The sequence below is a fragment of the Halichoerus grypus genome, chromosome 3, assembly GCF_964656455.1.
Source record: "Halichoerus grypus chromosome 3, mHalGry1.hap1.1, whole genome shotgun sequence".
In the NCBI taxonomy this organism is placed as follows: Eukaryota; Metazoa; Chordata; class Mammalia; order Carnivora; family Phocidae; genus Halichoerus; species Halichoerus grypus.
The window spans coordinates 139,941,525-140,013,613 of NC_135714.1; the positions used below are offsets into that span (position 1 = coordinate 139,941,525).

At 36.3% G+C, this 72,089-nt stretch overlaps 1 protein-coding gene across 1 annotated transcript; it reads right to left on the bottom strand.

Moving 5' to 3' along the window:
• Nucleotides 1-18,489: 18,489 nt before the first annotated feature.
• On the bottom strand, nucleotides 18,490-57,302 carry NAF1 (nuclear assembly factor 1 ribonucleoprotein). The gene is made up of 8 exons (XM_036116575.2): nucleotides 56,790-57,302; nucleotides 52,418-52,586; nucleotides 38,850-38,943; nucleotides 35,678-35,760; nucleotides 29,491-29,651; nucleotides 26,086-26,137; nucleotides 23,029-23,131; nucleotides 18,490-19,362 (listed from the first exon to the last, which is right to left on the bottom strand). Exons 1-8 carry the CDS (start codon nucleotides 57,116-57,118, stop codon nucleotides 18,899-18,901), a joined length of 1,455 nt encoding a protein of 484 aa, XP_035972468.2. The 5' UTR covers nucleotides 57,119-57,302; the 3' UTR covers nucleotides 18,490-18,898.
• Between the last annotated feature and the right edge of the window lie 14,787 nt (nucleotides 57,303-72,089).

Here is a 72,089-nt window from a genome sequence, read left to right on the forward strand (position 1 = left end):
TGGTATTATATAAATACCACTTACATGTGAAATTGAAAAAAAGCCAGACTCAAAGAAACAGTTGAGTAGTGGTTACCGAGGGCTGGAAGGTTCAGGAAATGGGGGGATATTGATCTAGGGTACACACTGCCAGTTATAGGATTAATAAGACCTGGGGTCTAATGTACAGCATAGTGATTATATCTAATAATATTATATTATATATCTGAATGTTACTAAGAGTAGATCTTAATTGTTCTCATAGCAAAAAAGAAATAGTAATTATATGACAGGATGGAGGTATTAGCTATGATATGGTAGTAATCATTTTATAAGATAAAAGTGTCTCAAATCAATGTGTAGTATGCGTTAAATTTACCCAATGTTTTATGTCAATTTGATCTCAATAAAACTGGAAGAAAAATAAAAAACTAAAAATATACTTGCCTTGACCAAGCAAGTTTATTTGATTTTATAAATAAAATGTGTGCACATTTTTGGGTACATGTCTGATTTATATTTACCTTAAATCTTTTAGTAGATGTGGAAAACATGCATATTTTCCCATGGTCAATAATTGGCTGCTAGGTTTTGTCACTGAATGCAAGCTTTGATTCAGTTCCTGTTGAGAATTAAGTAGTAAGAGAATAAGGAAAATTATAATGAAGAAGTTGCCAAATTATACCTTGACAAGTTTCTGTGTTAACATTTTGTTCTAAATTGCATATTTCATTTAAATATAATGTCAATACGAAGATCCTTTAATATAACTTTAACCATTTATAAGATTTCAGTTTTTTATTTAAAAAATGCACAATCAATGCATTTTCATTAACTACATGTGTGGGAAGGCTGTCTATTTGGACGGTGAACCAGGGTCCTGCTATTGACAGTTAACCTAGCAAAAGACATGGTATTAGCCTGAGAGCCTAAATCTATGTAATGAGGAAAATTCACAATGATCTGTCAGTGTTCTTACAGTAATTCAAACTAGGTACTTTGATTGTGTAAATTAAACATAAAAATATCCTCATAGTCTAGGGGTTGCATTGACCAATATGCTAGGCACTAGTCCCAAGTGGGCATACAAGTTTAAATTAATTGAAATTAAATAGAATTTAAATGCAATTTCTCAGTCCCACTAGGCACATTGCAAGTGCTCAATATCCCCATGTCGCTAGCGGCTACCATATTAGAAAGTGCCAGTATACATCATTTCCATCACAGCAGAAAGTTTTATTGGGCAGCACTAAAGTTTCCATTTCCTATAGTAATGGAAACTGTTCTTTTTTCTCATTTTCATCCTTTGCTTAATTTTTTTTCCTCTTCTTTCTTCTGCCTATTCACTCCTCATCTCAATAGAGTATCAACCAATATGATTTTAGTTTCAAAATGAAATTAAATAATTTATTTTAATTAAAAATTAATTTCAAAAAACAAAGGAAATCTTACGTTTCCTGAGAAATTTAGAGAACAATATAGAAAATGATGTTTCATTTTGTTTTTTTATTATTCTGATTGAGGTATAATTAACATACAATATTATATTAGTTTCAGGTGTACAACATAGTGATTTGACATTTGTATACATTGCAGGATGGTTACCGTAATAATTCGAGTTACCATCTGTCACCTTACAGAGTTAACAAAATATTACTGACTATAGGCCCCATGCAATACATTACATCCTCATGACTTACTTTTTCTGCAAGTTTGTACTTCTTAATCGCCTTCACTCATTTCACTCTCCCTGCAACTCCCCTACCCTCTGGCAACCTGCTCTCTGTTTCCATGAGTTCTGAGTTCTGTTTTGTTTGTTTTGTTTTTTAGATTCCACATGTAAGTAAAATCCTGTAGTATTTGTCTTATTTTACTCAGTGTAATACCCTTGAGGTCTATCCATGTTGCCACAAATGGCAAGATTTTATTTTATTTTTATGGCTGGGTAGTATTCCATTGTGTGTGTGTGTGTGTGTGTGTGTGTGTGTCCACCACATTTTCTTTATTCATCCATCAGTGGATGCTTAGGCTGTTTCCATATCCTGGCTACTATACTTAATACATCAATGAATATAGGAGTATCTATATCTAGAAAAGGATATTTAAAACACTCTGCAGAGATGAATATTTAGTTACAAATGTAATTCCAACACAAAGATCTATTCATCAATAGTATATTAGGCAAAATTAGTAGACAAAATTCATTTTGATTTTTAGTACTACACCTTAGAGAGAATTCTCCATCCTTTTCTCATATTTTCAAAAGAAAGGTATATTTCAGAATTATTTCTCCACACTTACCTTTATTACGAAAAGTGACTAATCCCATACTCTTTAGGCCATTCGCTGGTAGTGGGGACCACTGGGCCCGCAGAGCAGAACCTTGTGTTTCCACTTGCTAACGGCTAAGTGCTCAGGTTCAACAGGCGCCTTCGCCTGCTCCTGCAAGGGCAGTTCAGGTACACGGTGCTCTCCCTGTGCTGTTTTCTCTCCAGAACGAGCCTTTTCTTTTTTCTTTTTTTTTCTTTCAAGTTTAGATCATTTTGCAGGAATGAGTTGACTTCAATTCAGACAAGAATGACTGATCTCACTTCGGTCCTAGATCTAGGAACATTTTACAAATAAGATTTAACCTGGAAGTCCTGCTTTGGTTCAACTATTTAAAAAATTGGTTCCCATGGAGCCATTAGGTCTTTACCAGTTATTCTATTAGCCAGAACCTGGAAGAGGAGAAAAATCTTTAGAAAAATAAAAGCACAATATATAATAGTGTTTCTTAACCTTTGTTTTCTCATTACTGCCCCCTTAAGAAGCCTTTCTAGACATTTTTTTTTTCCTAAACCCCCATCATGAAATTTTAATACCTCGGATTTCCTATAATTACTGTCTGTATGCTTGTGCTTTGTACATAAAAAGAGTAAGAATTTGTCACTTTCCAAGAATCAAGTTTTATCTCCTTAGCAACAATATTGCCCCCTTTGATAATGCCAGATAAACAGGAATTGAAATATCAGAAATAGATACTATTTTCAAGATGATTTACTTATGTTGCAGCGCATTGTCATGAATATTTCAAAGCTTAAAGCTTGCTTGAGTATGGAGATTAGAAAAATATTTTTTCCTCCTGCGTACATCATAACTTGCATACATTAGTAGTTTAGTAAGGAACTAACCTCTTAGGGCTTTCTGAGAAATCACAGTATCTGAAGTCACTGGATCTTGATCTTTGAGCTCTTATGTCATTCTACTCCAGCATTTTCAATGTCACTGCTTACAGGCGGGAAGAGGGAGGGGTTAGGGGTCAGAGGGAAGTGGGAAAGGATAAGGGAAAGGACATGGAAGGAGGGGAGGAAAGGAGGAAGATACCTACATAATAGCATATAGCATTTATTTTATTTTCTGATAGTCATTCAAACTCATTAGCCAATAGCTTACCCATGTCTCTTGAAACCTCTGAACATGAGAGATTAGCACTTGGAGAGCATCTCTTATTCCCCACCCTCAATTATTTTTTAAAAAGATTTATTTATTTATTTGAGAGAGAGAGCGAGCACGCAGGTGGGGAGAGGGACAGAGGGAGAGAATCTCAAGCTGAGTGTGGCGCCAGATGTGGGCTTGATCTCACAATCTCACCACCCTGAGATTGTGACCAGAGCCGAAATCAAGAGTCTAATGCTCAACCAACTGAACCACCCAGGTGCCCGCCTCAAACCCTCAATTATTAAAATCACTTCCTAAAAAAGAAAATGATATTCAAATGTTGAGCACTGAGTCCAATATGAAGAAGTCTGTCATACTTTAAAGTAATCATTGCTAAAGATTTACGCTAACCTGTTTCATTTAATCAAAACTTTCCTCCTGTATTATTTGATAAATCAACAATTTTTTGGCAAAAATCGTCAACTCTTACAATTAAGACAATGAAGCTTGTCACTGATACTTTCCTTCATTATGCTTCGCACAGTAATAAAAAGAAGAAATATGGGGATTTTAAAGTGTAATGAAATATTGTTCTTAAGATGTAATCAGTTAAAGTAGCAAGCAAAAAGGTACTCTTTGATTTACGCTATCATTCATTCATTTGTTCATTCAAGAAATATTCACCGTGGGCATCACGTGCCTGGCGCTATGCCCCAGAGGAAAGCTGGTGCTGGGTGATCATTCTTACCCATCTGTGGAGCTCCCCCTTTTTCAGGTTAGATCCTCACTAAAAAAGGGCTTAATATCTTTTCCCTTTGGTTATATTTCTTTAATTAAATTAGGCTCCAGAAGATACAGTTCCTTCTTTTCTCTCCCCAAATCTTTGCCATAAGTTGACAAATTATTTAGAAGTCTCCATCTGAACCTATCACATCCAGGACATTTCTGTTTGGAGAAGAAATGAGCTTTTCAATAAAACAACTCCAGTTATACAGGGTCTAATGTTTTAAGCTAATATTACCTTCCTAGACTATACTGAAACATTGGCCCATGACTGTTATTTATTCATTTGGGGACAAGCGAAAAACAAGTTGTAAGTATTTACTCTGAATTCATTAAAACTCCTTTATTTTGGGGGCACCTGGGTGGCTCAGTTGGTTAAGCGGCTTTCTTTGGCTCAGGTCATGATCCCAGGGTCCTGGGATCGAGTCCCGCATTGGGCTCCCTGCTCAGCGGGGAGCCTGCTTCTCCCTCTCCTTCTGCTGCTCCCCCTGCTTGTGCATGCTCTCTCTCTCTCCCTGACAAATAAATAAAATTAAAAAAAAAAAAACTCCTTTATTTTCTAGTGTCTAAAACATTTCAATTTGTCTAGGAAGAAAAAAAACATCCTCTTATTATGAGGCTATTATTTGTTTAAAGTATTTTTCTATGAATTAGTGCATAGAGAAAGTAACATTTGGGAACATATAGAAAGAACACAGATGGTAACAGGGGACGGTGACAACATGACCCTACCTCACTGAGACAGAAAAGCATGTCACAACTTGCTTTGTGACATCGGCCATTGGGAAGGAGAGCATTCTTCCATGGGGAGCTAAAACCTGACATCAGTCTACTTAGAAAGGTGTTTGTCAGGACACCTCACACTCCTGCACTTCCAGGTGATTGCAGTCCTCACTGAGTGTGAGAGTGGCCCATAAATAGGCTCAGGTGAAGTAGGAATGGCTAGGGATACATGTCTGATCTTCTGATCTGAGGTGAAATGAAAATACAATTTCTTAACACAGACTGTGCTTTTAAAATGCAGAGATGGAGTCTTTACTTTGTCGTGTCCTCATTTTGTCTTTCTTCACTGCGAATGACATGTGAGGTGGCAACCTCCCTATCGAGTATGAAGATCTGCAGATCATTAAAGAAGAAAGAAGACAGCTTTTCATTATTTATTTAGCCAGAACATACAGTCCATGAAATCTGTGGGTTGCAGACAGGGTTTCCATGGAGACTATTCTATATGAAAGAATGCCTGACCAGGCTGGAAGATTTGCTGTTACCATCACCAGCCATGGCAACATTTGCAAATCCCACCACCATCTTGACTTTAAAAGTAATTTGCATGGTAAATGGACTCTATCTTCTCACTGTTCTGGAAATCTAAGGTCAAGCAAAAACGATGCCTATGTGTTTCAGTGCATTTCTACAGATTTTAATGTGACTTTTATTTTTGCTTTTGGTTTTTCAACCCAAAAGAGCTACAGAGCTGCCTGAGTTTGTTTCTCCTTTCTGCAATGACTAGAAATTGCGCTGATTTTCACATATGGTAAGTTAAACCCCAGAAATTACTCTTCATAAGGCTCTTTAGGAAATTCCTTGTCTTAAGTGGATCCTGCAAAAAAAAATCTCCTTATATATGCAATAGCCAGATGTGACTCTGGCTCTTGTACATGTATGTACCCTTTGTGGGTTTTTACAAAGTGACAAGTGTTGAATATATTCTAGGTAGAAAGCTGAAAGATTGACTTGATGTTAAACAAATTGACAGATACCAGAATCAAGGGAGGAAGGAATGAGGACCAGCAGAAAGGGAGGAAGCAGAGGGCACATTTCTTTGGTCGTTGTCAATCCATTTAAAATATTTAAATTCAGAGAGCTACCCCTAGAAAATTGAAAGTAGGTTAATTCTCTACTTTGACCGCTACTATTCCCTCCTCATCTCCAGGCATAAGGTAAAAGCAATATGCAATCCTTACTGTTTTTCTATTTTGTTTTGTTTTGAACGAGGTGTCTGAGGCTTGAGTAACTGGAAGGAAGGAGTTGTCATCAACTGAAAGAGCAGGAACTTCCGGTGGGGCAAGCTGGGATGAAAGTTTAGAACTCCGTTTCGGACATGTTCAGATATTTGTTAGTCATGTAAGTAAAGATGTCAGGTAGCCTTTGGATTTCTGAGTCTGAGCAAAGTCTTGAAAAGAGATGAATGTACTTAGAAAACAGAAATACACCAGGCACAGAGCCCTGTGGCACTTACATTAAGAGTCAGAGCAAGAGAACAAACCAGAACAAAAGACTGAGAAGCAGAGCCACCTCACTGCCTCACCCCGGAGAGACCATTTGTATTCTTGTCCGGGTAAACGGCATCTCTTGGAATTGTGCCGTTGATGGCCCATCTGAGAAAGCATGACCAGTGAGGCAGAATAAACATGAGGGTTTGATATTCTAGAAGCCAAGTGGGAAAAGCTTCAAAGAGTAGAAAATTATCAACCATGAAAAGAAGTGTGATGGAGGCAGAGACTAGACCACTGTAGTTTGCTTTGTGGAGGTCACTGATGCCTTTGACAAGAGCAGTTGCCACTGGTCAGTGGGGGGCAAATGCCTAATTAGAATGCGCTAAAGAGAAAACAGAAGAAGAATTGGAGAGTGGGATTATACAGATCATTTTTAAGTAGACTTTTTTTTTTTTCAAAAGAGAGCAGAGAAATAGGGCAGTAGCAGGTGAATTGGGCCAAAAAAGAATGATTTCTTTTAAATTATAAGTTGGAAGAAATAATAGACATAATCTATTGTTATTCCAGTAAGAGATATTATTATTATTATATATTCTTATACATTACATGTAATATTATCATATTATTTCCAGGGAGGAAAGATTGGTAATGTAGGAGCAGGGAGGGAGAACTGTTAGAGTGATGTCTTTAGTAATCAAATACAGTGCACAAATGACATGATAGTCTTCAAATACAAGCACCCTCTGAAGAAGACAGTCACAGAGGACTGGAACAGATGCAGGTTGGTAGATGACCATGGTGATGGGACTCTGGATGCTTTGTGAGGTGTCACAGATTGAGTTCTCTGGTGGCAAAACTGAGATGAAGTTTAGAATAGTGCATGTGCATTGGGGATCAAAACCTATGGAAGGCAGAGGGAGGAAACAGGATTGGGTTGGAAGAAAAATTCAAGTACAATGCATGCCGAACAAAGCCTTAACCAACTCGAGAGAGAGCTCTGAATTTGTCCCTCAGGGACGTTTATGCCACCCCCATTCCATTGTCCCTAAACAGACATTGGATTTGGGGTCCCTCTGGAAGTGTGCACTCTTGGGCTCTTGTTAGGTGAGGTGGACCCCACAGTAACTGCTTGCAGGGGAGCATAGCTGCTCCCAGTTCTCCCAGCAGCTGGGCTAATAGCTCTCTCGTTGAAGGGGGGGTGTGGAAAATAATCTCTATGTCCATTGCATAGAATCCTTTTTTTCAGAACAAAGAGGCAAGGAAATGGATACTTGGAAGTTAGGAAGGACGGTGAAATTGGGGGTGGGGGGAACAGAGGGCTTGCAGCTAGGAGAGGTGTGACGCTGTCACCCAGGTGAATGACCGGTGAATGGACTAGGGAAATTCAGAGCATTTCCAGGCAGCTTTAAAAGCCCATTTTATGTTCGGAGTTAGGAATTTCAAGCTATACCAGACAGTGCAGCGCTTTAGTTTTCTCTAATCACGTTCAACTGTGTATGTAGAAAAGAGTGAGAGAGTGAGAGAGAGGAAGAATTGAGAGATCAAACAGTTACTAGGGGGCCTGGTAGTTGAGGGATTTGCAGGCCATTTAAGGACCTTGTCTTCTTACTCTGAATGAGATGAGAAGCCATTTCAGGGTTATTTTAATCCTTCTTATTTGAAAAATAATATACATATAGGAAATTGCATAGAATATAAATGGACAGTTCATTAAATCATCACAGGTGATCAACCATAGAACCCTATCCAGGTCGGGAACGGCATGGCCAGCCCCGTGAAAGGCCCACTCTTGCCCTCTCCCAGTGATTATTCCTTGCCTTGCTGTTAATGGTATTTACTCTCCTGACATTTACAGTATTACTTTCTTGCTTTTTCTTTTAATAGTTGTGCTATCAAACATTGTATCTGTAGAAACTAAAGATTAGGTTAGCTAGTTTTTACTTTTCTTTTTTCATCTTCTCATTAATGGAATCAAACAATATATGCTTTCTGTGTCTGGAATTTCTGCTCTACACTACATTTCTGAGATTCACTTATGCTGTTGGATTTGTAAGTTCAGCCAACCACAGGGTCAGACTTGGGTTTGGTTTTCAGAAATTTTAAGCCTGCAGCTATAGAAGATAGTTTTGTGGAGGAAGTTGTTTTTATTTCAGGACAACATAGAAGTTTTCTGAGTCCATACCCAGATTGTGAGATTAGAATTTTCTTTCTTTCTTCCTTCCTTCTTTTCTTCCTTTTTTTCTTTTTCTTTCTTTCTCTTTCTTTTTCTTTCTTTCTTTCTTTCTCTTTCTCTTTTCTTTTCTTTTTTTCTTCTTTCTCTTTCTTCTTTCTCTTTCTTTTCTTTCTTTCTTTTCTTTCTTCTTTCTTTCCTTCTTCCTTCCTTCCTTCCTTCCTCCCTCCCTCCCTCTTTTTCTTTCATTCTTTTTCTTTTTTTCTTTCTTTCTTTCTTTTTCTTTCGTTCTTTCTTTTCCTTTTTCTTTCTTTCTTTTTCTTTCTTCCTTTCTTTCTTTCTGTCTTTCTTTCTTTGTTTCTTCCTTTCTTTCAAGATTTTATTTATTTATTTGAGAGAGACAGAGGGTGAGAGAGAGCATGAGTAGGGGGGTGGGGGCAGAGAGAGAGGGAGAAGCAGACTCTCCACTGAGCAGGGAACCCAATGCAGGGGTTCCATCCCAGGACTCCGGATCACTACCTGAACCCAAGGCAGATGCTTGTGGCTCCTGGTGAGTTTAGAATTTAAAGCCCAGAGCTCAACTCCTCCTCTCTCCAAACCTTCAGGTATACTTAGAAGCAATCAACCCAACGGAAAGTCTTTATTTTTTATAAAGTGTTTTATGGCAGCAACTACTTGATCACTTAAAAACTTTGTCTTCTCTGAACATAAGCTAACTATTTAGTTGCTGCATGCCTAGGGCTACTCCTGTTTTATTGACCATGACAATGGGTCAATGTTACCTTTAAATTTAGTCAGAAAAATAACTCCAGATTCTTATCCTTAAAATTCTATTTCTTCTACTCAAATTTAATTCCATTCGAGGTTCAATCAGGAAAATATAACCATTAAAAAAGTATTATGAGAATAAGAAGTGTTACTATGGAAATTAAAACATACACAAATGTGGAGGGAGCTGGAAATGGGAAGACAGGAAGAAGAGAGTTGAGAAATAATAGCAAGTCACTACCAGGACAGAGTTGGGATAGGTAGGAGCATGCAGGAAAACTTAATCTCTACAAGACCACCTTTTCCTTCTTTACAAAATTATATTAGTATTTCCTATCTCACAAAGGATTAAAACATATAAACCATGCAAAATATATCCCTTTTCTCAGAGACTAACACCTTACATAGTCACTCAAATCACAACCAGAGTGTTATTACAGAGGATTTCCCTTCTCAACCCAACCCCCTAACACTGCAAGTCCTTATCAATTCACATTCTTGAAATTTCTATCATCCAAAATCACATCCCTATTTCAACCCCTAGTAAGTTTTCATCATCACTCTCCTACACTGCCTTCATCAATAATTTCCTGATCTGCCTCCTTCCATCCTTCCATTTCGTCCCTCCAACTCATTCTCCCAGTTAGTGGTATTTACAAGATATGGGAAAAGAAAAAAAGTCAGTAACCCAGGATAAAACTCGGGGGTGAGAGCTCCCCATTAAGGCCCCCAGAGCTCTCAGTCATCTGGCTTCAGTTCCTTTCCAGCTTCTAGGATTGGTTTCCTCCATTCCAGCCATACCCTCTACATCCATCATACCTGTCTGCCTGCAGCTTCTAAACATGTTGACTGGTTTTACACTTCCATAGCTCTTCTCAGGCTTATCCCTTATATAAGAATCAGCTCCAGAATCATGCCCTTTGTAAATTATTCCCCATTTTCTCCCTTTCCCCAATCCCTACCCAAGGTAGAATTGACCTCTCTCACCTCTATGTTCCCACCATACCCTGTACAAACATATACTTGTATGATACAGCACCTGGTACCCTTGTTTGTGTATTTCCAACAATTGCACTCTAAAGGTTGTATCCCCAGCATTAAATAGATGACCAATAATAAGCACAAAACAGATGTTTATTAAATTAATGAGAAGTTGAAAGCTCAATGGCTTGGGATGCCTGGGTGGCTCAGTTGGTTAAGTGTCTGCCTTTGGCTCAGGTCATGATCTCAGAGTCCTGGGATCAAGTCCCACATCGGGCTCCCTGCTCAGCCAGGAGCCTGCTTTTCCCTCTTCCGCTCCCCCTGCTTGTGCTCTCTCTCTCTCTCTGGCAAATAAATTCTTTAAAAAAAAAAAAAAGAAGAAGAAAGCTCAATGGCTCCATAACCCCAATTTCCACTCGGGTGGTTAACCTAAAGAAATATTAACAGCAAATTATAAGTACTTCTCTATCAGTTGTTACAAGAGATTCAGAAGATTTGTGCTTCTATGTTTTTTTTTTTTTTCATATTTACAAATGAATCTAGTGCCATGATCTCAAGTGGCTTTCTCATCCTGAAGCCATTTGACAAAGTAGAGAAAATTTGGAGGGGAAAGCAAATATCTCCTAGAATACTAAGCCTTCTCTTCTTAATCTTTAGTTTTAAATTCTCTGGAAACCTTATTATATATATGTATATCATTCATTATTCTTTGCTATCTATAAGGTTAGCTCTCTGAAAGGTATATTTATGGATAGAGCAGCATATATGTAATCTTATTGGATGATCAATATAGAGATCAGCCCAAAAACCCCACAGTAAATTTATCATTCTTTATTAATAAAGAATTTAATAGCCATATTTTGACATCATCTAAAATATGAATTTTAAGCATATTTTATTATCTTGAGGAAAAAAGATCATTAATTTTGCTGTCAAAATGTTATCATTTCCACATTAGTGTTGATAGAGTATTATCAAAACAAGTTCCAAAAAACAAGTAAATCCGTTTTCTACTGATCTCTCTGGGCCATTTTTGAGGCACATCTGACCTGAAAATCTTTGCCAAGATAGATTTCTGATATCCTGAGAAATACTTTCAAGTTATTAAATAAAAACAATTATCACTAATACTGTGGCATTCATCTGGAATGAACACACATAAACCACTGTATTTTAGAAACAAAGTAGAATCCCACAGGTTATGAATCAGCAAGAAGCATCTGGCAAAAAGGTTGCAATTACGGTCTCTTGAATACCTTTTGTGTGCTCAGAGTACAGAGAGATGTGATCAAATGGTGCTGGTCCTCAAGGAAATTATACTTCAATATGGGAGATCAATACAATCAGTTACAATAAAATGTCATGTGTATTATGACAATGTAAGTAGAGTACTCTATGAGAATTAAGCCTATTATTATATTTCATGTTGCATTCACAAAAATGAAACTTTTTAAATGAACATTTTGAAAGGGATAATGCTGCTTGACCACACTGGGAACAGTCTTTAAATGCCCACTCAGTTCAGAGAGCTATATGTAAAAGTATCTAGATATATTATTTGACTAAAAATTTATGAAAACTAAAAAAGTATATCAACTAGTATGACTGAATTCACATTTTAATGAGCAATCTATACATTTTCCTTTTCTGTAACAAAAATAAATTATACAACTTTAAGAGAGAGTTTATATGTAATCTTCCACATCCTCTGTCCTGAGGAAATGGGAGAGATGCCATTGCTGATTATGCCTGGCTGGTCTCATCTTGGCTTAATCTCCATTTTTCCTCCCAGAAATTTTTCTGGATCATCTTCTGTGGTCCATTCAGGTCCTTCCCTTTTCAGTTGTTCCTATGTATGGACACTTACAGTATTTGTAGAAATGTCCTTAGACTTTGTTAATTTGGTCAAATTTCACCTCTCATCACAATATGCCTAGAATGAGCTCTGTAAAGTGGACATAGACGACCAAATTTGTTAAACTGAAGATACTGCCCCTTTCTAGTAGTGTAAGAGTGATTTCCTATCTGAAGTCTAAATTATAAAGAAATTTCCCATTGTGCAGAAACATACATGCTGGACATTTTCTAGACATCTAAGACTGTTAAATGTTTACTCCTAGCTATAGTCATTTGGAAGTTTTTCCTCTACAGCCATTTGAAACCCAACATTGTCTAAGACAATTGTTTAAGTTGAGGTCTATAGATATATTTTTGCAGGTATAAAAATTCTATAAGAAACTGAAAGGAAATTTGCATAGAAAGAAATTTAGTTGCATAACTCAGTGTTTCCCAAACTGTGGTCTGTGGATATGTTCTTGGAGATCCACAACACTTTTTTTTTTTTTAAGATTTTATTTATTTATTTGACACAGAGCGAGCACAAGCAGGGGGAGTGGCAGGCAGAGGGAGAGGGAGAAGCAGGCTCCCCACTGAGCAGGGAGCCCGATGTGGGACTTGATCGCAGGACCCTGGGATCACGACCCAAGCCAAAGGCAGACGCCCAACTGACTAAGCCACCCAGGTGCCCCTCCACAACACTTTTTAATGAAAGAATTTGTGTATTACCAAATTTGAGAAAGATTTATACTGTTATTACTGTTATACCTGCTTCAAAAGGAGAAAACCTTTTGAAAGACTCTCTCTCCATCTTCTTTCTCTTCATATATTACTTAAAAACAAGATGAAATTCAAGAACCCTCTCTCCTAGAAAAATGTACATCTCACAGGTTTTTAGTGTGTTCTAGAAAACTGGGGAACAAACCTCAGGTTAAGAACCACAAAGTCTACACTAAAGAACAGTATTTTCCTAACCTAATACAAAATATTTTAATAGTTCTTCTGGGCCCCATGATCTTCTCATAGATTGTCCTCTTAGCAAGACTAGAGATAGAGATCTCTTAGAAATGTTCACTACTATGAATTTCTGCCAGCTATCATCCATGACAAGTATTTCCCAAAATGTGTTCTGGTAAGTAATGGTACAGAGAGATGTTCTATGAAGAAAAATAAATATGAGAAGCAATATATTTTATAGTCCATATATTACATTGGACCATTTGAAATGTCTTACTGTGTAGGGAATTTCATATGGTTCAAACTAACTGTATTTGAATGTGTTAATAGTTAATGCCTTGTTACTCTCTTTTGCCCTTAAATATTTTTCTGCTCATAACCTTGCCAAACAGAATTCATTTGAGCTTATGTTGCTGCCAATAAATATACTAGCAAGTATACTTGGTCAAAAACCAAACTAACACTAAAGAAAATTATTTGCTTTGAATGAATTAGCTACTAACACAGCTTACATAAATGAGCCTGACAGTCCCAAATCCTAAGATTAAACACTACATGATGCCTAGTCAAACAGATATTTGCAAGAGCAATGAGATGGGGGAGAGAGCAAATGATTTCCCCAGCACTCCTGTATGTCATGCGAGCACACAATAAACCGTTTTAAAAGCTGCAGTAACAGGTTTTGCACAGTGTAGTGGCTATTGATACGGAGAGAACATTTGAGAAGTTCATCTCTATTCCTCCAAACATCACAGACCACCATCATTTTTTATCACATTTTAATAGGGATTCTATCCTAATAGAGTCTATTCTTTTGTATTTGTTATATTTTATTACCATTTGGGTCATATCTCTTGTTAGAAACAATGTTTAGCCCATATATCTTCACTGTAAATAAAAAGCTTTCACCATATAAGGTTAGTTTGTTCTGTTTGGGGATGGTGCCATGCAGCTAACTACAAAATAAAGCAATGGAACATTTATTCCCATTTTATCAACCTTATAGGTAGAAACAAAAGGTACTAAAATATGCATTATAATCAGGCTTTTTTGTACTAGCCTTCGTGTGTGTGTGTGTGTGTGTGTGTGTGTGTGTTTTATTGAATGTGCAGAAGAAAATTTTGATATTTTTCTTCATTGGCTATTTTCATTATGTTTGATACACAAACTTGTCCCTTGTTTCCAGGGCACTAAGTAACTGTACATGTTTAATACACCAATGATAACAATTTAGGTACAGAAAGCACACAGAGTCAAAAATGAGATGCAATTTCATTGTTGCAAATAGCTCAAAACAAGTACTTTGGTCTGATAGAAGATATTAAGAAGATATTTCTCAACTTTAATTTCAGGCACACTATAGTAATTGTTTCCTTGGTTTTCTGGAACATAACTGCCACATAAATCTAGGATCAGACTAGTTCTCAGAGTAAGAAGTAAAGAAAGCTTTTGGAATTCTGACAATTTATCTGCAGAAAAAGATACAAATGTGTTTTTTGGGGGTTTTTTTTACCCAAAATGCATTAAATTATAAATAGTGTAGAATGTATTAAATCATAAATAGTGTGACTGCAACATTACCTGGCAATGAATTCTCATAAATAATTCTATTTTTTCCAGCTTGCATTCTATTAAAAAAATCTTTTTATAGTTATACTGCAGAGCTTATTATTGGTATCAAATTTGCAATGTCATATTTTATGAATGTACGTGAACACAAATTCATTTTCCAAAATAATCTAGTTTTAAATTTGTAAATTTTCTTTTTTTTGAAATAATCTATTTAAAAAATATATATATATATACACACTAACTTATTTTCCCTAGTACTTAATTGTAGGAGTACATGACTATTTTCAAAAATCCTAAACACCCTAAATATGTGAAGATAGCATCCGAAGTAAAAAAATTTCTCAAGCCAACCTCAGGTACCCTAGTGAAAGAGACTGGGAATGGGTGAGAAGTAGACAACCAAAGGACTTATTGCTCTTCCTGTGGTTGAATTCCCCTGACTTGTGTCACCCAAGAGGGGAGGCAGGATTGCTGCCTTCTACAACAAAAAAGATCTCGGGGATGGGACACTGTATAAAAGAACTAGTAGAAAGCATTGAAAACCAGTTATGATTTTTTATGCAAATTTTATATAATTGAATGCAAACACTAACATTATTGTCCAAAAAGAACATATAAAAATGATGCATTATGTGGGAACCTGAGTGGCTCAGTTGGTTAAGCGACAGACTCTTGGTTTGGGCTCAGGTCTTGATCTCAGGGTCGCCAGATGGAGCCCCACCTTGGGCTCTGCACTCAGCAGGGAGTCTGCTTGAGAATCTGTCTCCCTCTGCTCCCCCCCACCAACACCCTTGCTTGCTCTCTAAAATAAATCCTTCAGGAAAAAAAAAAAAAATTCTTTCTCACTCTTTGCCCCCCCCCCCCCCCCCCCCGCTGCTGGTGCTCTCTCTCAAAAAAAAAAAAAAAAAGATGCATTATGTCTGAGATTGTCTCTCCCTAAATCATTATGATTGTTATCTTAAGAAACCTTGTCCTTCAAAAATACACTAAGATTTTTAGCACCTGGAGATTTAAAATACCACTTCTATTTATTAGTTTAAAATTATAGTAGACTAGAACTTAGATTCTACTCGTCTTATTCATCAAATGTTCTGAATTTTTTAATGTACTTAGTGTACACCAACTCCAAGCAAGCAACAAAAAAACGTAGCACACAAAGCAGTGGAGGTGGAAGGCAGGGAAGAATAAATCAGAATGTGGGTGAGAAGAGGGAAAAAGAAGGGAAAGCATTCTATATTCTTCACTGACCCAAAACAATGGAGACCTGGGCACACAAATAGGCCCCCTGCCATTGCTTATTCATCTCCCCTGTGTCCAATTAGTATTGACAATTAGGTCTACTAATCATTTAGCTGCACAAGAGATGGGATACATTTTGGTCCTGAAACTACACATTCTACTCCAGGTCTCCACTAGACAGTCTCAACCCAGTTCTTTCAATAGCTATTTCTATTAAGTAGACAAGTCATCCAGTTACCATGAACTTCACTACCCTTTCTGGGGGTGGGGGGGCAGAAGGAGAGCAATTCATCTTAGTAAAACAAATATGTTAGCTTAGGCAATCATTTTAATTTTACCATTTGCAACACGGATGGAGCTAGAGTATAATGCTAAGTGAAATAATTCAGAGCAAGACAAATACCGTATGATTCACTCGTATGTGGAATTTAAGAAACAAAACAAAGGGAAAAAGACCAAGAACCAGACTCTTAACTACAGAGAACAAACTGATGGTTACCAGAGGGGAGGTGGGTGGAGGGATCAGTGAAAAAGGAGATGGGGATTGAAGAGTACACTTATCATGATGAGCACTGAGTAGTATATTGTTTAATCACTGTATTGTACACCTGAAACTAATATAACACTAAATCTTTTTTTTTTTTTAAAGATTTTATTTATTTATTTGACGGAGAGAGAGACAGCGAGAGGGGGAACACAAGCAGGAGAAGAGGAAGAGGCAGGCTTCCCGCTGAGCAGGGAGCCTGATGCGGGGCTCGATCCCAGGACCCTGGGATCATGACCTGAGCCGAAGGCAGACGCTTAACGACTGAGCCACCCAGGCGCCCCTATAACACTATATCTTAACCACCCTAGAAATGAAATTAAAAATTTAATAAAATTTAAAGAAATAAAAAGAACATTGGGAAAGCAGAAGACCAAAAAAAAAAAAAAAAAGAAAGAAAAAAAAATTTCCTAGGTCTCATCTTATGTCTACTGAATTGGAATCTGGGGATAAAGTTCAAGAATGCATTTTTAGTAAGCTTTCCAAACCTTAGGTGATTACAGTGGGTGACTTCTGGGCACTCTGAAGTTTCAAAATCCCTCAGTTAAGTATAATGAGGAAGCACACGGGATATAAGTGTTTAAGGTAGCAACTTAATTGAAGGTAGATACCAAATGGTATATCATTCAGGTCTATGGTTCACCAGATAATACCTACAGTCAGACACCAGTACTTAAGGCACAGAGGTTCAAAGATTTTTTAAATGCCATGGCAATTACAATGGCTTATTGATATACTGTAATTGAATGTTAACATCTCACTCTTTCCATTCTTGTAGAAAAATGTTTTTAGTACTTCTAGATATAATCTCAATTCTAAGAATATTCTGTCAACCAGAAAAAAAAAAGACTGCCATAAACTATGAAGGTTAACTCCTAAAGAGAAGCTACAAACACATTTCAAGGAAGAATAATAAAGTACAACATATGATAAAGTCAATGTATACCAAAGCAAGAACTTCTCAATTGGGCCCCAGAAACTCAGAGTCGCCCCAGCCTCTGGGGATGTGAAGGGCCTGTGTGCAACCAGTCCATGGGGCTGTGATGAATGATCTCCAGATTACCCCAATGATGTGCATAAAAATACTATTTTCTAAGAGTGTCAAGGAATAAAAGATTGGGAAGCAACAATTTAATAAGAGGTACTGATGTGAAAATCAAGAAAACTAGGTTCAACTCCTTGTCATCCCACTGAGTTATCTTAAATTATTTAAATTGGAACCCTTAGTTAGGTTCCTCATTACCTGCTAAATGAGGACTAGTTTAAACTACTTCTAAGGCCTCTTCTATTTCTAAAATTCCATAATTTTCTTTGCATTTACATTTCACGAGGTAAAATAACATTTAGTGGTAATTTAATTAAAAGCTCTAAATTCATTCATTCAATAAATACTTAGTAAGCACCTAATCTGTGCCAGGCATGTGAGAATCTGGAAAATAGATATAGAAGACAGTGTCCTAATATGGGGTTACATCTACTTCATTGTGAATATTATATTTTATTATGAATAACCACTGTGTCCCTTTAATTAATAGTAAAGTCTACTGAATAATGCCTAAGTTCTAGAAACCTGTATAGATAATGAAAAGCTTGCCTATGCATAATTAATCAATGTGAACTTTATAGTCAGAACATCTACCAATATTGAAGAGTTTTCTTTTCTGTATCCTTATTTTTTTTTTTTTTTTAAAAGGGTGGGGGCACCTGGGTGGCACTGTGGGTTGATGTCCAACTCCTGGTTTTAGCTTGGGTTGTGACCTCAGGTTGTGGAATCAAGCCCCGTGTCCGGCTGTGCACTTGGTGCAGAGTCTGCCTGGGACTCCCTCTCCCTCCGCCCCTCTCCACCACACTCACTCTCTCTCTCACTCTCCCTCTCTAAAGCACTGGGTGTTATATGCAAACAATGAACCATGGAACACTACATCAAAAACTAATGATATAATGTATGGTGATTAACATAACAATAAAAAAGACATTTACAGTTACTGGTAAATTGCATTGACAATCAATCACTTTTCAAAGTATACATTTGTAAAAATAGTTTATTTTAAACACTCTCAATAAGACTTCAACATCTTATTTTCAGATATACCAAGAAGACGATCTATGTGTTCAATATATTTTAACCCATGATGAAAGTTGCTCCAGATCTATTAGACCTATATACATTGTTAAATTGAGCAGGGATAGGGAAAACATGGATTCAGTTTTAATTAAATATTACATAGTTAGATTTTCTCCTCCACAAAAGTGAAATTTTCATATGGATACAATTTCACAAAGGTTACAAATATATATCAACTTACAACTGAAGGAATCATTTAGTATTTTACAATGTTAAAAATCTAGCTCCATAACTGCTTTAAGAAAAAAAAAAAATTCTTCCCATATAATATAAAAAATCCAGATTTCTCCAGAAACGTATACAGTCACCTAGTAGTAGGATCCAAAATGGGAAGAAGTACTATCCCCAGAAGAGGGGGGTGGAGGCAGTGGTGGGGGGGGTGGGGGAATGGAGTATGGTAAGGGAATTAATGGATGAGGTGCCATGTTAGGTGCAGCCCACCCCAGGTTTACAGATGCAGGTGGTGGAGGTGGAGGGAGTGGTGGTAGAGGAGGAGGGAGTGAAAAACTGTGCATGTCAAACACTGGAGGAGGAAAGGGATACTGTGGCATGATAGGATTCTCTTGTCTCTGAGGTGGAAATCCTGAAGTCTCCTGAAACACCATATGCTCGGAGTTATAAAACTGTGGCGATGGAGGCCTGCCGTGGCAAGGTCGAGGATATCTACCCCGGGAAAATCCTCGTGAGAATTCTCTGTTACGATATCCTTTTGAATGCTCTGAAGCAGAGCTATGAACATTCCAATTCTGATGTACTTCTGAAAAATTTTCACCTTTGAGTGAAGAAAAAAGCATAAAAACAAAATTAAAATTAATTTTAGTACATCAAAAAACACTGCTTAAAATTTCAAAAATGCCTTTTCTTTAACTTCTGGTATTGTCTTATGGTAACTAAAAAAGCATAAGGCTTAAAATTATCAATTTTTAATGAATCCAAAAGGCCAGAGGCTCAGGAAGGACAACAGATGTATCATCAGAAACCACAGAGGACAGAAGAAAGGGGCTCAACATTTTCAAGTGCTGAAAGAAAACTCAATCCAGAATTCTAAACGGAATGAAAATATCCTCAAGAAAAAAGGGAAACTAAAGACATTCTACAATGAAGAAAAACTATTAATTTATCTCCAGCAGATCTACACTGATAGAATGACTAAAGCAAGTTCTCTAAGCAGAAACAATAAAAGAAAGAAACTTGAGACATCAGGAAGGAAGAACACGACAAAAATATGAGTAAATACAATAAAATGTCCTTCTTTGAATTTTCTAAATGTTTGATGATTGAAGTAAATATAATTGGTAACATGATTCTAATTGTATATATGAACTATTTAAGGCAATTCACATTATAAACTAGAGAAAATAAAGGGACATAAAGAGGTAAAGTTTCTAAGAGGTAAGGTTCTACACAAACTGGCAAAACAATGACACCAGTTGATTGTGATAAGTAACCTAAATTTAATAACTACTGAAAAAAATCATACAAAATGATACATTCAAAAACACTACAGATAAATCAAAATGGAATTCTAAAAAATGTTATAGTGCTGACAAGCAGTCAGATAAAAGAAAACAGAAATGAAAACCAGAGCGAATGAATGGAAAAGGGCAGACCAGCCCTAAAACATCAATAATTACATTAAATATGAATGGTCTAAATACATCAATTAAAACACAGGGAATGACTGGCAGAGTGGATTAAAAAACATAACCCAACTATATGTCTACAAAATACTCATTTCAAAGGATATAGTCAGGTTGAAAGTAAAAGGATAGTGAAAGCTACAACATGCAAACATTAATCAAAATAAAGGAGTAGTGGGACGCCTGGGTGGCTCAGTCGGTTAAGCGTCTGCCTTCAGCTCAGGTCATGATCCCAGAGTCCTGGGATCGAGCCCCATGTTGGGCTCCCTGCTCAGTGGGGAGTCTGGTTCTCCTTCTCCCTCTGCCGCTCCCCCTGCTAGTGCTCAAATAAATAAATCTTTTTGTTTTTTTAAAAAAAAAAGGAGTAGCTACATTAATATCAGATAAAATAGATTTCAGAACAAAGAAAATCATCAGAGAAAGAGACAAGAGAATTCAACAATATACATATAAAGAATTATACACTATGACCACCTCTGGTTTATTCCAGCGATGCAAAGGCTGGTTCAATATTCTAAAACCAGTGTAATCTCCTTAACAGACTACTGACAAAAAATCATGTCATCTTATCAAAGTACTGTCAAAATTTAACACTCAGATTTTTTTTTTTTTAAATCTCCAAAAAATAGGAATAGATGGGAATTTACTTGATAAAGAACATCTACAAAACCCCTATACCTAAATTATACTTAATGATGAAAGACAATGTTTCCTCCTAGGATCAAGAACAAAGCACATTTTATTCAACATAGTGCCAGAAGCTAGAGCTAGTAAAAGAAAGAAAGGGAGACAAAAAAAACCCACACAGTTTGAACAACAAAAACAGAAAGAATACTCTCCCTATTTGCAACTGACATAGTTGGCTAAGTAGAAAATCTCAAAGAAAAAACTCCTAGAACTAGTGAGTTCAGCAAGGTCACAACATACAAGCTAAACGTACAAACATAAATTTTATTTCTATATCCTAGCAACAAAAACATGGACACTGGAACTAAAAATGCAAAACCATTTACAATGACTTGAAAAATTAAATATTTAGGTGTATACTAATGAAAAAAAACAGAATTTGTATTCTAAACATGACAAAATGCTGCTGAAAAGAACCAAAAATCTAAATTAATAGAGATGTATACCATTATTGCACAATGGAAGACTCAATACAGTTAATGTATCAATTCTCTCCAAACCAATAAACAGGTTTTACACGACTCCCATTAAAATCCCAGCAAGTTAAGAAGGAAAAAAAAAAAATCCCCGCAAGACTTTTGCCAATATAGAGAAGATTATTATAAAATGCATATGGAAAAGCAAAGGAACTAGAATAGCTAAAATAACTTCGAAAACTTTTAGGAAAAAAACCAGAAGAAAAAATCTGGAATGTAGGTCTAGACAAGAAATTCTGACTCCACAAAAGGAAAACAATAAATTGGGCTTCATCGAATTTAAAACCTTTTGTCCTGTAAATGGCCCTCTTGAGAGGATAAAAATACAAGCTACAGGCTGGAACAAATTATGTACAAACTTCATAACTCAAGAACAAAAAAGCAGAAATATAGTTAGAAAATGGGCAAGAGACATGAACAAATACATCACTGAAGAAGATATGCAAATAGCAAATAAGGACATGGAAAGATGTTCAAAATCTTTAGCCATTAGGAAAATGCAAATTAAAATCACAATTAGATATCACTACACACCTATCAGAATGACTAAAATTAAAAAGTGACAAAACCAAATGTTGGTAAGAAAGCAGAGAAACTGAGTCACTCATACACTGGTCATGGGAATCCAACTACCACATAATCCAGCAATTATTCTTAGACATTGATCCCAGATAAATGAAAAGCTGTATTCACACAAAAATCTGAACACAAATACATAAAACAACTTCATTCCTGTAACCAAAAAATGTTAACAACCCAGATGTCCTTCAACTCATGACTGGTGAACAACCAGTAGTACCGTCATACCATGGAATACTACACTCCTAAATGAAAAGAAACAAACAGGACACATAAAACGATCTGGATGAATCTCCAGGAAATTATGTTCAGTGACGAAAGCCAATCCCTAAAGGTAACATACTGTGTGGCTCTATTTATGTAATCATTTTTGACATGACAAAATATATTATAGAAATGGAGAACAAATTAGTAATTGCCAGAAGCTAAGGAGGTGGGAGGGAGGGAAGTGGGAGTGACTATAAAAAGGCAACATGGGGGATCCTTTTCTGTGGTGGAAATATTCTGTATCTTGATTGTCTCAATGTCAATATCCTGGTTGTGATATTGTACTGTATAGTTTTACAATACGTTACCATTTCAGGAAAGTGGGTAATGGACATGCAAGAAAATCAATTATTTCTTACAACTGTGTGTGAATCTATAAAAAGTTTAACTTTTTTTAAAGTTTCCTTTAAAATTTGAAAGGCATAATGAATGGAAATGCATGTTAAAAAATAAAATACTTTGATTTAGGTATTAAGTACCCTATCATTTAATTCTAAATATGGAAGCAAAGAGGTTTCTTAAGAAAAAAGTGCCTATTTGCACAAATGACTAACAAGGTTTAGTTTTACCCCTAGAAGCCATTTTTACATACTTAAGCTTGAAAAACTAACACTGAATATCCCTCATGACTCTCCTCTGCCACATCTCGTATTGTGTAAAGCCTCCTATGTTAGATGAATGCCACAAGGTAAAGAGAGATCCCACATGTTTCCTTCAATTTTATTAGTTATCGACTTATATTAAGTGTTAAGTGAAGATAAAAAATTACTATATATTGCATTTACTCACTTGATTCATTAGATTCAGACTTGAATTTTTTCCGGCCCTGAATCTGAGATTTTTTCCTCTGTTTGGCTTCTTTTTCCTTTTCATCATCACTGAAATCTAAGGCCTTGCAGAGGAAAAATATAATTATGTCAAATGGATTTACCAATTCATTGGTACATACTTGGAAGTGAGAAGGATAGGCCTATTATTTAACACTGACCCTGAAAGAATATTACTTTTTGATATGTAGTATTTTCTAGTAATATCTGAATTAACTATTTATGACTCTTAATTAACACAGGCCAGAGTACCCAAGGCTTTTTTTTTTCCTAGGAAGTTTTGGATAGATAATTCTTTTTTTGCACAGATAGGTAACTTTAAAATGCCAATCTTTAACAACCTTCAGATATGGGTATTCCCTAGCTAGAAGACTGACTTCAAGCTTGAGTCAAGAATGTCAACAATGCTAAAGGGAAGGAAGAGTTAGGAATATGCAAATAACATCAATGATCAGAACTAATATAAAAATAGAAGAGAATGTTTTATCTTTCATTCATTCAAAAATTTATACATACCCATTATATGCCAGGCACTGTTCTAAACATTCTATAAGTATTAATTCTTTTAATAATATAATGTCAAGCATAGTAAGGGCTGTAAATAAAGCAAAGTAAGGAAAGAGAAAATCACTGCAGATGCAATTTAGACTGGGCTGCAGGGAAAGGCTTAGGTAATATCTTTATCTTTAGAAGATAAACTCAAGATAAATCTCTAATGATGAATTAGCAGTGAATAAAGGAAAGGAAAATTTCAAGGAGCAGGAATATGTGCAAAGGCAGGGTACATTTGAGACATGAAACTGGTTTTGTAAAGCAAAGCAAAAGCTTCTTATACAGTGAAATCAGAGATGATAAAATTGGAGAATAAAGAACTTTATGTCCCAGTCACTGGGCATGTCTTAAGAGCAGGAGGGAGGTATTAAAGGATTTTAATTGGCATTGTTTTATTTTAAAGAGACTGCTTCGGCAATATTTTGCTATCACCTCCTAAAGTCAGAAAAAAATTCACGTTTCTTGTATACATATTAAATTTGCACTCAGACACATTTATTCAACTACAAATTATATATTCATGTATTAGAAAGGAATACCAAAGTGAAGAAGATGCATGCCTTATACATAATCTATGATTAATGTCAGGCAATAATTCTATACTACAAAATTTCATAATAAAATAAACTTTAGAATCTCAAAGAGTTTTCCCCTATTACAGAATTAAAGGACATTCAGTCAACTACTTCAAAAACAAAAACAAAAACAAAAACAAAATAAAACATACCACGAAGTATGCTGGGATTTAATTTTAAAATTAACCTAATCACACATATTTTATAAACAACATTACCATAATTAGCAACTTCAAAGCTGAGGTCTAAAACAACAGAGATGTATTAGGATATTTTCATTTCACAAGAAATATGTTTTAAGACCTTTATGAATTTTCTCAAATACTTTAAAAACATATAACTTCAGTAATTACTGAAGATGACCTAAACATAACTAAGAACATTAAGGGAACCTTCAGAGCCTTAACAGAAATCACATGTATATACAACATAAATTAGAAAACATAATCCCATGGCATTGTGGATACTAAACTAGGATCACTCACTGGTTAAGCGAACCTGTAAGTCAGCGTTACCTGATTCATGCCTCAGCAAAATTAGAAATTAATATGAATCTTCAGCACTGCTTGAGAACATCTAAAATGAATAAAGTTAAATCTACAAACCCAATAAATTTATATACTATAAAACTTCATCAGAATTCCTGAGTATGTTTAAAAACTCTCACTTATAACTATATTTTCCCCTATAGTGTATATATTCATACGATTTTCAAGAAATGTATACACTTATTGCTGCAATTTTTATATTTTAATAACTTAAAAAAAAAAAATCTCCATGGAAAGTTAAATAACCCTACAGATTATTCCTGACTATTCCACATCTCTAGAAAAACTGTACATCAAGTTACTTGAGACATAAAATTAATCTTGCTGGGATGGGTTAGCCTGGTGATGGGTATTAAGGAGGGCACGTACTGAATGGAGCATTGGGTGTTATACGCAAACAATGAATCATGGAACACTACATCAATAAATAAATAAACAGGGAAAAACAATCTTGCTGACGTGGACTCAAGAAAGAAAATTAAGAATCCTCTTTTTAGGAATGTAATTACATTATAAAAACTGGAGAGGTAGGTAGATTCTAATGATTTTTGTACCTCCAAAAGAAAGGCAGCTTATTATAGGCACCATTAAATGTATTCATGTCCCATATGGTTAATATATTAAAAAATAAAATTTTTTAAAATAATGACAATTCTGCCTTTATCAGATGTCAACAAAATTGATTTTTAAAAATAGGAAATTACAAGAAAAATAATAAACTGGTACTTATTAAAATATGACTGAAAATATTTTTTTTTTCCTGCAATGATCAATCAAAAACTCTTACTGAGGGGTATAAAATAGTCATCTGGGAGAAGGGGAGCGTACATGCTCCCACAGATGGCAGTATGACTGCCAGGCAGCATGAAAAGACCTCCTTTTTTTTTTTTTTTTTTTAAAGATTTTATTTATTTATTTATTTGGCAGAGACACAGCGAGAGAGGGAACACAAGCAGGGGGAGTGGGAGAGGGAGAAGCAGGCTTCCCGCCAAGCAGGAGCCCTATGCGGGGCTCGATCCCAGGACCCTGGGATCATGACCTGAGCCGAAGGCAGACGCTTAATGACTGAGCCACCCAGGCACCCCATGAAAAGACCTCCTTAAGGTCAAGATGAATTTATAAAATTAAGTTCTGAGGTGCCTGGGTGGCTGTGAGTTAAGCATATGGCTTCAGCTCAGTTCATGATCTCAGGGTCCTGGGATCGAGCCCCACTTCTCCTTCTCCCTCTGCCCCCACCCCCTTGCTTGTGAGCGCACACTCTCTCAAATAAATAAATAAATAATCTTAAAAAAATTAAATCCTGCTTTACTTCCTAAAATATTATGTAAAGAGATTTATACTTACTTCTGGTGGTGGTTCCTGATCATTCTTCCATGATGCATCCGATCCCCTATCCCTAGAAAGAGAAAGTTAAAAGAAAACATGAAGTACTTAAGATTCTGTGTTTATAACTCAGTAGTATAGAAAATAAGTAGAAGACATGAGCTCAATCCTTAATTTTATAATATACATGAAAATAAGAGCAAAAAATAAACGACCATGTATATGTTCTTCACCTTGTTTCAGAAGATGTGGGAAGCTCCTAAGAAAAACACAAAATCTGGACACATAAAATATTAGGACTGGGGGAATGAGAATGAGAAGCCAAGACTATGGTGTGCAGAGGAAAGTGGCTTTGCAGTTCATAAGCATCTCTAGATGCTATGACTTTGATCGATACTTTCATGATACCTGAGCTCAGTTCATAAAGCTCACCTCAACAAATGCTTATTCTACACCAACTATAGGTCAGACACACTGTTTCAGGTGCTAAGGACACAAAAATGACCAGGAGGCATTCCCTTAAGATTTTACAGGTTTAATGGTAGAGGTAACAACATGAAATTCTTCTTCCTCTATTTACCTGAGGAATATCAACAATATTCCATGAGTAACCAAAGCTTATTCCAACAGTATTCCTCAAAGCAGAGAGGGTGGAATAAAAGCTATCTCATTTGGTAAGGAGAAAGAATTCTGAAGAGTCTGAAAGACAGTATAATCACAAGCACTAACTACTTTTAGTGGAAAGTTTTATACTCTACAACAAACAAAAATACATATATTATTAAGTATGACTATGATTTCTGAAAGCTCACCTTTATCTCTTTAATCTTTTTGATTTTGTAAGTTTGACAGTATCTTGTTACTCAGTTACATTAAAATATTATAAAATATTAGGAGTAGACATTGTCCTCACTGCTTTAAACTAGATCCCAAAGACAAATGAGATTCTCAGGATTTAATTCATTAAAATCATTAATATATTAAACCACAATCCATAAAAACCAATGTACAGATGTCAGTGGGCTGGCAGAATAGGAATATCATTAAGTTTGCTCTAAAATTTTGATTCAGAACTTTTGACACTGTATATGGGGCATTATCAATGATTTTTCTACCATTAAAAAAAAAAAAAGCTTACTCGTTAATGATCAGTTTACACCTATGCATTTAACATAGCTCCAGTACTCCTTTTTGCATATATGCCATCACACGGCCTATGGGGTTTAAAGACATAAATGGGGAAAGTTCCCCAATAGCGCATTTACCACAGAAAATCAAAATCTACTAAAGAAGAGATCAAGCAACATTTCAAAAAGCACTTTCAACAAGAATAAGTTCATGGGAAGCTAAAATTAAAATAGCCTTACAAGAGGTGGATAAACTAGAGAGGAGGTGACCTTCTCTACCTCAAAGGCAAAGTACTCTACTGAGTGCCCATGCAGACACCAAATTGCAGTCTAGAATAAAAAAAAACTTTGTTAAATGGGGCTTCTGCTGGGTGGGCCTAATTTCCCAATTTAGTTTATTGTTTCTTTCCAGGAAAAAAATTCTTATTCTTGCAAATCAAGAACACAGACTTCTCTTGTTTAAAATCTATTTAATAAATGTCTTTAGAGAAGCTTTTCAAGTTTATCTGTTTTAAGCTAAAACATTTTTATTTGTTAAAAGCTGAAAAATCACATATCCACAGCAACATCCTAATATTTAAAGCAGAATGAAATGCCACCTATTTAAGGCATGATTTTAAAACACAATTTTTCTATTTAATTTACCTTTCTTTTCAGCGGTTACTTAGAAAAATCAACCTTACCAACCGGAAGAACTTAGGCAAAATATTCCTCAGATAATTATGTGGATTCTTAAGCATGAGTTTAATGAATTATAATAAATGAAATTCAGAGACTTGATTTAATATATAAGTGCTTTAGAGATTTCACACCATGCAATGGGGACTAGTACTTTTGAGGTAGCAGTAAGGCTACTCACTGACTGAAGTTCCCCTCTCTGTTCTGCAAAAACCACATTCCTACTGCTTCAACTACACTTCAAGTTTCCCATCAAAAGACAGCTAGACCTAAAAGGGAGTTGTGTGTCAAACTGAGTGCAAAATCTTTTTAGATCCCCACCCTTCCCCCTATCTTTCTTAGTGTTTCTTCCACTCCTACTAATTTTACAATATTTTTAGTGGCTCATATTCATTACATCTTTCCAAAGCATTCAACTTTTTTCCTGAAAAAACTATTCTACTTGAACCATGTACCACTGATTTACCAAAAATAAATTATATGATTATAATAACAAGTTCAACTGATAAAAGCAGCTTTATAGCTAACACTTAGCAACACAAATAATACATGGAAAATGCACAATTAATGAGTAGCATAAACATGCAGAAATATTACTACCCACATGTTACAGGCATCATTTAGCATCCACAAAATGGAAAGCAGTAGTTTGTTGGTTAAATCAACCCTATTTAGGGGCGCCTGGGTGGCTCAGTCGGTTAAACGTCTGTCTTCGGCTCAGGTCATGATCCTATGGTCCCGGGATCGAGCTCCACATAGGGCTCCCTGCTCAGTGGGGAGTCTGCTTCTCCCTCTGCCCCTCTCCCTGGTTGCACGCGTGCTGCACATGCATCCTCCCCCCCCAAAAAAATAAATATAAACTTAAAAAATAATAAAGAAAGAAAGAAATCGACCCTGTTTATCAACTTGATACACAACTTTTTAGAGGCATATTTTTGTTCTCTCTTCTATAAATTTACAATCTATAAGCAACCAGAAATTTATTAATTTTTTTTTCTTGAGAATTACCAAGTTTTATTAAACAGTTAAGCCTATAATGCAATCCAAGGAATAATTCTATTTAAAATGGAAAAGAATTCTTTTCAAGTGGTAATACTAATGCTGAAGTAGCATGTTTATAAAAAAAAGGTATGTCATGGAAAAAAATATGAATTAGAATTCAGAAACTTTATATGGCCTAAATGTAGTCCTACTAGTTGATTATGTCATTTTGGGTAAAAGATAAAAATCATCTCTACCTGTAAAATCTGATAACAAATTGTAGCTTTCAGAGATGTTATCAGGAAAATAAATGAATGCTTTGGAACACATATTCTTTTTTTTTTTTTTTTTATTTAAAGATTTTATTTATTTATTTGAGAGAGAGAATGAGAGAGAGAGCATGAGAGCAGGGAGGGTCAGAGGGAGAAGCAGACTCCCTGCCGAGCAGGGAGCCCGATGCGGGACTCGATCCTGGGACTCCAGGATCATGACCTGAGCCGAAGGCAGTCGCTTAACCAACTGAGCCACCCAGGCGCCCTGGAACACATATTCTTAACAAGAAACTACCTTCACTGAAAATTATTCGTAAAATATAAATTAAATAAGCAGACAACAACTAATGTGTCAGTAACATACTTACTGTTTAAGTTTTTCTGTGAATATGTACTGGGTGAAGTCTTTCATTGATGGAGCAAAATACATAGTATCCTTTATTTTAATACCTTTACTCTCAATGTGCTCTGAAGAATTAAACCGTAACACATAAAATGGATGTGCGACAGGTCCAAATATCTCAAATATCTATAAAACAGAAGAAACGTAAGGACCTTTAATATGCAAAATAATAACTCAAAAAGTAATTTTTAAAAAACTGATAATTGTTATAACAAGGTAATTTTGTCATGTCAGAAAAATAAAATTGTATTTATATTTAAGTCATTTTTGCATACTCACAAAGTCTTCATATTTTGATTATAAATGCATCAACTCATTCCAGATTTCCTTTTTATGAGAATTTAAAACAAGTGTAGCAAATCTGTTAATTGCTAAATTCAAATCATCTTGGTGGTGTATGAATTAGATACAAATTATGAAGTTTTTTTTATCATTCCTCATTTAAGTTGTAAAGTATGAAGAATCACAATGGGTAACTTTTGAGAAATAAAATGCTGTCACTTGGAATCTTATAACACGAAACTTAAAAGCAAGCTTCTGCTTTAGTGGGTATTTAATCATTTCTGCTGTTTCCATACAGTAGTTAACATTTTTCATAAAATTAAACCACAACTGTTTCTAATTCAAAACTTAGAAAAGTAGATTTGAACTTGAAGTTGCTTATTTCTCAAAAACCAAAGAAGCTTATACAGCCTTTAACTTTTATATAAAGGAACTGCTTTTAGTACAGACACATTTTATTTCTGAAAATGTTTTGTGAATGATTAAAGGAAGCCTCTTGTTTTCAAACTCTTCTCAAATACCTAAATTCTTTGAAAAATGTTTCTGATAGTAAATATATGTATGCTATAGAAACCAGACCATGACCAATGTTAGTGTTCAACTTTTCTAGTCTTCTAATTCTTTTCTTCTGAGACCACATTATAGTTTTGTATACTGTTCCCTTTTAAAAACTAAAGTTGCATTAAGTTTTTCCATGTTATAAATATTCTTCGTAAGTATAATTTCAGTAGCTATATCAATAACTCCTTTATAGATCTGGCACGATTTAACTTGTCTCATAAATAAGCACATTTAGGGAGCTTCCAATTTGTTCAATATATAATAAATGATGCCTTGATGAACATGCTTTTATGTAAATTTCTGTACTTCAGGTTTCCCAAAAATCTATTTGTAAGGGGTGGAATCATTGGAGGCAAGAGTATGATTATTATTAAAACTCTGGATATAAATTACTAGATAATTTTCCAAATAGCTTGGACCATTTTAAACCAAGTGTACTGAAAATGCCTGTTTTAGTACATTATCAGTTCTTCATTTTTGATAGTAAATATTCTCATTTTATTCTCGTTAAGTATACTATTCAGGATTTTTATTAATTTTCAGTGAGGCATAAAACAGTTCACCTATCAGGGTACCAATATTCTGAAAGCATGAGTACCCCGTACCCCCAAAACAACTAGAAGTATTCAATACAATTAAAATGCCAACATATTCTGAAGCAACACTAATAGCATAATTTTTTTTTTTTAATTTTAAAAGAAAACAGCAAATTTGCTTTGAAGGATTTAGATACAAAGAGTAGACCTTGTAGACCTCTTCCAACTAGAACTGCAAAGGACAGAGGGATATACCGCAACACAACTCTTACTGGTTCACATTACATAAAGTAATGGATTATCTTACTTGTCACTTTTTAAAAAGTCTTAAAACAATTCTTTTTTAAACTCCTTTGATAAATAGTGACAAATCTGATTCTTCAAGTTTGGACAGGGATAAAAAATTTGTTTAGAAAAATTTCCCATAAAGATATAATAATCACAGTTAGCAACCTGGTACATAAAGCTGTTCCCCAATGATTGGTTTCCTGGACAAAATAATTCCATTTCCTAACTGAGAAATGATTTCACTAGAGAAATGCCTGAATAGCTTCAGGCTTACAGAGAGAGAGACTGGTTTGAACTAAAATGTAAGTGACATTCGAAATGCCTTGATAAAATCAAAGCATACTTGGTTGACTATTCTTAAGATCTCAAGTGTTAATAAGCTATACCTAATGATAAAATCATTATAAGGTTTTAAGTAAAATAATTCCACATACAACAGGTAACAGGAAGCTACTTTAAGGAATCCATACATGTCTTACACCAAAACTGAGAAGTATTTATGCTCCTACCTCGAATAGCCATGGAACACTTGACTGAGTTGACATATGCAATTTAGCTAATCCAGAGTTACAGAAAAAAAGGTTTAACAATATTTTAAATTACTATAAGCTAAAAAGTATAGATTTTAGATCGGCTAATACCTGAGAGCTAAACTCTGAAGAGCAACCTCAGACAAAGTAGGGGTCAGGCCAGCCCACTTCATCTCATAGTTTCATTAAACCTTGCATCCTGGCTCACTCTTCAGACCTGCCTTTGCGGATTCTGCAAGTTCCAAACTACCTGACTACAGATAAAAGGAAAGGAAGGAATATGGCTGAGACAACAGTGTAAGAAACAAAACTCAGGATAATAATGTCTTAAGGTATTTACTTTAAGGTAGGCAAGAAGCTTTCCTTATACTTTAAATAACAGTATATATCCCGTAGAAATACTCGTAAAAATTTAATCCAACTAATGTTTTATACTTGCCCTGTCATTTGAAAGGTAGTTTTCAGTGTCTTTCCACTTGGCTCTAGCTTATAATACTTACCATCTCTTATTCAAAAGCAGTATCTTTCTGCTAAAAGACCTCAAAGGATTCTTGTCACACAGAGAGATCACAAACACACACCACTATCACATTATACAGATACAGTATAAGGTCTGTTCGGAAAAAAACTGACAAGCAGAGAAGTAAATTCATTCCCCCAAATTCTCATTCCATAGCATAGTCCAGGCTTAGGTGTTCTGTATGCTGCATGGCCAAAGTTCTAGCGGCTGGAGGCCAGCCTGAGTCAGCTGGCTAGACACGCGCAGAGAGCACTCCAAGAGAGAGAATAAGCTGCACTCTCCCATCTCCACACACACACATTATATACTTATTGGTTAGCCTAAGAGGGACGAAGTAATCCTAGTTTCTACAGGTAACGAGAAACAGATCAAAGACTCTCCAGGCCCAGGAATAATGGTGAAGACTGTGCAAATGGAGAGCCAAGATCTGCATACTTCTGCTCCGAGAACAGCCTTCAAAGAATGCCATTAACAAAGGCCTTATGGTTGTTCCAGCTGAGTCACTTTTTGGCTAACCTACCAAAAGGGGAAAGGGGGAAATAAACCCCTTACAGCCATTGAGAATTACCTCTTATCAATCACTTTACACTAATCACTGTGTGTTACTATTACTTCACAAGTTGCTGAGGGAGGAGAAAATAAACCACTGTATCAAAATAATACAGAATTTCAGAAAATCAACACACACTACCAACCAAGATTGTAGTATATTCTTTTTAAAAAAGATCAGTAAAAATTCCGGCCCAACTCTAACAAACACACTGAAAACTAATGAAAAACGAGTAAGTAATTCATGTTATATAGGGATAATAAATTGCACAGGTTGGTCAATTTTTAAATCCCCTGATAAAGAGCTAAACATTCAAAATAAAAATTCATTCATCATTTATCAAGAGTAATCATCATTAGGATTTAAGGGCAAAAGGCTGAAACACAAATCCAAGGTTACCTCCCTTAAATCAGTGGGTAAAGGGGAGGAAGGTGGAGGGAAATGCATCAGACATATTAACTAGGTTGTAAACTCAACTTTGTTCCTTCTTAAAACTTTGTGATTTTTGAATAAATGGGGATAATTCCACTTGCTTGGAGTTTCAATGAATTTAAAAAGATACACAAAATATGTATCACTGTGGCTCATTATTATTGTTGAAGAGCAGAGGGAAAAGAAAAGATGTACAAAGGTTTGACATTGAAGGTAAAACTAAATCAGTATATAGGTAAGATCTAAAACAGATTCAATTTCATTTTCTGGTCACTGGTTTGTTTAACTGATAGTCCCAACCCTCCCCACCCCTGCACCATTACTTTGGGGAATCATGTCAAGGCACTTAGATGTATAATGAAATATTTTTTAAAGGCTTGTCACTTCTTGAATTTACAAAGCTCTCTATGTAAAATTTAGAAGTAGATTTAATTTTTTCCTCTAGACTTATGTCACATAACTAAAGTTAGAGGCATAAATGTTAAATTTTTATCTGACTCCTTCCAAAGTCAAATGACAAAAGAGCTGAATATTAACATTAGTCACAATTATAGAACTAAAAGTTCAGCTGTATTGGGGGATAAAAGAAATGTGAATTTAGAAGTTTTTAATTAGCAAAGTGTTGGGTATTTTGAAATTAAAATAGTCTCAGCTAGCTACTTAAAAAGACAACTGTCATGAATATCATAAATAAAAGGAATCATGGAAATTATCAGTTTCAAATGAGTTAGAAAACCAAGAAATAAGTTTCCATTCCCTGTTCTCCCCTCCCCCGTCTTCTACTACTTTCCGGAGGAGAGCGAAAAATGCTTTGCCTTTGTACCAGAGCAGAATACTGGTTTCTCCTAAAGTAGTATACATACTAATGGGCATGGAGAGCTACTCATGGCACAGTCATTGACTCATTTCCCATCCCTTTTCTCTCTCAACCTTCTCTGAGGTTAAGCCCCCCAGTCAATCTCTAACCACTTACAAAGGCACCAGCAGAACTCACTTGAAACAAAAAGACTGAGCTTAGGTATCTGAAAGAGAAAAAAGTACAGCACCATTCTTTAGGCATTAAAGTCTTTCTTCCCCTCACCAACTTTCTCAAGAATTGCCAAAATATATTAGCTCTAGACTCCAATTAATTCTGTCACTGATTGCTCTGCCATCCTAAGTCACTCATTTCTCTTTGGTAAATTAGCCTGTCAATCTAAACAAAAAGAAAAACAAAACCAAAAAAGTACGTAGGTGGTACAAGATAGGCAGGACCCTGATAAAAATCTGACCTCTTTCTAATCTGTGTTAGAACGGGACAGTAGGAAATAGCACATAAAAGGGAAAATTATATGAATGACCCAATAATATAATTAAAAAGATATGCTTTTTTTCTGATTAAATGTAAATTAATTGTATCTCCTAGAACAAAAAGGAAGTCAACTATTAGTTATCTAGGAAAAACTAAACCCCAAAAAGTGACTTCCCCAAAGACAGCAGCTGGTTTCTTATTTTTATTTGTTTTCAACACAGTACACATTTACTTAGCACTTAAAATTTACAAAGCACTCTACTCTGTAGTGGAGAATGCTGAGGTGAATTAAACTTCCCCCACAGCCAAAAAAGAACACTTGGTTGGTACTTATATAAATTTTTTTTTTAAAGATTTTATTTACTTATTTGACAGAGACAGAGACAGCACAGATAGGCAGAGTGGCAGGCAGAGGGAGAGGGAGAAGCAGGCTCTCCGCAGACCAGGGAGCCCGACGTGGCGCTCGATCCCAGGACCCTGGGATCATGACCCGAGCCAAAGGCAGATGCTTAACCAACTGAGCCACCCAGGCGCCCCAGTTGGTATTTATATTTTTGATCTTAGAGGTTTTACATCCTCTGCCAATGGCTCAAAATTGCATTATTTACTGGGTAAAATGTGTAGTCTTCCATATTAAAGATGGACATGCCAAACTGTTCCATTCGAAAGATGTTATAAGGAACTTGACTTTTTGGTGAGTACACATACTCATAATTCCCCAGAATGTGCTTACAGTGACACTTTGTAGCTATTGCTGAAATCTTTTCTCCCCTTTTTCTTTTTTCCACTCTAAAGATTCCACCTGAGGAAGCCAAAGTCTAAAAAGTTTTGAAAGCCCCTACTCAAAGGGACTCACAAACCAAAAAAAGGTTAAGAACTACTACACTGTAGAAAGTTTGCTGCACTCAACTTTGAGTTACCTGGAGATATTCGATATGAATACAGACCCTCTACTTCACAAGTTACCTGACAAACAGGAAAAAATTGTATACCAACAGACACAAAGTATTGAAAAAAATCAAGAATAAACACTTCAGAACTCTAGACTGCTCATCTACTAAAATTAATAAATTCTCTTTAGGACAGATAGGGAAAGTCAGAAAAACCAATCCACAAAGAAACAGAATAATTGTAAGATTTGAATATATTTTTTTTTACAAACCTTTCCTGCTGCCTGTCGATCGCTTTTAAAAATTACAGTTTCCTCATTAACCGGAGGTAGGTTAGTCACAGATTCAATTATTACTGAAAAATGAAACAAAGGAGATTATTCCAAGATTTAATCAGAAGATAATGTAAAATTTAAGTGGGAATTTTTAACTCCAACATAATTTAAAATGAAATTTAAGGTGAGATAATATACCTCAGTAACTGTTCCTCTTAAAACAACAGTCTATTTATTATCAAGTGGCACAAGGAAAAAGAATCTACATGTTTTTATTTAATACAAAAAGCTACAACTCTAAGAAACAAAAACTAAAGTAAAATTCTCACAGAAAATTTGTATCACCCACTAAAAAGTCAATAAATTTAAGTCATGTACATTTTCCCAAGCAATTTTTACCCAAAAAACGATAATCACATTTAGTCACAAAACTCCTGTTTTAGGAAAAATTAGTCTTCTTCCTCACTCTAGAAATTCTTTTCTAGAAAGCACTGAGTACTTATTGATCTATGAAAAAGCTAAAGACTTCCCAAAAGCATCTTCCTCTGAATAGATGAAGATGATAGAACTCACAGTAATTGTTATCATTCTCCCTCTCAAAATGCAACAGCATTATCCCACTCATCTATCATAATCTCCAATTCCTGTATGGGCCACAAATGTTAAAACACCAAGCTACCATAGCAAAGAGAGAAAACAAACAACAGACTCTTAGAAAATTAGAGCAACAACCAAGAATATTTGCCACATTACACAGGTAATGCCATGTCCACTTGGAAATGTCAGTTCAGGTTATTAAAATTCATTTTAAAAATTTCAACTGTATCCAATTAATTACAACAGTTACTGCTTCTAAGTTCTGAACATACATGTGGAGTAATAGATCACAGGTCAACATTTTCTAAATTAGATCTGTTTCTGGAACAAAGATGATGAGTAAGGATTAATAATGATAGTGAGTACTAACAGCATTCATTTTCAATCATTTCTCCTCCCTAATCCCCTTCCCAAGAATCAAATTACATGAAAATAAAAGATCACCTAATTCAATTCTCTCATTTTATAGAAAGATGAAAAAACAGGACTTAAGAGAGTGACATTATCACATGGCCAATTCCAGACCAAGTCATCACCAGAACCTAGAATAACCTAGATCCCTAGTTCCAATGCTCTTCCTTTAACAACACAACTACTGACTGTGTTTCCACAGACTAAAAAAACCCATTCTTTTTTTTATTATGATTCTAGGTGGCAGTTGCAGGTAGCTGGATACAAATCAACCTTAAGTTTGTACCACACATTGATAAAAATTTCCAAAGCTATCAATAGTCAAAGTATCTTCTAGTACAAGATCCTTAAATTCATGAAATCTCTCTAATTCTACCTAGGTGGATAATATTTAACTAGCCTCTTGTATTTTCCAAATTAAATTAGAGAGAAAGAAAAATAAGCCAGCATAACTTGTAGAACAATTGCAGAGTACAAAGCCAAATCCTCTTTTTCTCCTGGGGTTCTTATTTGAACTCACATATTTTTTGCTTCATGTATTAATACTTATTTTATTTTCTCTTTTGTAATTTGGTCCAAATCATGTGAGATATTTTAGGCTCTCAAAACAGGGTAGCAGGTGCTGATTTTCAGTCAATCTTTATTCCTAGCAGCTTGAGAATTTTGTTATTCTATTAGGGTGTGCTAGTCAAAACGATATCTTTAAAAAGCATTATCTTATGCATATTGTATAGTTCACATTTTTTTCTTGATAAACATTTTGACCTTTATTTTTTCTATATACATCAAGTCTAATAAATGCTCAACTCACACTATGTAATCAAATGATTACTTATTTAACTTATTTATGCATATTATTAAATGCCATAAGATAACTCAAATACCAGTGAATGTAATGACTCAAGAATCAGGTTAAGAGTTTTAATAATCATGATTTTTGTAAAAATAAATAAATAAATGTTTCACTTTAATCAGAATTTTGACTAATAAATTGCAAAAGTACAAAATTATGTAAGTATAAACTTTTCAAAATATTGGTATGGACACTGTTAGAAAAAGGTCAAAAGTCCAATTTCTACCACTGACCCATTATACAACTAATCATAAGGGCAAGTGAGTTGGGTTTTTCTGTGTCCCTTAAGTCCTGTAAACTAAGAGGGCCGGTGGATAATCTAGGTCTTTTATCCAGTTGAAATATCCTTTGACTTTGTCAACTCTTGAGTTCTACTTTCAGATGGATCTTACTATGAGAGCTAATGGTAGCTACGTGAACTTCAAGGCCTTTAGTACCTATCTCACAACCTGGGGCTAAAAGAAATCTATAATATCTAGTTCTCTTACAACCAACAGCTTTATATTTCATGAATCACAGAACTTTCTAATTTACATGTTTCTAAAATAAAAATCAAAGGCAGTAGGCAGAATAATGTTCCCCCCACCAAAAGACACCTACACCCTAATCCCTGAACCTATAAATACATTACCTTACATTTAAAAAAAAAAAAAAAAAAGGATTTTTGCAGATGTGATTAAGGTTAAGGACCTTGAGATGGGGAGATTATTCTGGATTATGCATGTAGGCCCAACCTATGGAGTCCTTAAAAGCAAATAATCTTTCCAAGCTTTGGTCAGTGAGAGATGTGATGAAGGGAGAAGGGTCACAGGGAAGGTATACTACTGGCTTTGAAGATGAAGGAAGGAGTCCATAAGCCAAGGAATACAGGCAGCCTCTAGAAGCTGAAAGGGACAAGGAAATGGATTCTCCCCTAGAGCCTTCAGAAAGGAACTCAGCCCTGACGGACCTCTTGATTTTAGCCCAGTGAGACCCATATCAGACTTCTGCTCTACAAAACTATAAAACAATAAATTTGTGTTGTTTAAAGCGACTAAATTTGTAGCAACTTAATAGCAAAAAAAATTAATATACCAAATCAAAGAAAATTCTGGAGAAATGTCAGTAAAAGCAGACTTTGAATTTTAAAAAAGACACGGCATTTATGAGTTACATATATAAGTAAAAAATGAATTTATCTATTCAAACTTAACTATAAAATGAAGTATTATTACATATTTCACAGAAAATGCACTAGTCATAAAGTCTTTGATTTGATGAATGCATACTTGGATATAAGTAATTTTATTCATAAAATTATTTACATACCTAATTGCTCAATAATACTTGAAACCATCCCAAGAGGCTTTAATTCAATATCTTCAGGCAGAATAATAGTGAGTTCTTCAACAGAAGGTAGTTCCTATAATATAAAAAAAGCATTGATCTTCCTCCAGCTTCAACAACTAAAAAAAATAGGACATCATTTCCATTTAAAGTACTATAAACATTTCTGAAGATGTAACATTAAGCACTTATACCATCTCTTTGATGTTATCCTTTTTAGTGTCTGACAGTATTTCTTCTACTTCCAATATCTCCCCACATGAGTGATGCAACAGCATCTATACCTAAATCCAGCTAGACTAAGAACATGGACAAAAGTACCCAGATTTTTCCAACCATACTTGAATGAGACAAAAAAAACAAAAAACGCTATTATTGTTAAGGAATTCAAGGCAAAAAAAAAAAAAAAAGGCATTTCACTTAAAGTGATTCCCAGAGAAATGATTCTACTGGTCACTACAATTTCTCCACAGAAGAAGAGTTCTCTCTCTTAGCTGTCTTAATTTGGTTAATTAATTTGACAGGGAATAAGTAGTTGAAAAGAGAAACAGCAATCTCTTCTGGGGCTATTTGAAAAAGAGTAAATGTCTAGCTTCTTCAGGAAAAAAAATCTAGAATTCCTGGGAAACAGAACATAGGCTCCACCCGGAAAAGCTGTGAAGTGTTGCCTAGTATCTTCTTTCTCTATGTTAAAATCTAAATTCCTTTACGTTAAAAATTCCTCTTTTCTGACCCAGCTACTAACTATACCTCAGTTGCTATAGAAACTAGATGTTGAAGTAGAGACGAAGTTGAAGAGAAATCTAAGAATAAAACTGACCTTAGCCTTTAAACAAACAGAACTTTCTATTTTTGACCTTTGCCAAAAGACCATGATTTAACTTTTAGAAGGAAGTTCTTCCTTAAGAAGGCTTGAAAGTGTATGTTAGGAGTTGGTTTGGGAGGAGAAAGAGAACTTCTGAAGAAATGTTGAAAAAGATGGGAAAAGCCTAAACAATACAGTGTATTACAGATGAATGGATCATGGTAATCATTCTCCTCTTCAGGGACTCAAACAAGGTTTTTAATAAACCATATAACCAGAGTTAAAGTATAACTTGCTTCTGGGAGATGCTATTTTCTGATCAAGTATTACTTACAAACAACCACACTAAAGGTCTCAACCAACTTCACGCAGAAGACTTAACCTCGCATGGTTAGTCTGGATGGGATCGTGAGGAAATGACTGTTTTATATCAGACTTTTTCTGAGTACTTTTAGGGAGAGGACAACCACTTGTCATTTTTGCATATTAAATATGGATAGTTTTTCTTGGCAAGACCATGGTTTGAAAGTGGTCCATATGTGTATTAGAACAGAGAAGGGAGTACAGTTCTTAGAACTGGTAAAGAACATGTGACATGGGATAGCCTTGTGAAGAAGCTCTTAGCAAAAGAAATCGCACACCCAGTTAAATACAAGAAGAGGGAACTATAATGTTGGGAGACTGCAGACAGGAGGGCTTTCCTGATATTTTAGAGAGCAAATCACACTGCCTTCTGCTTCCGGGGCGGGGGGGCGGGGGGGGGTAGTAGCTCTTATAAGTAGCAAATGGCATTTTCTAATGCAGAAGTATAGTGATGAAATCTGAAATCTCCCCCACTGACTAACCAAATCACAGTTAAATCTAGAGCAAAAACTTTTCGTACTTTTGGACCACGATAGAGCCCACTGGTTAAATAAAGTCAGGATCATGTAGGTAGAACAAAGGAAAAGGAAGTCTCTAAGAGAAAGTGCTGTTAGATCTTTTGGGAAAACCCCTGAACTGAGGAGGAGGGTAAACCAAATACTGTTAACACTTAGAACACAAAATCAATGTTATTCTCAAATAAATAAACGCTATCTGGCCACAGAATGAAAAGCTCCTGTTGTATTTTCTATTAAGAGGAATAAAGGTCCATGCAATATAATTATGTTTTGGTATAGGTTCAAATTCTGATACTGTTTTAATTTCTTTTAACTTTAAAATATAAAATACATGCTCCTGTTTTTTAAAGTAGAAAAAAAAAAATTAGTAGTACCAAAGGACTCAGAGTAAAAAGCAAAAATTGCCCTGATTACTTTCAACCTTCCAATCCCTCGCCACAGAGAGCTGTTAACAGTTTATCCTTCAAATACATTTACCATGCAGATATAAACTTTACATTTCTAATTGTAAAACGTTTTACTTATATCCACATTATAATGCAAGTTATCCTTTTTACCTATCATATTTTGTACATCTTTCTACACCAAAACATAAACATCTAATTTTTTAAACATTCTTATAGTATATCACACTATATAACTGTAACTTAACACAAGTTACCTGATAAAACATCTGTCTCTTTTTAATTTTTATCATTACATACAATGATAAAATGAACTATCCTTCACATACATCTTCGTGTAACTTCTGTGATAAATCCCTGTAACTGGAACTGCTAGATCCAAAGATATGAACACTTTTGACAGATACTGTCAAGTTTCTTTTCAAAAAGGTTCCGTCAATTAACAATTCCACAAATGATGACAGATTTTCTCACATTCATGCCATCACTGAGAAGCAAACTAAATCTTTGCCAGTGTGATAGGTCTACGATATAAGATAGCATCTTGTTTTTATTTTAATTTCTTCATTAATCAGGAAGACTGTGCATCCTTGCATGTTTCCTGGATATCCAATTGTGTTTATGAATTGTTTGTATATTTTACACATTTCTCTGTCAAAGGGTTTATCTTTTTATTAATTTATAAGAAAACTTTGGGTTAAAGAACATTTCGCCCTTTATCAAATACGAAGAAAATACCCATTCCCTTTCCTCCCAGAATGGTTTTTAGTATTTAAGTTGCTTAATGAACATCAGCATTTTAATTTTTATGTAGTCAAATATATCAAGCTTTTCTTTTTTTTGGCTTTTGAGACTTATGTCACAGAGAGAAAGACCTTCCCCATACCAAAATCACTTTTTAAATTCACTCATATTGGGGCGCCTGGGTGGCTCAGTCATTAAGCGTCTGCCTTCGGCTCAGGTCATGATCCCAGGACCCCGGGATCGAGCCCCGCATCGGACTCTCTGCTCGTCGGGAAGCCTGCTTCTCCCTCTCCCACTCCCCCTGCTTGTGTTCCCTCTCGCTGTGTCTCTCTCTGTCAAATAAATAAAATCTTTAAAAAAAAAAAAAAAGTGACCGTCTATTCCTACTTGTGTTCCTATTTGTTTTTTTTAAATCAGACTGCTGAATTTCATCTAATGCCTTTTCATCTTTTGAGATAATTATAACATAATTTACTGTAAGCTGAGCAGGTCAGCTCCAGGGTCTGATAAAATCCTGATGTTCTCCTCCTCTAAAGATGTCTATGAGACACATCTAGCAATGAGGAAGACAGGGGAAGATACAGAATGCTAGAATATTTGTAGTGATGCAGGGACCCACTCTTGTGGTCAAAAGCAGAGTCTGCCAGGCTTCCTTAATTTCTGTTATCCTGTTTCCAACCTATGTATTAACAGGACGAAACTGCCTACAAATGGGGAGGATCTCTGCCTCATATAGAACTAAACTTAGAGAAAAAACAGACAGATACTGTTATCTTGTGATCACCACCATACCTCTAATTCCAGTTCAGTGATCCCGAGCATTCCTTAAAAAAGACCAATGAAGGCATTAAATTGCCTCTTGATAGTGTGATGTGCATCCCCAATGTTTATAGCAGCAATGTCCACAATAGCCAAACTATGGAAAGAGCCCAGATGTCCATCGACAGATGAATGGATAAAGCTGTAGTATATATACACAATGGAATATTATGCAGCCATCAAAAAATGAAATCTTGCCATTTGCAATGACGTGGATGCAATTAGAATATATTATGCTAAGCGAAATAAGTCAATCAGAGAAAGGCAATTACCATATGATCCCACTGATATGTGGAATTTGAGAAACAAGGCAGAGGATCATAGGAGAAGAGAGGAAAAAAATCAAACAAAACAAAACCAGAGAGGGAGAAAAAGAGTAAGAGACTCAATCTCAGGAAACAAACTGAGGGTTGCTGGAGTGGAGGGGGGTGGGAAGGAAAGGGTTGCTGGGTGATGGACATTGGGGAGGGTATGTGTTGTGGTGAGCACTGTGAATTGTGTAAGACTGATGAATCACAGACCTGTACCCCGAAACAAATAATACATTATATGTTAATTAATAAAAAAAGTGATGTGCATGAAATCTCCATCCCAAATACTCTGCAGAACATAAAAGATATATAAAGAACTATATATTGTATATAAAACATATAAGAAATAAATGAAATCAGCCTAGTACAATTCCAGATCAAAAGCCTATTATGGAATTTACCTTTGAAAGTATAGTTATGTCAAGCAGTATATTTGCTTTGAAAATGGCGGACATTTTGGGGGTTGGATCAAAGAAGAAGAGATATATTTGTCCCTTTAAACAAGCATGCTTTCCATGGGCTTTCCATAAAGATTTTTGTCAGGCTTGAAGAGGCAGAACTTCAGAAGGTTTAAAAGGAAAGTTCCTTGGACTGCCATGTCAGACAGGACAGTATATGATCTTATCTTGATATCTGGATGTCAAATGTTACTTTCTCTTCCCTAACTATGAAAGCTGAAGTACTGCACCTCCACCAAGCCTAGTTACCTCTTTACTAAATTATCCTGATTTTCTTTTTTGTAAACATATTACTGTCTAACATCCTATGTGTTTTCTTGCTTAAAGTCCATTTCCCTAACTATACAATAAATCCAACAATAAACAGGATTTGGTCAGCCTTGCCCATTGCCATAGCACCCAGAACAATGACTAGCACATAGTAGGTGCTGAGCATATATTTATTAAATGACTTATCTCATCAGTCTGGGTTAAACAAAATTCTCAGAAGAGATCACAGTCTTTTTCAATCAGAGCAAAATCAGATAATGAAAATATAATTCCCAGAATTCAAGAGAATCCTCAAAGAACGGAAGTTAAAAAGGCAGGCTTCTAAAGAAGCCTCATTGCCCAGGACTAATGCATAGATACATCATATTTGCAGCAGCAAACATTATTACAATTCTTAGACTAACACCTGGCTCCCCGATTACATAGCGGCTGTTCAGCAGCTGTTCCCGGTAAGATAACAAATAAATCTGTGCAGTCGCATAATCTCCTTTCAAGAAATAAAAATCCATCACTTTACTTTTCCATGAGTGGGGAAAGGATGTGTTACAGCAAAGAGGAAAAACAAACTCCAATAAGGGAAAAAAGAGTAGCCAGAACACACACTGAAGGACATTACCACTCTTGACAGGACACACAGGATCTAAAGAATTAGAAGTAAAAGGCATACTGATAAAACTAAAACACTGAAGTTAGAGTTGATGAGGAAAACCTGGGATAGAAAGACCTTCTCCATCATATAAGCAAAATCCAAGTGTCCTGAAAATAAAAGACATGAAGGCTATATTTACTGCAGGTAAGGAAGATTAAAGTATAAGCCTGGATTACCCTATAACCCTCATGGAAAGATGGGTAAGTGGGTAAGAAAGGCTCCTTTTATTCTGTTTATCCAATACCAGACACTAACTACATTTGATTATTTAAATTTCATTAATGAAAATTATGTAAAATTTAAAATGCAGTGTTTGATTGGACTAGCCACATTTCATATGCTCAACTGCTACAGTATTAACACAGTGTGGATATAGAACACTTCCACCATTGCAGGAAGCTCTACTGAACAGCACTGCTTTACATTCTCGTACATCCCAAAAGCCCTCCCTTACAAAACATACACCCAAGTATTAATAGCACCACTCTATTTTCGGCCATTAATACAAATATAATTTTAAGGCCACATTGTAACAGCATACACCATACTGCTATGAAGTCTTAATGATAACCTGAAAACTTTATCTGGAAAATGAAGATTTGTGATAAATCTCTATTTTTACCACTGTTACTTCTCCCAAATTAAAAAGAAACTAAAACCTGTCTTGGGTGTACAGTATATACAACCAGAGATAAATATCCAGCTATCATTTAAATAAAGTTTATATTATGCTTACTGACTCAAAACAAATGTTATCTGTAATAACAAAGAATAGGCAAGGAAAGGAAGAAAAATACTTCATTCACATCATTAGCAAAAGAAAAGGCCACATGGAAATAAAAATCCCCAGATACATAACACCATTTGGCAATGAACTACTAAAATTCACCATACTAAAGAAATTCAATCACGTATTTCCTACAATCTACAGTTCAAAGTCAAAGGCTCTATTAAAAGATAATATGGCCCAAGCATATGCAATTTAAGAAAGCTTACATTATGATACAATCATCTATCACCATGACAAAATATACTACATTATTCAGAAACCAAATAATCAAGGAAGTTCAAATGATCAAATTCTAATGTTTCTATGTACGCACGTCTACACAAGCACTAAAAATACAGCAGACTTAAATCTACCTGTTACTAGTTCCAAATCTGCTCTCCCCTACTTAAATACTACCTCAGGCAAATCACTTTCTTTCTGGGAATCAGTTTTCTTATCTCTAAATAGTGAGAAAACTGAGCAAAAGTTCTGAATATTTCATGCAAATGGCTAATACAATTTAAAAAATGTTTAACTGCATGTAATCAAAAAGACAGCACATTAAGACAGAAATTATATGCCAGCCTCAAACACAGTTACTATAATTCTGGATAACAGATACCCCTAACTATGGCATTAAATAAATGCATTGTCCTACCTATACTTCTGGAATATCCATGAAAGAGCAATTATTGTTTGTGCTACAAAAATATTATTATATTCTGATTCCTGAACATCTGTATGGCCTACAAGGTTGTTCAGTTAGGCAAAATATTCAAATGAGTACCACATAATATTAAAAATCTCCCCTATTAAAAAATTAAACTGTTGACACACTAGTTTAAAAAAAAAAAAAAGGATGTCTAAGACTTCCAGTGCAAAAATGGAAGGAGCTAATGGGTCAAAAATGGCCCTCTGAGAAGATGACATTTGTACATTACAATGACCTTGCCTTCTCTAGTTCTTTGAAGACTTATTATTGGGCAAGAAAAAAAAAAAAATCAGTAATTTATGATTTTCTGAGGAAAATTATCTAAAGAACTTTGATTTGGGTTTTCACTCACAAATCTAGAAAAAGGGCAGCAGGGATTAATAATGGGAAAGGAATCAAACATTCCAAATGGCAACTAACCCTTTCTTGGTGCTAGACTGGGGAGAATTTTTAAAAAGTGAGGAAAAGTGGAATAAAATTATCTGACCACTTTCCTTATATTACCCAAAAATAGAGGACATGCATGTGGCAGCCAATTACCTGATGCTATTAGGTGAGCCTTCACTTTTCAGATATGGTTGGAAAGTGGAATCCAATCCCTGGAGTACTGAGAGCCATGATTGGAAACTTTTTTTTTTTTTTCCCTTATAGCTGGTAAAACATATTGGAAAAAAGAATGGATTAGGTCTGTACACTGTGTGGTAACTAAGACCACATATAACATTTAGTCTAATTCATCAACTTAACAAAAGTACTTTTACATGTTCCATGGAACTCAATACACATTAATTGCCCTTCTTAATTACCTTGTTGTGTATGACACTAAACTTAAGATTGAGACTAGCCCATTAAATATTTTCACCTAAAAAATGAAAACCAACACTCCTTTGCAGTGTTTTTATATTTTTCTCTTTAAGTAAATACTATATTCTTACCCTGTTTTTCGCTAAAACTAGTCAGAAACAAAGTTCATAAGAATATCTTCAAAAGTTGACTCACATTAAAATAAAATTATAATCCATCTCAGTAAGAAAAAACCTTCAATGATATAATTCTAAGCATTATCTTTTATGTTAACTGAGGAGTCCATATTTCATCAAATCTAAGACACTGACTATATATATCATGAAGATAAAACCACTACCAAATTATTGTAAAATGTCAACAATTATTAGTTCCAAATTTCAAAATGAAAAAGTGCCCATTTTGGAAGTGACAACATCAGGTGTATGGATGATAAACGAATGAACAAAGAAACACTCCCTGAGCTCCTACTATGTAACCAACACTGGGAATACAACTGTCATGCAACAGACTCTTACCTATCAGTGGGAAAGTGCATATTCTCTTCACCTGTCACCTTTCCATACCTATCCTATCCATCTTGCAATCTAGGATGACTTCCTTGACCCTTGCATGTTAGCTATCTCCTCTTCCACTCAATCCTACAACTTTGTATGTCCAGTACCACTCATCTCACATTCAATCATTAACTTTCTGGTGTCACTCTGCTTTTAGCAAGTGTATGCGCTCACTCTCTAGCTAGATTCCCTTTTAACAGACATTTGTCTTTATCCTCTAAAGCAATCAGAACTTATTAAAATCTACTGAGGAATGGGGGAATCTAACAAATGGAATGCTTGTGTGTAATAACCATATATATATGGTGTGTGTGTATATATATACACACACAGAACATACATGCTTATTACTTTACTGAAAACACTATTTATCTGAAGTTTAAGGGGTCATATCTGTTGGCTATAAGCTTTACTAAAATAATTTTGTATAATGAAGCACAAAATTTTAATTTTTTAAAAAATCTGAGCACTAGTTTTAAAGAGCACCAAGTATTAATTTAAAAATATCTCCTCTCAAGTACATAAGCCATTTCTTAAATATCAGATATTTTGAAAAGAATGTCAAAAAGTGTCTTCAGTATTCCATGATACAATGTAATAATTTCAAACACATTTAGAGTCATAAAATGCTGAAGTTGAAAGAGGCCTGCATTTAGGGCAAAATTTATAAAGTAAGCTAGGCCTTGAAAACAACATACTCAGTCAACGATTATTAAGTGAAGACCATGGTGCATTGTAATTTCATGGATGGTGGGAGATCAAAAGTATGAAATAATCTGCTGTAACTTCTGACCACTTGAGGTGTCCAGATATTTCCATATCCTCATGTTAGGATGTTTTATGATATGTGTTTGCACTGCCAAAATCAGAAAGAAAATATAGTGTACTCAACCTAACTACAAAATACATTTGTTTTACAATATAACATAGGCAGTCTCCAAATAACGAAGGTACCAAGAACTGCCTACCAGCATTACATTTTTTCTTAGCCATGCTATATTATGTGTATAAATACGCATTAATATGCCTACTGCAGTATTACCCATTTTTTATCCCCATAAGCACTGTAACCATAACTTTTAAATGTTATGTAAAACCTTTCAGGTTTTCAGAAGAGAAAATAATAGGCATTAATTTATAAAATTCATTTCTGATTAAGGTTCTGAAATGTCACAATCCCATAAATGTTTTTATGATTCTAGATTTTTAATTATACCTGATTTATTTAAATAAACAGGCCAGGGCATAAACTGCTGAGAAAATTTTTCAAAAAGGACCTAATTTTCCAATTCACTGAAACACTGAATAAACCCTATGTGGTTTAACGTAGTTCAAAGCTGTAATACATATGCTGCTTTACATTTACTGTGTAGGTCATGTATAAACCTTCTCAGCATTAAAGAGGAGTTTATGATCAAAAGAATAATTACACATGGTTAAATTTAACAGCATGTATTACATAACTGTGACATATAAAAAGAGCCAACTAAGATTACTCTCCTTTTCAATGCCTCTTTAGCTAACCATTCCCTTTTTTTCCTCTTTTCCTCACCCCTTTTTCTAAATCAAGATATAACCATATCTTGTCATCCCAAGAGACTGCTGCAACTCTCTAAGGTTTAATTCTAAAAAAACAATCATGAGGTTACTTCACTGTAGCTCCCATATACTTACCATTAGAGATCTGCAATAGTTAGTAGTTAGATCACCAGGATCTAACTTTCCAACAAAGTGAAAAGATTTAAAAAGCTAGATCCAGGGAGGTGACATTCCTACTTGACAAACAGACTAACTGGAGGTAAAAATTAAGCTCAGCATGCCTGCATGGCAATAGGAAACAGCCCAGAATATGAGACACTTTATAAAGAGGTGGGACATAAAACTGAGTTAAACTGGGCATGCCTATGTTCCAGAGATCTCTAAAGATCCAGCACAAACTCTGAAATTGATAGAACTGCTTGGCCCATTTTAATTTATGTACACCTTTTAGCAAAGACAACATGGATAGAATGTTTCATTAATTTTCTCCAGCATTTCATTAGGAAATTAAATAGAATACATAGATCAAATGCTCCATGCACAATCCCTGCTGTCTAAGAGGATATACCAGTATGACCTGAACAAAATGGTACATCTGACACTGGCTAGAGCTGGTTTTAACAAGAGGGGACAGTTCCCAGGAAAAGTGGACTGTCATTTTCAAAAACAAAACAAAACAAAAAACCCCAAAAAACACACACACACACAAAAAAACTAATCTAGTAAGTAATAGGATTGCCCCAAAAGTCAGCAAAGAAATATAGCACCAACTGGCTGGTTCAAGGGGAAGGTCAAAGTAGAAGACAATGTATTTAGAGCCAGGGTCACAGCAATCTACATGCAAGCTAGAATTTTAAAAGATTAATCTATAGGTAAACAGAAGAAGTCAGTGAGTAAAGAAAGAATAAAACGACACTCAGAAAACTGAGAATATCCAAGAGGCATATAAAAGAAATAGCATGGCTATCCTCAATAGCTGCCTTAATTCCCAATGGCTTTCCTATCCAAATAAGTTTACAATGCATCCCCCCTCTCTTGAGGTAAGTGGAGAGTCTTTTTTGCTCACAACCACAAGAGTCCAATGTAAAGTCACATGTGATAACCCCTTGCAAGTATTTCCCTTTTACTCTCTACACAGGATGACTATTATCACTGACTAAACAGCATCCCTTTTTGAAATGGATAGAAGACTTCCTTTCCTATGACAGAGAACCCATTCCTTGTGGTTTGCATGGGGTTGGTATCGCCCACCCAACCCTCAAGCTTCTCAAAATACACATACATTCACACTCCCTTTCTGTCAGCTGGCTTTTACATGTTCCCGCCCTCACACTTGCCCATGTGCTTTCTCTAAAGCACTCACTTTCCTACATACCCTCCCACACAAACAAGAGTGACTATGTGACTCATGCCCAAGCAATCCAAATACACATTCCACTAGCCTCAATGATGTGTTCAGGGCTGTGTACCAGGCCCCAGGTAAACCAGTACAAGTCCTCCCCGTGACTTTCATATAGGAATATCAATGGCCAAACTGCCAGCCCCATAGAGAAAAACCTACTGAGCAAGAAAGAAGCAGAGTCCTAAAGACACTGAGTACAGGTAGCCCTATCATCCTGGTCTTCAGGGCCAAGTCATTCTCTTCCCTTAATTCCAGAGTTGAAGTCCTGAAGGAGTCCTAATAATACTCTTTCACAGCCCTAAGTCAAAGATTTATGGCAATCCAGGGAACTCATCCCTCTACCTAACCCATTAGCAGTGGTCTAACGGACGAGGAACTTCCAATAAGTTCACTTCCTAATCATGTAAATGTAAAATAAAGCGGACAGCTACTCAAGAATCCAAAGTTGAAAAATAACGACTATAACTGATTCTTCCATCTTTCCCAAAGACCCCTTGGAACTGGCACAAAAAAGAACAGATTGGCCCACTGTTCAAGTTTCAAAAGCTAACATACCTTTCCAGTAAAAATGTAATTTTCTGATATGAGCCAAACATACACTCTCACAATTCAATAGCACTTCCAAAATCATATTTGTCTCTGTTTATTTACTGTCTGCCTCTCTCCACCAGGCACTATGAGAGCAGAAACTGGAGGGTCTTGTTTACAGCACCTAGTATATGGCCAGTGTGCTATAATAGTTTAAGAATGAATGAATGTAAAATGCCTGTTGTTCTCTCACTCATTCTATAATCATATATTACTGCTGCGTGACAACCTATTATCTGTCAAGCACTCTACTGCACACTACAGGAACTACAAAAATCAGATATGAACTTAGCCTTCCAGAATGTGTTTCCTGGCCTCTGTGAACATGGACCCTTTTAGTTTTCTGAGGAAAATAAGAGCACTCTACCAAGAAAAATACTTAAACATATAGACTAAGATTTTGCATTAAATTTTAAGAGATTCAGAAGATAAGAATTCCAGGTCAAGTAAGATAAATAAGAAAATGATACATATAAAAAGTACTGTGGTCCTTTATTTGTTGATTTTTATGCTCTGAGAAAACTTAAGTAGAAAGGTGACCAAGATACAAGAGAAACACCGAAGAAGTCTCCCAATACTTTCAGAAAATAGTATATGTTGGGAAAGCTTTGTGTAAAAAGGCCAGTAAGGGATAGCAATGTCTGTAATATGAAAACAAGAACCACCAATGAAATTGCATAAAAATTCAAGAGGTTTTCAATATATAAAGCATAAATGAGATAGGAAATTTCTCATTACAAGTAGAGAAAAAGAAGTAATATTGGTAGAATTCAGGCATGAAAAGGTGCCCGATTACCTCGAGACTTTTAAAATGTTTTCAAACCTTGCATTAAACTGTTTCATTGATTTAAGTATTACATAATAAATGTAATTAGTGATCATTAAATTTTTAAAAAGCATTAGTTGTAACTAAAGTACATGTGGGTGTAAGTAACATGCGGCAATACAGCCTATATTCTGAAATCCTGAGATGTTCCTCTTGGATCATGAGGTTTCAACCAAACTACCATCATCCTTCTAGGATGGAAGGAAGAAAAGGAAATAACCACATAAGAGTCAACTTCACAAACCAACCCCATCACAAGTGCCAATAAATACCATCCTATAATAAACAAGTTTTCTCCATCTACAACAAAAATGCTCCCAAAACTTCAAGTTAACAGGACTCCTAAGAAACTCAACCCATCTAATTTTACTTTCTACTTCTCTTAAATGCAATCAATTAAAAAGATTTCAATTACTACTGAGCAAAATTTTCTGACTTGTGGACCAAAAAAACCCCCCAAATAAACAAAAAAAAAACCCCAAAACTAGGTTGTAAATCTACGTAAGAAATCTTTGTAGGAAAGATAAAAAACCAAAAAATAGCAAGCTAAAGTTGATGTCCATCAAGAACAATTACCAAATATTAGATTTAGAAACAACCTTAGAAACCTTAGCAACCACATCAATCCTCTCTTTTATTTAAAAAAACCAAGGCAGGGGTGGCACCTGGGTGGCTCAGTCAGCTAAGCGTCTGCCTTTGGCTCTGGTCATGATCCCAGGGTGCTGGGATCAAGCCCCACGTCGGGCTCCCCGCTCAGAGGGGAGTTTGCTTCTCCCTCCCCCACCTCCGCTTGCGCTCGCTCGCTCTCTCTCTCTCTGAAATAAAATCTTAAAAAAAAAACATAAAAAATAAAAATAAGAAAACCAAGGCATAGCAAAAGTATGCCCAATAAGAGGTTGAGAAGTCTTCAAATTTACAGAGCCAGATATAGGGCAAATAACATCAATATTAGTATCATAACATATATTTAGTAACTTTCAAATTAGGTTTAATAACAAATCTAAGTACTTACATTAAGGAGTAACTCATCTTTTGTTTTAAGAGGAAAATTCTTATTTTCCTTCTCAGTTTGTAAATCATCTTCTCCATCTGACAGCAGTGGAGGAAGTGATATACAAGAGGAAGATGATGAGGAAGATGATGAAGATGAGGAGGAGCTTGAACTATCTGAATCTGTTTCACTGTAGGGAAGAAAAGTCAAAAACTTAGGAAAGCATTATTATAGTGGTATTAAATTATAATTTTTCAACTAGGAAATATCTACTATGTATTTACTGTTGCTGATATAATTCAAAAGCTAGCAATTCGAAGTTGACTATGGTATTTGGAAAGCAGTCTTTAATCCATTGATAACATTTTCAAAACCCCTGCTATAACCCAAACCCTATTATTATAATAGTCTCACACATCACACGTTTGTCTTAATCTAGTTAAGCAAATGACAAATCACTGACAAGAGAAAGGTCTGGACAAGACACCTTTCTTATTAGCCATCAGTGACCAGATCACTTAATTGCCAATAAAATGTTGTCTTCAGGGGGCGCCTGGGTGGCTCAGATGGTTAAGCGTCTGCCTTCAGCTCAGGTCATGATCCCAGGGTCCCGGGATGGAGCCGCGCGTCGAGCAGGGAGCCCGCTTCTCCCTCTACTGTTCCCCCTGCTTGTGCTCTCTCGCTCTCTCTGTCAAATAAATAAAATCTTTAAAATAAAAAAACAAAATGTTGTCTTCATACAACTTGGAAACTCCTGAAAGTTACCAACCATGTTGACCACTCTACTCTAAAAATTCCCTTAGCCCTTGGCTTCACAGCAATTGTTACCAGTAATCCTCTTAGTTTAAATTTTGTTTGCTGGCTTTCTCCCTCAGCCCATTTTATATGCTGTTTTTAAAAGTTCCACCCTCATTTTCTCTTCTCTCTATCCTCTTCCCATTGATAACCTCATTCACTCAAATGATTTCAATCATCACCCATGTATAGATAACTCCTAAATCATCAGCCTTGATATTGATAACTCTAGGCTCCACCCCTAATCTCCAGCTGCATACTGGCCTCCTCTGTATGAAAAACCTACACTTACCTCATTCTAGCAACAAATTAAAAAAAAAAAAAAAGCATTCTCCTTACTGAAACTGCTTCTGTCCTTGAGCCTCTATTTTATTTCATTGCTTAGTGTTCAATCCAGTCACTATAGGTAGAAATCTTGGAATCACTCTGAGCCAATGCCATCTCACAGTCAATGATAAAATCCTACCTTCAGATGACAAACATCACTCCTATTCCATCTCTCAATCCCATTTCCACTGTTACTATGACCCTATTTAGGGGGGAATCCTCATTTCTCACCTATTTTTCTGTAATAATTGTATAACTGACGTCAATACTCGTAGTCTCTTCCCATAACAATCAACCAACCCTTCCTCCTACTGCTATTACCTTCACCCTCTCATGACCTTCCATCCTAATCAGTTCACACGCTTGCTTTAAAAAAAAAAAAAAATCCATAACTGGACATTAGATCTGAAGGAATTATCAATTTTGTTATGTGTGATAACTGTGATTACGTAAAAGAATGTCCTCTTAGAGAACGCATGCTGAAACATTTAGGGAGAAAGTGTCATAGTATCTATAAATGACTTTAAAAGGGCTCAATAGCATGCATATGTGAAACAAAGTTCTGAAATGTTAATAAGTGTTAAATCAAGGTGATGGCTCTATGTGTTTGTACCATTCTTTCCATTTTTTTAATGAAGAAAACATTAAACATAGAGAAAAGCTTTAAAAGTTTCTCCACAAATCTACACTGTGTACAAGATAAAGGCCATCTCAGGGCCCTTTGCAATCAGGTTCCTGGTAACCTTCACAATCCCATCTCCTCCCACATCTAGCACAGAAGCATATAAAATGTCCCAAATCCTGTTGTACTTTCACTACCTCATGCCATTATTTGTGCTATTTCCTTTGACTGGAATGTCTCCAGGACAAAAAAAGTCCATTCCTCTTTATAAGCTCAACTCAAATGTTATCTCCTCTGAAGTCATCCCCTATCCACCAAAAGTAGATTTACTTCTTTCCGTATCGCCCAGAGCATTTTTTTCAAACTGCCTAGTACAGCCTGTCTCGTACTATCCATAATTCATTGAAAAACATGTCTTCTCAGATGGATTATGAAGTGCTTGAAACAAAGGCACTAGTTCTGGCAAGTATGGTCTTTTTCTGTTACAGGGGTAAATGGGCATCCCATTCACAACTCCTTCCTACTCTTAACCACATTATGAATCTTTCCCTCTCTCCCAGATCATTCCTATCAGCATACCAAATTCTATAGTACCTCTGCTGAATTCCTCCAGCTATGGCCTCATTTCTCCCCTTGAAGTTTCTTGACAGAGTTGTTAACACACGCTATCTCTGCTCTTTTATTTCCCATTCAGTTTTTACCCCAAATTGGCTTCCATCACCACCACTCCTTTACAAGGTCACCAACAATCTCCATGTTGTCAAGTCCAGTGGACATCCTTCTGTCATCTTAACTTTTCAGCAACATCTGACATGATTCCCCCTTACTTTCCCAAAAACCTCCCATATTTTGGGGTGGTATTATACCCTCATGTACCTTCTTCTGTCTCCATGGTTTTAAATATGACCTTCACTTAAAAGAGACTAAATTGACATAACATCCAAATGTACTGCTTGAGAATCTTGTTTGAATTCCAATTCAAACAAACCAACTGTTAAAAGACAACTAGAGAAATATGAATACTGACTGGGTATTAGGTGATATTAAGGAATTAAGGTTAATTTTACTACATTTGATAATGACATGGTGGTTACATAACAAGTACTTCATCAGTTAGAAATGTAAAGAACATACAGATAAGGTGACATACTGTTTGAGACTTACTCCAAAAATCTCAGGTTAAAAAAAATGTTAGAAATACTAGATAAAACAAGATTAGCAAAATACTGGAAACCATTCGTTTAAGTGTGGTAATGAGTACATTTGCATTCATTATATTACTCTCTACTTTTAACAAATTTGAAAATGTCCATAATAAAAAGTTAAAGTAAATCCTACCTGTAATCTCATGTTCAAATTTACATCTCCAGTCCAGAATTGTCCTCTCAACTTTAAATTCATTATCCTACTGCTTCCCTGACATCTCCAATTAGCTGTCAAAGAAATCTCAAACTAACTGCCCAAATTAAACACTCATCCCAGATAGGTTACCCCCCATTTTACTAAACAGCACCATCATCCACACAGTTGATGCCTCCTTGTCTAGCCCACTACCCCATTTATCAAAATACTTAACTCCGATAACCATGGTCACGTCATGGACTCATTCAACATCTTTCCAACTCTTTCCACACTAAGCCCTGTTCCACTCGTGCCTCTCTGCTTTCACTCTTGAACCCAGTTCAATTCCTTCTCTACAGAGCAAAGCTTATTAGAATATTAACCTGAATATGCCATTTCTCTGCTTAAAATTCAGTAGCTTCCCTAACACTTAGAATTTAACACTTTAACATGGCTACACAGTCTTATAGGGCTGGGCTCTCCTATTACTTTCTCCATGCCTTGCTTGTTCCTTCACTGTAATTTTCACCACCTCTAATTTATGTATTGATGTATTTAGTTTTATTTTTCATCCTTCTCACTAGGGATATTTTGTTTACCTATTCAGTATCCCACGTAACACACTCAAATACTTGTAGACAACGTCCAGTGTGATTTAGTAACATCCTATAACCTTAAGTCCTCTCTCACCATAGGTTTCACATTTAAAAGACACGGCGGCGGGGGGGGGGGGGGTGCTGTCTATAAAACCTACCCAGATCATAAAACAATGCGAAATAACAATGTTTCGCTAATTTCATGAACACTTGCTCCCTGCAAGGATTCTACAAAATTATCAGGAGCCAAACTGGAAACGTATGAAATCCTTTAACTGGTCCTTAATTCATCTGGTTCAAAAACCAAGGCCACACTCTAAACCTGATTTAAAAAAAAAAAAAAGGTCTGACACAAAATTCAAAGTTAAAACCACAAAGGGACATGCCAAATTGAGTGGTTATCGAAATAATCCAATATCCTCAGGGTTTGTTTTTTGTTTTTGTTTTTGCGATCTATACATAAGACCTTTCATACTACCAAATTTAGGAAGAAGAGGGATCTGATTATTAATCTCGGATTCGCAACGCGATTTGCAGAGAAGGGCGAGGAATGGGCGGTCCGAGCTACTTGTCAACACGTGCGCAGCAAGCTTCGGCTACCTCTCCTCTCTCCCAGGCCCACGCGGGCACCCTCTCAGTCCCCGACCCCGGCTTCCCCCTCTGCCCCCCCCACCCCACCCCACCGCAGCTCCAGAATCCCCAGGCACCCGACCTGTCCGAGTCCGAATCCGAGTCCGAGGTCTCTAGAGAGTCTGGAGTCCCCGCCTGCTCTGCGGCGCTCGGGGCGGTGACGCAGTTCCCTCCGGGTGGAGGTTCTGACCTTGACTGCGGCGCAAATTCAGGTGGCTGCTCCTCTGCAGGCTGAGCCTCCGCGGCCTGTCCGGTGTCCGGGGACGCCTCATCCGACTGCAGTGACGGCCGTGGCTCTGGGACAGGTACAGAGCCCGGAGACCGCACCGCCTGACCTTGGCCATCCCCCAAACCGGTGCCATTAAATTTCAGAGTTTCCAGCTGAGCGGCGGCGGCCTCCACTACTTCCATGGCGTAGCGCCAGAGACCCAGTCAGGCTCACGTTCAGGGCCCCCAGAAGGCTCGCGGCTCGCTAGAGAAGAGCTAGAACAACCGCGCGTCTTGTAACCGCACCTGGGCCCAACTTCCCGCGTTTCTCCGGTAACTACACGCCGAGCTGCCTGGAGACACGCCCCCGCCGTTTACACAGCGGCACTTCCGGGGGAGCGTACTACGTGACGTGACGCGATTGCGCGCAATGGGAGCGGGACAGGGCTTTTGGAAACCAGAGCACGCGCGGTCCTAAACCCGCCGTTTTCATTACCTCCTCGAGCTACAGCTCCCATCCTGGGGTCAAGTGGCTAGGCTTTCCTTTCACTGGCTGTGGGCCAATTCTACTTGGAGCGGAAATGCGAAGGAGGGCTTGTAGGACAGGGGGGATACCTGATTGCACGAGTCTCTGTACGTAAGAAACTTGAGCCAGGAAGTCTTGAACAGACACGTCTAGTAAACTTCATTAAAGTTAAATGAAGCTGAATCGATAGATAGCAAGCACGTTAACCATTCATCTCAAAAAAATTACTACAACTATTCCTTGTGTTTCTCCAAAGCACTCTCAAAAAGAGCAGTAGTAGTGGACGTAATGTTGCTGCTTGTTGATGTTATGGCGATGTCTATATGGTAGTTGACGCCACTTCATAGAAAGAGTGGGATGGGACTAAAATGAACTAACTTAGCCGGGGAAACAATTACTCTAGATCATAAGGAAGATAAAGCAAAAATTCTTCGGACTGAGGCAGAGATCAGAATTTTATGGGTTTTTTTTAGGACTTCATTCAATGCATCAGCCCCTCCACCAATAATAAATAATAATCCTTGTTACCATTTATTAAGCATGCATATGTGCCAAGGACGGTGCTAAAGATTTTATCAGTTATTCACTGAGAATGTATTGTGTGCACACCACAGTGGCAGACCTTCATAGAAACTTAAGAGTAATACATAGTCTCTTATTTTAAGGAGCTTACTCTCTAATTGAAGTAAAAAGGTCAATGCCCAGTAGATAACTAGAAAAATATTTGAAATGTGTAATACAGGACGCAAGTTCAGCAGTCATAGGAAGTTAAGTAAAACTGGTGGGCTGTATCATGGAAAGCCTCCAATGAGAAACAGGAATTTAAACTTGAGATACCACTCAATGCAGTTATTAACCTAAAGCTCAGTGTTCCCAGCTAAATAGACCTGTGTTCAAATTTCAGCCCTACCGTTTCCTTATTGGTGTAATTGTAACTTTGAGCAGGTAGTCTAACATACCTAACACTCGTTTTCCTTACCTATAAGATGGAGATAAAAATACTATCTCGTTTAGTTCATGTGAGCACTAATTAAGGTTTTATACAAGAAAATGGCACGTGCCATACACATACTAGTGTGAGAAATGGTTGATAAATAGAACAATGAATGAACTTATGAATAAAATGATACTTCAGTAACAATGATCTTGCAGAGATATGCAGTACGAATGTGAAGAAAGAAGAAATTTAAGTCAGAATGTCTTTCCTGCCAGGTAAAGGTCTGTTGCATGCTTCCAGGAATTAAGCAATGAAAGTCTGAACCAGGGTTAGAGTCAATGCAGTCGAGTAAAGGAAATCCCCAACATCAGAAGAATCAAAGTACTCTAAAATTTCTAACCGAGGAGACTAGAAAGAAGTTGGTATTACCAGTAAATACAGAGAAGTTGGAATGAGATGAATGGAAGAATGAAAAAGAAAACAAATAATGAAGTTTTATGAAACAATCACAGTAAAAGAGAAATGACTTACAGATAAAGGTACAGATGGTACCTAAGTTATTCATTCAGTTTAAATGAATCCAATGATATCTAAGAAAGGCTACTGGTTTCGAATAAAAATCTCTGTTTTTGAGGTGGGATGGTCTCCATGTTTCAGGATAAGAATAGCTGTACCTCTGCCTAGATTTAGACTATGTTACTATTTTGTAATTGGCATTTTTTTTCTAAGCTCTTGAATGTTTCAAAAATGTCTTGAATTTACCTACTTCCAGAGCTCACCTCTCTAACTGCATTACTTCCAACAGCTGCTAAACTTAGCCTGAAATCTTTAGCCTTTAGACTAAAAGCTAAAAAACAAAACAAAACAAAACAAAACAAACAAAAAAACCAACTCCTAGAAAGAATCAGTAGTTTATGGGATCACATTAAAATTAAGAAAGTTTGTCTTGAACTAAATTATGAATTACAAGTCATATTATACTTCAAAGTGAACTTGTAAAACACCTAAACATATTCTTTGAAGTACAAAAACAAAGTTTATGAAAAGAAATTCACTTGAAAGAATTTTGCAAGTTCACCCATCTCTACTTATTATAAAGATTGTGAAATTTTACAAAAACAAAAAACAAACTGACAACAAACTCTTAGTGCCATTTTCACTGATTTGCAGTGTCTTGCTTCTCAAAATGTACATAGCAGCTTTGGTATCACGTGGAAACTTGTTAAAGACTGCCAAAGCTCAGGCTCCACCTTCTGAGTTAGAATCTGCATTTTTAACAATATTCCTCATGTGATTTGCATGCACAGTAAACTTTAGGAAACTCTGCCCTGGTGGCTATGTGAGGGTGGGACAAGCATAGTGCTTAAAAGTAAAATGAATGAAAGCCTTTTGCAAGAATAGTTGAAGTGCTAGACCATTGAGTCTAAGCTAAATAGACTGAGCAGGGGCACCTGGGTGGCTCAGTCCATTAAGCATCCAACTCTTTTTTTTTTTTTTTTTTTTAAAGATTTTATTTATTTATTTGACAGAGAGATTGACAGTGAGAGAGGGAACACAAGCAGGGGGAGTGGGAGAGGGAGAAGCAGGCTTCCTGCTGAGCAGGGAGCCCGATGCGGGGCTCGATCCCAGGACCCTGGGATCATGACCTGAGCTGAAGGCAGACGCTTAACCGACTGAGCCACCCAGGCGCCCAAGCATCCAACTCTTGATTTCAGCTCAGGTCATGATCTCAGGGTCCTGAGATCAAGCCCCATGTGAGCCTGCTTTGGATTCTCTCTCTTCTCTCCCTCTGACCCTCCCCCCTCTAAATAATAGTAATAATAATAATGAATAAATAGACTGAGCAGTTTGTTGTCTGTTGATACCTCTACCTGGATGCCTGAAAGGCACCTCAAACTCTAATACCCAAGACTGATCTCAGCATCCTTTTTCCTATATTTCTTCTCCTTTATCTCCTATTCTGGTAATGCCACCTATATCTACCTGGCCACTCACTATATACTAAATCTGACTCATCAATTTGCTGTGTGACTAAATCCAAGTCACTTAATTTTCTGTGTCTAATATTTACTCACTCATTCATTCAATAAATATCCACCAGACACCAAATTTGTGCCAGGTGCTGCACTAGGTATTGGGAATAAAATGATAAAACAGAAAAGGCCCTAGAGCTCATGGAACTCACAATATAAAATTTCAGTTTTAAAATAATGAATGGTCACAAGAACAGAGCTCAATAGACCTTTCAGAGTTCATCAGGAGCCAAAGTGAGAGCTAGGGAATGGGAAAATTGGCATTCCAGATCCTTACACTTGTTGGGTTTCAAGTAAGATTTCATTTGAAGAAAGATTTAATGATAAAAGAAAAAAAAAAAACACCAAAAATTGAAACCTAAGACTTTCTAGAAATGTGATTTCATATAGTCCTTGGTTTTCATTTTCAAATATTTTGAATTCAGGAATTTTTATAGAATATCATGACACAGTGATTGATCTTTTTATTTCTATATTTAAAAAGACATGAATAGGCACATGTACAGTTAGAAGCATACAATGCCCTCGTTAAATGGAAATAAGATATTCTAATATTTGTCATATGATGATTAGAAGCGCTGTTTATCACTCCCTCCACTTGTGGAATTTGTGATATCATTCTTATATTTCTCCCCTTTCCACTTTATTTTCATTTTCTTAGTTTTACTTTTGGCTTTTTCTCCATTCTGTCTTACTGGCTAGTCTGACCTGTCTCTAACCCATCCTCTACACTCTTGCCAGAATAAGATGTCTGAAAGGCAAATATAATCATATAATTTTTCTGGTTTAAAATCTTTCAATAATTCAGCGTTGTCTTAAGATAAATGAAAACTCTTAAATATGGCGTGAAAACATAAAATTGTAAATCAGCCACCCAAGAGGTGATGATGGGAAAGACAGTGTTGTCAGAGACTATTTTAAGCAAAGCACGGAGACAAGGAAATAAATGTTGGGCTGGTTTTCCTTTTCTTGGGCTGGAAATTTTGTGATTTTTACGTTCAACATACTGTTCTCAGATATGTCATAATATACAGAATGTGATCTTCTAATACTTGCGTGCCCTTGAGATTTGGAACCATAGACTTTATCTTAGACCACCCTGAGGACTCCACATACCTTTTTTTTTTTTTTTTTTTGGTTTCAGGGGTAGAATTTAGTGATTCATCACTTACATATAACACCCAGTGCTCATCACAAGTGTACTCATTAATACCCATCACCCACTTAGCCCATCCCCCCCACCAACCTCCCTTCCAGCAACCCTCAGTCTGTTCTCTTAACTATACAGTCTCTTACGGTTTGCCTCCCTCTCTGTTTCTATCTTATTCTTGACACTTAAAAATAATCATCTGTTGATGGCATTAGATCATCCTCTGACCCTGTTTTTATGGCTGTTATTTTAAAGTCCTCTGCATTTAAGAATGCCAGTGATGTCAGGTCTTTCAGGGACTCTTCAAAGCTCTCTTAAGACAAATATACATTCCATTGTCCACTGCTACTAGAATAACCAGATGGACTATATAAATCAGACCCTTGAAGAATGTCTCCAGGGACACATGTCCTTTAGACATGATTATAGGATTGCCTCTTTCCCTGGAGACAGAATTCATGTATACCTGCATGTGTGCCCCCAAAATTCATATGTTGAAACCTAATCCTGGATGTGATGGAATTAGGAGGTGGAGTCCTTGGGAGGTGATTAAGTCATGAGGGCAGAGCCCTCATGAGTTGGATTAAAGACCTGAGAGAACACCTTTGCTTTTCTAGCCATGTGAGATTAAAAAAAGCAGCAACACTCTGCAAACAGGAAGGGAACTCTCATCGGAACCAGAGCATGCTGGCACCCTGATCTCACATTTCAAGGCTCCTCAACTGTGAGAAATAAATTTTTTGTTTTGAATAAGTCCACAAGACTTCATCTTAGCAGCCCAGACTAAGATACCAGTTCTCCATGGCATAGTTCTAACAGGATCTTCAGTTGGAACTTGTGAACGGAGCGGAAGAATCTAGGTGGTGCTGCATTCAAGAAAGTGCTAAATTCCCTTGAAGGCAGAATTTCAAAGGAAACGGCCAACACTCATTTATAAAAACCTTAAATTTTCCTTACTCACATCAGAAATAAGAAAAAGTAGAAAGATGGACAGAGGATTTTATGAAGTGGTTTTGAAGGAGAAAATTGATGATGGGAAGTTGGGGATGTGATTCCCACCCCCACCCTCAGTCCGCCTTCCCTCTTCTCTCTGCCATTTCCCATCAACACAGGAATGACCGAAAAAAACTAGAATGGTAACAAGCTAGAAAAGGAAGAGAAACAGTAGGACAGGATAGAAGAGAAAAGGAACACCATGTCCCCCTTCCTACTGTCAGCAATCAGCTCAAAAAGGCTTCAGCTCGAGGGAAGTGTGAAGATTTGATGTTGAAATCAAATTTAGAATTTTGATTATTATGTAAGAATCATTATTATTTGTTTGTTAAAAGGCTATAGGACTTTCTCTTATAGCACAGTGACCAGAAAAGTCAGAGGGATTGAGTTTTCACACAAACAGAAGGATTGCTCCCATTGGGCAGATTTAATGGGACAATGGAAGAAGTAAAGTTTGTTTTTTGGGTTATACTGCTTGAGTCCCATTGCATTCAAAGTAACAGTTACATAGTCTTGGCCCCAGACTTTCCCAACCATTTGCCCTTCCAAACCTAGAAGAGCTCTCCCACTGTACCGCACTCTTTTATAGTCAGGGCCAAACACCCCTCAAAACCTCCCAGAAAAAACATGCTCCGCTGAGAGCTAAAGGGAATTCAAAGAAAGCCGTGAACTGCTGCAAAGTGAATGACCAAGTTCTTGGCCCATACCACAGAACCAGTGTTATTGATCTCATCACTTTCTTGCCTAAAATCCCTCACTTTGTATATTAAATTCATTTTTCTTCATTCTTTATTATGCCACATTCCCATACGGCCTTGTTCTTCTGTCTCAAACCAGTCCTGACATTCAGCTTTGGTCCTTGGGTAGATTATGGGCCTGAGAGGGCATAGCTAGGGCCCCTAGCTTCCTCCAACACACTCCAAACCAGGCACTTTTGTGTTTAAGGTGGAGAAGGTAGGGGAGAGGAGTGAGTGATTATACCATTCCTGGCAAGGCAATTTCCACAGCAAGCTCAGGGCTTCAGGTTAAAAGGGGTCTCAGAATGTTAACATTTTACTATATATTATCAGTTTCACCCCATGTGTCTACATATACATGTGTGTCTGTTTGTGCATGTGTCTATAAGATTATAGCCCATTTAAAAGTTAGCAACAGACATGATACCTCTTTACCCTTAAATATTTCAGTGCATATTTCCTATAAAGAGGACATTTCATGTGTAAACACAATTATCAACTGTATACAATAATCAATTGTTTATTTAGAGAACAGGACAGTTATTTTGAAGAATGTCCCTAACTAGGGTTTCTCTGATGTTTTCTCATTATTTGCTTCATGTGATATATTTATTTTGTAAGGATATCACAAAGGCAATGCTGTGTTTCTGTCAGCAAATTACATCAGAAGACACCCAATTTTGAATTGTGCCATTGTGGTGAAGTTAATTTTAGGTAAGCTGGGTAAAGAGTCAATGGTAGTTCTTTGTACTATTCTTATAACTATTCTGAAATTGTTCCAAAAAAATTCTAAATCTAACTATATAACTGTATAATTTAAAAAAAAATAAGAAATAAAGGCTTAAAGTTTTCCAAAAAAGGGAGTGGTGTCTGAGACATATTGAACTGTTCAACGCAAACTATACTCAAACCCAAACTATACTCTAAATCTCTTTGTTTAACTCTTTATTCTTCTGGTGAACTCGATGTAATTTTTTTTTAGTCCCATCTTATCAGACTTAGCATTCATTACTATATACCTATTTATACTTTTGACCTTTTTAAACGTTGTCTCTTTATTCCATCAACACAGCTCAAAAACACGTGGGCTGATATTGCTTCAGAATCTCTACTTAACCTCAAATAACCTCTAACACAGCACTGTGAGCAACACTGCCACCAATTTGACTCATCTATGCTTCAAGGTGTTAAAAAGAAATAATAGGTGCCAAATGGAGTCACTTGTGATAAGCCCATGTCACCAAACCAAAGCTTAATACCTAACCTAATTTTACTTTCAAGCTTCTCCAGGAATGTAGTCTTAACTGGTCAGTCCAGAATTTTCTGGTCAGCAGTAATGAGGTAATCTGCCACATAAACCCTTTCCATTCCCCAAAGGAAGAGGAATGAATTGGCTCTTTCCTTATCCCTTCCCCCTCTGCCTGTAACAGTCTTCCATCTTGTACAGCTTTCCAGAGCTCCTTTCTGCTTGCTAGATGGGATGATGCATGATTCATGAATTGTTGAATAAAGCCAATTAGATCTTCAGATTTACTTGGTTGAATTTTTGTTGTTGAATGGATTTGGTGATGGCAGCTGGATCCGAAACAAACTTCTGATGGCATTCAGGGACAATGAAAAACATAGGCATGGTACTCTGAGTTCATGGTCTTTCTTGAGGGCCATGGGCAAGTCCACCTGGTTCTGAGCTCCACTGTCTTTACATTGAGCTCCTGATCTCATTGGTTTTCCAGTTCAGGGCTTAGCAAACAGTGTGAGCTGTCAGATGGTTCCATCTGGAACCTCAGTCCCTAGCCCTTGGTTTGGTCCAAAATTCCCCATTGTTTGGAATCCCTTTCTCCAGTTCTAGTCCATAGTCCCCATTTACTGAAGTCTGCTAGTTTAATCTATGTTGGGATTTGCTGTTGGTATACACAGGCTATTTATTCTCTTGGCCAGGAAATGGTGACATCTCTCAGTTACTGTTAGTCTAATTGGGATTTACATGTTTGTTTGCCTTGTTTTGTGTAGATAAAGGATAGTTGCTAATGGGAATCTTGGGAGGAAAAAAGCCACAAAAATTGACAGGCAAAAGATGAACACTTAAAGGCGGTCTTAGAGTGCTTGCCAGCTAACTCAAAGACTCCCACGTGGGGATTAGTTGGTCACAGAATGGGTTAGATTGATACTAGGCCACCCACCAACCTCAGGATAATTTGTGTGGAATGAGGTGCACTGTGAAACACCACACAAGCCCAACCCCATGGCACATCCTCTTAGGTATTAGTTTGGCTTGAGAGACCCAAAGCCTTAACTAAAATAACAACAACAATAATAGTATTCTCAAAATTCAACAAGTTAAGCACACCATCTTCTAGCACACCCACTTATTTTAGGTCTAAAAACTGTATTCCTGGAAGCTATTAATATCCACAAAAATGACAAAATTTTACTAAAGACAATCTAGAATTCAATGGCCATTATGGGGAATGTTCCTATTATATATGATTGTTTACTTAAGAAGTACACTTAAGAGTTCCCATATCAAACAAACAGAATGGGACACCTATTTTCATTGGTATATTGATGCTTCCAAAGGCTTCAAGATTCCAAAATAGTTTAATTTAAAAAATTCATTGCAAAAAAAAAAAATTCATTACAAAAGACTAATGGAAATTTAAAGACACAAAATCATAAACAAAAGTCTGCCAAACTATTAGCCTTACAGCTACAACAATTCCAAGGCCAGACACCTAAAATAAAATAACACCTGCCTCTCCAACCCCCACATCACAGTCTCCTACGGGTCCATCGTTAAAATGTTGGCCCAGTGATCCATGTCTCAGTTGTAATCAGCTGGGAAAAAGATCGCGCTCAGAAGGCCTATGCAAATTTTTCAACATCAACTCAAATGCCTTCAAATATATTATTAAAGCTGGGCCCCTATATGGGTCCCTCCCAAAGTTGACCTGACTCAGAGGGATTTTTTGATAAGCTGCTGTGTTATTCTCTCAATAAAGGGAAAACTAAAACTAAAAATGATGAAAAACCCAAATTCTGGTAAATACCAGAGCTGCAGATGGGATCCTAGGAAAACTGGCAGAAGCAGGTTAAGGGTGAGAATTCTTACCAGAGTCAGCTCTCCTGGATCTCTGCTGTAGTACTCAGTAGAAAGAGGAAAAAATATCTTTTTCACCCTCTTTGAGAACACCTTTTCAGTCCAAGGGGTTGTTCAATACTGTCAGAAATGTTTATTATTTGTTCTGGCTAAAAACTACAAAGTAGCACTGTGGTCAGAAAATTGGTCTATTACAGATCCTGATAGAAAATTTCTTTTTTAGGCCTTTTCCCCAAGCTAAAATAAAACTATATACTCAAAGGAAAAGAAAAACTTTCTAAAGCCCTTGTAAAAAGATTTATGGGTGGATCAACTTATGAGGTCATTTAAGTTGCAACCTCATTCCTTGAGGAAATGAGAGGAACTGTCTTTATCTTACAAATCTTTACAAAACTAGGAATGCAACTCTAGAGGCAGTTCAGAATTCATCTATTGTCTTTTTACCGTTCCCAAAGCTTCCCCTATTTATCTTAAAAGGCTTGTAACTTATGTTCTTCCTGATGCCTTTGAGATGTAAATGTTAAAATACAAACTCCAGGGAAATAATTCTTATCAGGAAAAAGAAAAAAGAGAAAAGTCATTTGGAATTTAGGCTAATGGGAAATCTTAAGTGTATGGAAGCTGTAAGGTCTCTGTGTATGTCTCTAAATATCTATCTATCTATCTATCATCTATCTATCTATCTATCTATCTATCTATCTATCTATCTATCATCTATCTATCTTATCTATCTGTCATATGTGTGTGTGTTGTAGATGTGTGGTATTTTCTACCTCTGAAGGATATTGCCAAAATTAATTTGTAAAAGAGCTCTATTTGATTAGTTTATATATATATATATAAAGATTTATTTATTTATTTGAGAGAGAGAGGAAGAATGTGAGTCGGGAGAGGGGCAGAGGGAGAGAATCGCTGAGAGACTGACATGGGGCTCGATCTCACAACCCATGAGATCATGACCTGAACCAAAACCAAGAGTCGGATGCTCAGTTGACTGAGCCACCTCCGGTGCCCCTCTATTTAATAAGTTTAAAGAAAATCAAAACCTTATATAAATGAAGCTGATAACGAGCAGGACCAGAGGAGGTCTGTGGGGACCCGAAAATGATTAAATTCTTTAAAAAGGGGAGGATTTTGGCAGCAAACTGTCAAACTCTTCAGACATGACCCCTCTATGTCTGATCACTGAAAAAAGGCAACTGCCGAAGAAGGCTCTGCCCGACTGGTCTCTGAACAGAACCGAGATCCTTCGTTGCTTGAACATCAGAAGCAGTAAGTGCTGAGAGCTGACCCGGACCAGATCAGACCAAGGCCTTATCTCAACTGCGCGCCCACAGACTGACTTCGCGACTGGTTTGCTAACTTCCTACACCCTTCTGTTATCTTGTTTGTTGTGTGGTTTGTCTTATGTCCTGCTCTGTGTGCTGTGCAAGAAGCCAAGCTTAATCACATGGTGAAATGTCATTGAGTTTGGAGCCCTGAACCTGCTTTGTAATTGTGACTTAACTTTGCTTTATGACTGAAAAAAGCTGCCATTGTGGAAAGACACAACTCGTGTGTTTGTTTTCATAGCATGCTCTTGACAATAGGTAATCTAAACATAATTGTTAAGAAGCAGTGTATTAAATAGATGTAAGTAGGATAAAAAAGTTTTAGGTGAACTTCCCAAATATTTTTGATAACCTGAAACCTTTAAGTTTTGCTAGGGTAAATTAAATGATGGATGATCATTAAACATCTAGATCATTTCAAAATAAGATAAAATATTAGAACATTAATTACTGAACATAAGCTTCCCTTTTCAGAGAAACTAAAGATATTTGGGCTCATCAATCAACAATCTTGTGCCATACTAAAAATTTTGCATAAAAAATGCTCCTCGAAATTATAAAAAGTATTTATAAATTTGCCAAGCCACAGAATTCTAATATAAAAAAACAGTTCATAATTGTTTACTTCTTTATTGTCACTAGAAATCAAGGATTTTAGGTTAAAAATTCTAATATATAATTAAAGCTACTAAAAGTAATAAGAGACACATCTCCATATGTAAGAAAAATAGGATGCATGTTTTTGGTTAAAAAAAAAAAAAGAAAGGGTATGAGAAATGGAAATGCAATTTATGTTGAGAGAAAAAAGGTTGTAAAAGGTTTATGGAACTGGGCTCTTCAAAAAGGGATTTTATGAGTGGTCAGTGCTTGCTAAGATTGGAATGAATTTAATTAAGTTAAATGAATTTTATATCAAAAGTAAGCGGGTACAAATTAGAATTTGGCTTTCCCTCTGTTAAAAGGACAATGTTTTCTTGAACTATTGGTCTGCTCTTGATAAGCCACTGTAAAAAGGTTTTCTTTATCTTTTAAGTAATCTGCCTAACAAAGAAAGATTTTGTGTCTTGTCCAAATAATTTCCTTTGTCTTCATCAAATCTTTGATTACTTAACCAAGCTGAGTCTTCTCTATTAAAGGAGCCAAGGTTGTTTTGTTTTTTACAACTGAATTCTGAATACAGAATTCAATTTTCTGTATTTGCCTGTGAAGTGTTTATTTTTTTATTTTATTTTTTTTTAATTTATTTATTTGAGAGAGAGAATGAGCACGAGGGGGGGTAGTAGGAGGGAGAAGCAGACTCCCCGCTGAGCAGGGAGCCTGATGTGGGGCTCTGTGTGGGGCTCAATCTCAGGATCCTGAGATCATTATCTGAGCCAAAGGCAGATGCTTAGCTGACTGAGCCACCCAGGTGCCCCTGCCTGTGAATTGTCACTATTGCTAAATGGATAACTAAACATTGCCTCACAAGACCTATAATCCTATTTGACCAAGTGTTTTAAAACATTTTGATATTTTCTACAAACTTCCCCCATGTCAACTTCTAAAGTCTTTTTGACCTCAAACTAACTTAGGGATTTTCCAAAGGGTCCTTGGAACACCTCAAAAGATTTGTTTTCTATCCTTATAAAAAACTAGATATTACACTAATCAGGTTTATTTGGAATCTTAAATTACATGAGAAGCATTGTTAAATAAGTGGTGCTAAACCTTCTTATATTTGTGTGGATACATGTTATTAACATAAATATTGCAGAAATTGTATGAAACTGGTATGTCCTGGTATGTTATCACTTGTAATTCTAGTGATCATCTTGAAATGTCATGTGTCAAAGAAATAACCAAATTTCTTTGTCAATTGCATTACAATGAATTTTCATCAGATTCTCAATAGCTATTTTTAAGGCTTTGTCATTTACAGAAAGCTATTGTTTTACACTGATGCTTTTGCAAAAGTGTTCGTACCAATTGCTTCATCTTCAAGGAGACTCATGGAGAGGGAGATGACTCTGATAAGTATTCTAGAATACAGGTCTCTAATACCTTTAAAATCATAAAACTGAACTGGATAAGAATTTCCATAACTAATGGAAAAAACTGGATTCAAACAGAACAAATATTATGGAACTACATGAACTGAGGAATATGATTATAATTTTTTATGACTTTTTGCTTAAAAAATTGTTGGTTCCTTAATGTTTTGTTTTTCTAGACTTAAGAAAACCTCTGTTAAGCTATTGATGACATGCAACATTTCAATAAAAGCATACCTTTGTAAACGAACATGAATCATTTACTTTTTCTCCCTACCTGATTCCTCCAGAATTCAGAACCTCTTGAGTATTCCTTTCATAGCAAAACAGCTAGTTATTTACATAAGTTCAATAAGAATCGGTTTTCCTTATAACAGGACACAACTGAAAACGTTGGTTATATTACTAAGGCTTTGACTGCAATGTCATATTTAAGAGAGGTGAGCATAGACTCAAATATGACAAGACAGTTTTAAGAAACTAAGGTTGATTTTATTTTTTTTAAGATTTATTTATTTATTTATTTGAGAGAGAGAACACAAGAGAGCGCATGAGTCAGAGGAGAGGCAGAGGGAGGGAATCTCAAGCAGACTATCCATTGAGCAGAGCCTGACTTGGGGCTTAATCCTAAAACCCATGAGATTATGACCTGAGCTGAAACCTAGAGTCAGATGCTTAACGGACTGAGCCACTCAGGTTCCCCTAAGGTTGATTTTATACGAAGCCAATAAAGACCCATGGAAAAATTGACCTGGTACCTTGCTTAAAAGGTTCCGGCAAAACAGTCTTTAAAAGAGCTTATATGGTTAATCACTATTTTGCTGCACTTAAATAAATAATTAGGCCAAGTTGTATGCAAACAAATTAGTTTTACCATAATTATCTTTGGTAAAAAATGGGGGTAGTTTTAGACAGAAAAATTAGGTTTGAACCTTTGTACATAATCAAATTCTAGTCCTATTAATTGTCTTTGAGGATTTACTATATATCTGTAAATTGGGCTGGTCCCTAAATTCTTCTAGTTTCCTCAAATATTTGGTTATGACTCTCCAAACTAACATTTCCAATTTTCTCCCACCCTTCTGATTTGGAATCACTAAGTACAAGACTGACCTGGATTCTCCCTGGAAGAGACTATACCAGGTCTTCTTCACTACCCAGATGACAGCCAAACCTTGGGAACTCAAGCTTTAGGTACACATTTTACAGCCCAAATTAACAATGAAGAGAAGTAGCTGACATGAGTGTAGACTGCTTCCTCCCAAGACATCGGATCAAGACTTCAAAATTCAGCTAGACATGAAACCCTTTCTTCTCTTTCTTTCCTTTACATTGGCCTGGAAAGATGTCATCATCCACACATCCCAGGCTATTGTTAAGAGGGATAACCTTTCAGACTGCTGCATTGTCATCAAAAAACTGATCTGTCATTGGTGCCAGAGACATCCCTGGTCTATTTCCCTGTTTCTGGTTAACAACCCCAAAGTTGGGGAACTTTGCCTCCAGGCTCTGTGCAAGGCAAGGGTAACCAGAATGAAACTGCTTGTGTGGTCTACAGACCCTTAAACTTTTTACTGGTCTACATGGCTGTCACTTCTAGTCTTGAGACAGAGTCAGACAAGAATTACCAGGAGGAGGCATTTATGATTCAGGATTCTCTTCCTGTTGCTATTACAACATCATTGAATATATTCCCTATACTCTATCTTTTATTCCCATAATTTTTCATTCCAGAACTGGAAGCCTATACCTCTCATTCTCCTTCACCCATTTTGCTCATTACTCCACCCCCTTACCTCTGGCAATTATCAGTTTGCTCTCTGTATTTATAGGTCTGATTCTGCTTTCAATGTTGTTCTTGCCAACGGAATAGCCCTTGAATATCTTTTAGCTGAGCAAAGAGGTGTCTGTCCTGTGGCCAATACCACCTGCTACACCTGGATTCACACTTCTGGAGAAGTTGGAACTTAGTTACATATAATCACTGAGCAAGCCACTTGGCTTAAAAAGATAACTCCTTCAGTAGGTCTTTCTTTGACTTATTTGATTTTGATTGGTTTGCCTCTTGCATCTGAAGTGCACTTCAAACATTGGGAATTATCCTGCTTATAATAATCATAATAATGCCTCTGGTGTGTTGTATCCTCTCAAAAGCTTTTCATGCATGTTTGCAGCCACTGACCAGCAAGCAAATGATCTCCTTAAGGCTGGAATATCAGAAAATGAACAATGAGAATGATCAACTTAAAGATTGTGAACCTGCTGTGACCTATGAATATTACCAGGATTAAGCAAAAACATCATGACCTATGGACAGCACAGAAAGAACCAACAAAAGCTT

Coding starts and splice junctions, on each gene's coding strand:
- NAF1 (XM_036116575.2), bottom strand. CDS start 57,118: ATGGAAGTAGTGGAGGCCGCCGCCGCTCAGCTGGAAACTCTGAAATTT. Junction 38,944..52,417: donor AAGATGAGTTACTCCTTAAT/GTAAGTACTTAG, acceptor TTTATATTATAG/GAACTACCTTCTGTTGAAGA. Junction 35,761..38,849: donor AAGTATTATTGAGCAATTAG/GTATGTAAATAA, acceptor TTCATTTTTCAG/TAATAATTGAATCTGTGACT.